The sequence below is a fragment of the Camellia sinensis genome, chromosome 10 (assembly GCF_055761805.1).
Source record: "Camellia sinensis isolate YWXY chromosome 10, ASM5576180v1, whole genome shotgun sequence".
In the NCBI taxonomy this organism is placed as follows: domain Eukaryota; kingdom Viridiplantae; phylum Streptophyta; class Magnoliopsida; order Ericales; family Theaceae; genus Camellia; species Camellia sinensis.
Window position 1 is genome coordinate 157,156,360 of NC_138970.1, and position 72,089 is coordinate 157,228,448.

General features: G+C 39.7%; 1 protein-coding gene across 1 annotated transcript; it reads right to left on the bottom strand.

Moving 5' to 3' along the window:
• Nucleotides 1-29,404: 29,404 nt before the first annotated feature.
• Nucleotides 29,405-30,132, bottom strand: LOC145800792 (uncharacterized). Its single transcript, XM_082890535.1, has 3 exons — nt 30,047-30,132; nt 29,865-29,951; nt 29,405-29,764 (listed from the first exon to the last, which is right to left on the bottom strand). The coding sequence occupies exons 2-3, from the start codon at nt 29,949-29,951 to the stop codon at nt 29,405-29,407; spliced, it is 447 nt and encodes a 148-aa protein (XP_082746661.1). The 5' UTR covers nt 30,047-30,132.
• Between the last annotated feature and the right edge of the window lie 41,957 nt (nt 30,133-72,089).

The window sequence follows — 72,089 nt, forward strand, 5'->3', positions numbered from 1 at the left end:
ATACGTGGGAGAGGGATATGTATCTATTGTAGGAGTTGTGGGAGAGTGAAAGTCTTGATTTTTTTATTTTTTATAGCTTTTTATGGATAGGTTTTTTTTTTTTTTTTGATAGCTTTTATGGATGGTGTGTGGGTGAAAATCTGACCACACTGCCCGTTTAGTGATCAGCTGGAGAGCACAGGCAGAATAGATGGCTTTAGCAACCTGTAACAGAAAGAAAAAGCTCCGGCGGTGGTTCTTCCACCCGGGGGCACTCCGACGATCAAGTCAGTATATCTCTCAAAGATAATCAAGTGCTAAACTGAATACTCAAAACATAAATTGCATACCTTAGACCCATGGGGGTGCCTCTCTTTTATAATATACTCAATCCAAGTCCCAATAGAAGTATGACTTCTATGAACTTCATCTCAATGTTTACTTTGGATTCTTAAAGAGATAAAGATAAACTCCCTAAGAGTTCTATCCTTATCCAAGGTCAAGTCCCCTCTCCGTCTTAGGACTCTTGTCCCTTATCTGCTTATCTCGGATTCCGATATCTTCGGGGATAACCTCGGCAACTCCGAGATCATCTCGGCTTAACTACCAGGACACGTGGCACCTCGGCTGACACGTCGGCGTCACCATGCCACGTGTTGGTATTCAGAAAATACATCCCCACAACTGCCCCCTAGGTTCTATTACCTCGGCATTCTGAGGTGATGGAACCTATTCCGATATTTTGCCATTTCTTTTCTGTGTAATGGTTCAAAAACTGTTTAGTCGAGATAATCCTCTTCCAACCGACATGTTCTCTTCGGAGAACAAGGTTTCGATCGTACTTTTCCACGCGCATGAGCTGTCATGCATTTCTAACCGTTCCTTTTCACGTGTTTTGTTTTCATTGGAGCGTGTCTGTGACGCGCCTGAAAGCTGTCTGTTCGTTCGTCTGCGCTGTCTGACGCGTGCGTTGCTCTAGGCGCAATAATTGCCCTATTTTTGCCGCCGTTTCAAATTTTTGACAAAACTCTTTTTTGCCTCTACTTTTCCTTCACTTTTTCATTCTGTCTTCTTGCTCTTTTTCTCTCTGAAAGCTCTTTCTTCTTCGAATCCGCCATTGCTTCGATCTCTCTTCTTGAACTGCTCTTAATCCCTCATTCTTGCGAAGCCTTCTTTGCTGTTGCAACCAATTTCTGAGCTCGGCGAACATTGCCCCGGCTTCACTTGTTCCGGTAAGATTTATTCCCTTCAATGTTAATTTCTCTTTCTGCGCTTTTGTCTGCCTGTTGCCATTACTGATCTTGTTCGAAGCCATGGGTTTATTTGTATCTTGAATTTGTGGCTATTCCTTGAACTTCTATACTTTTTCACCATTCTCTTTGCCACTGTTCTTGGTTTTTTTTTTCCCCTGTATCTTTATTGTTTCTGAGAGCTATACCTCTGTTCTGGAATCTGAAACTTCGTCTTTGTTTTCTCTTTTTTGTATCTGCCCCAGATCTGTGCCTTCAATCTTGGTCTTTAGAGTTCTTAGGTTTGGGATTTGTGCGTAGAACCTTCAAATTTAGGGAAAACTGAAATAAGCCTTATCAGCCATTTCTTAGATTTTTACCGAGGTTCTTGTAACCCTTCCTAAAAACGCCCATCTTCTGAAACATATTTTAAATTGACATAATGGGTATGTGGAGGCATAGGGTAAATACCCCAACAAAACTTGAATACTTTAGGCAGGAATTCTCTATCCCAGCCGATGTTCATCTTAAACTAGCTGGGGACAGTGATACCATCATGCCCACAGACCATACGATGCCCTTTCCTATAGTAGCTTTCACCGAATGTGGACTTCGGCTTCCACTTGATCCCCTGTTTTGCGAAGTTCTTTACTTCTATAGGCTGAACCCCATGCAACTTACTATCAACTCCTATAGGGTAATTAACGGTATTATTGCTTTAGCTAGGCAAGAGAACCTTAGAATTACCCTGGCCGACCTTCAATACTGCTATACCATGTGCCCTCTTGACCTGAAGGATAGAGGTTTCGTTTATTACCTTAAACCGAGATCTACTCAGTACAAAATCGTAGCCGACCTCCCAGACTCCAACAAGGGGGCTGGAGATGATTTTCTCATTGCTTCTGGAAATTGGGAATTTGGCCCAGATGAAGATGTCCACCTCTACCCTCTTCCTCGAACAATTACAGAGGGCAAGAGTAAGAGCCCTAAGTCAACACTTAGTTGTTTTTATTTAAGTCTTTAATATTTTTTTTGTTTCTGACGTCTGTTTCTTTGTCCTGCAGATCTTCGTCAGCCACCGAAAAATTTTCGTCAATCCTTCTTCCTAGGAACAGATCTAAAAACACTCCTTAACCTTCCAATCCATAAACGAAAAGCCCCACTGTTACTAAACTTCATTCCTACATACAAATCCACTTTATCCGACGTCCCAAGAAAAAGGAAGAAGAGTCTTTCTCCACCCACAGCCACAACCTTAACTGCTTCTACATCCCAAACAGATCAAGAGTACACATCTGACCCAGCCGATCTTCCATCAACTTCGGCCCCCTACTTAATACCAATTCCTGAACGTAAACGTCGACGAAGGCTTGTAAAGACTGCCGAGATGGTTCGTCCAAGGCCTGTCGTTCAAGACCTTCTCGTCGATCTTCCAACTGACGCCGAAGCCGCACCAACGCAATCAATGCTCCCACCCAAACCAAAGAGAGTTAAAAAGGCTCAGCCTAAAGCCAAGGCTACAGATGCCGAAGCTGAGGATGCTGTGCCTATTTCAAAGCTGGCAGAAAGCAAAAAATCAACCTCTATTTCCTCCAAGAGGTCAGCTGAGGGTCAACCCTCAGGGTCTACTCAATCAAAGAGGCCAAGGTCATCGTCTGTGACGACCTCGGCTTCAAAGAAGCCCGACGTCCCCTGGGCCCCTGATCTATCCCTGGAGGATAGGCCCATTATGGCTAGTGAAAGTGCTGACGACATTAACGTTGGTGTCGCCCTCAGCACTGCTCTTCTCCTTTCGAATGACTTGGAACGAAATGCTAAGCTTAGTGAGTATGAGAATTACGCTCTCATGCTCCAACACTCCGTTCAAGTAAGTATTTCTGTTTGTACTTGTGATTTTTTCTTCCGTTCTTTACTGAAAGTACTGTCTCACATTTCTGTTTTTCTGCAGGCCATTCAGCATGCCCATTCATTTTCAATGCAATCTTTTGAAAATCGTCAAAGGTTGGTTGATATGAAAAGGGAAGCATCTTCCATGAAGAGAGAGATAAAGTCCCTTGAAGCGAAAATGAAAAAACTGGAGGATCAAGCCAAGGCTGCAACTAAAGTTCAAACTTTAGCTCTTGAGAAGGCCGAAGCTGCTGAGGCCGTTAGAAAAGTTGCTGAGGCCGAGAAAAGAGAGGTCGAGGCTCAGAAAGCCCAAGCGGAGAAAGAACTCCAGCAAGCTCTGGCCACGAAAGAGGCCGAAGTCAAAGAGGCCGATGAAAAGGCCTACGCCCAAGGTATGGCTGACGTCGCAGAAGATTATAAGCTTCAAGTCAGGCAGGCATGCAACAGGGGATTTTCCCTAGGTTGGATGTCCCTGATAAAGAAGCTTGATCTCCCTGTTGACTCGCCCCTTCGGAATGCTGATGCCATCCCTTTGCCATTTCCTCCACCTCCACCTGAAGGTGAATCAGAATCTGATGCTGACGCCGAGGATGAAGATAAGGAAACCAATGAAGAAGCCTTGGTGAGAAAACCCAAGGATGCCGTTGTAGCCAAGTCCCCTCCTCCTACTGAGCAGGTTATGGACTTAACTTTGGATGAGGAGGGTGATGAGGCCAAGGAGGCAACCAAGGAAACTGCCACTGGGCATCTATCGTCCAATCTTCTCTTGATGGAAAGAAGTGTTGAGGAATCACTAGCAGAGATTGATGCCGAGATACAAGCGGATAAAGTGGCCGACGAGGTTCCACTAGAATCGTCCGAGGTCCCAGTCCCTGCAGTGGCTAACAGTGAAGAATCTTGAGAAAATTGTCTTTTGTACTTTTTCCTTCTTTTTCTGTACCTTGCATTTTTGTACTCGTTTAATTTTTGGACAATGCAAAACTTCTTCTTATGGCCGACGTGGTTTTTTCAATATGTAACTGTTCTTTTCTATGGATGTTTTAATCTTGTGATGTTCTGTTTGACTGGTTTCTGCATAGTCTTGTATTTAGAAGTTCTTTGCATGCTTCTTCATGTCGCTTCCTTTGTGCAATCTTCTCGGGGTTACATACCTCGGGTATAACTATAAAACTTAGACTTCGGCAAGATACCGACCTGCAAACTTTTCATGAATTTTAACAAGTATAAAACATATATTTCTGAATGTAAATTTTGCAAGTTTCTTCTCAAATAAGTATCAAACAGTGATCTTGATCTATCTTACTTGTAAATTGTTACAAATTTTCAACCAGTAGTAAACAATATACTTAGCCTTTATATCAACCTGTAAATTTCTGTATACCTCAGCGGGTGATCATATGTCGGCTTAACATAGACTTGTGAATTGCTACAAATTTCAACAAGTGTTAAGCATCTTCCCTAGGGTTTAAGCAACCCACACATTGCTATGAGAACTTAAGCAATAACCTCGGCGTATCTTCAACTTGTAAATTGCTACAAATTTCAACAAGTGAAGATAAGGAATCAGCTTAATTCCAACTTGTAAATTGCTACAAATTTCAACAAGTGAATTAAGGAATAATCTCGGCTTAACTTCAACTTGTAAATTACTACAAATTTCAACAAGTGAAGATAAGGAATCAGCTTAATTCCAACTTGTAAATTGCTACAAATTTCAACAAGCGAATTAAGGAATAATCTTGGCTTAACTTCAACTTGTAAATTGCTACAAATTTCAACAAGTGAAGATAAGGAATCAGCTTAATTCCAACTTGTAAATTGCTACAAATTTCAACAAGCGAATTAAGGAATAATCTCGGCTTAACTTCAACTTGTAAATTGCTACAAATTTCAACAAGTGAAGATAAGGAATCAGCTTAATTCCAACTTGTAAATTGCTACAAATTTCAACAAGCGAATTAAGGAATAATCTCGGCTTAACTTCAACTTGTAAATTGCTACAAATTTTAACAAGTGAAGATAAGGAATCAGCTTAATTCCAACTTGTAAATTGCTACAAATTTCAACAAGTGAATTAAGGAATAATCTCGGCTTAACTTCAACTTGTAAATTGCTACAAATTTTAACAAGTGAAGATAAGGAATCAGCTTAATTCCAACTTGTAAATTGCTACAAATTTCAACAAGTGAATTAAGGAATAATCTCGGCTTAACTTTGCCTGAGCTTGTCTTGGGTTCACATTAATTATGTCTTCAATACTCATCAATGCATAACTTTATCACTCATACATGTTGAAAGGATTCTGAAAAGACTTTATTGATGATATCGGCCAAACAATGATGTATATCTAATGATAGAAAAATTTCAAATTACAAGTATTCCAAGGTCTGGGCAATGCTTTGCCCTCATTGTCCTCAAGCCGATAAGCTCCATTGCCTAATACTGAAGTAATTCTGTAGGGTCCTTCCCAGTTTGGGCCAAGCTTGCCCTCCCTGGGATCCTTCTTGTTCCCGACGACTTTCCTTAGTACTAGGTCGCCGACTTGAAAATCTCTTGGATTAACCTTCTTGTTGTAAGCTCTGGCAAGCTGTTGCTGGTACACTGCGAGCTGAATTGCAGCTTTCTCTCTTCGTTCTTCCAACAAATCCAGGTTTCGGGCTAAGAGTATGTCATTGGTGCCATTCTCTACTCCCTGGGTTCTGATCCCTGGGATGCCGATCTCCAATGGGATGACTGCCTCTGTGCCATAGGCCATGGCAAAGGGGGATTCTCCTGTTGATCTTCTCGGCGTAGTCCGATATGCCCAAAGTACGTTGGGCAACTCGTCCACCCACTTTCCTTTTGCTGCCTGCAGCCTCTTCTTTATTCCATCCAGGATTACTTTGTTGGATGCCTCTGCTTGCCCATTGCTTTGAGGAAAACTTGGTGTTGAGAAATAATTCTTGATCTTGAATTTTGCACAAAAGTTTTTGATAAGTTTGCTGTCGAACTGTGTTCCGTTGTCGGCAACTATTGCTCTTGGAATCCCAAATCTGGTGATAATGTTTCTCCATATAAAATTCTTGACGTCTATATCTCGGATTTTGGCAAAAGGTTCTGCCTCTATCCATTTTGTAAAGTAGTCTGTTGCTACCAGCAAGTATTTTCTCTGCCCAATTGCCTGGGGAAGTTGTCCAACCAGATCCATGCCCCATTGGGCAAACGGCCAAGGGCTGGATACTGGGTTCAGGTCGGCAGCTGGCTAATGTATCAAAGGTGCAAACCTTTGACATTGTTCACACTTCTTTACATAGGCTTCGGCATCCTTTTGCATGTAGGGCCACCAATACCCTTGGGTAATGGCCCTATGGGCTAACGATCTGCCCCCAGCATGGCTTCCACAAATTCCTTCATGAATCTCGTAAAGAAAATCTTCAACCTGCAAAGGGTGTACGCACCTTAAAAGTGGTCCAGTGAAGGACCTCCTGTAGAGATGGCCTTCTGCTGTTAGACTGAATCTGGCCGATTTCAGTCTAATTTTATGTGCTTCTTTATGGTCTTCTGGCAGCTTCCCTTCTTTTAGGAATGCAATGATTGCATCCATCCAGCTTGGTCCCAAGTCTACGCACATTGCTTCTTGTTTGGTGCTTTGTTTGTCTATGCTCGGGGCCGACATGTAATCGATCATAATTGTCCTTGTTTTTCCAGTTTGGATTGAACTGGCCAGGTTAGCCAACGCGTCGGCGTGGGTGTTGTCATCTCGGCTAACTTGGAGTAATCTGCAGTTCTGAAATAGGGCTGCCAGTGGGACGACTTCCTTTGCATATGCCGACATTCTTTCGTCTCTGGCTGCAAATTCTCCTGTTGACTGGTTAACAATGAGTTGTGAATCACAAAAAACAATTACCTCGTCTGCCTCTGCTGCTGCTGCTAGCTTTAGCCCTGCAATTAATGCTTCATATTCTGCTTTATTGTTGGAGGCTTTGAACCCCAGACGGATGGACTGTTCTACAATTTCTCCATCTGGAGATATCAGCAGTACTCCTGCTCCTTCTCCCTGGCGGTTTGAACTTCCATCGACGAATAGTCTGAATGAATCGCCGATGTAGATGCTGCATGGTCTGAGCTTTTATTTCTCTTACTTTTCTTTCTCTTGCTTTTTTGTCTTTGACTGGGATTCTTTTTGTTCGTTGGGGCAATGCTCATCTCGGCTCGACGGAGCCCGAGGTGTGATGGCTTCAGGTGTGAGTTCTGCGACGAAGTCGGCCAAAACTTGGCCTTTTATTGCTGTTCTCGGCCTAAATTCTAGGTCAAACTGGCCCAGTGTTACTGCCCATTTTGCTATCCTTCCTGTTAAGTCTCCTTGATGTAACAAGGACTTCAGTGGGTGCTCTGTTAGGACCACAATCTTGTGTGCCTGAAAGTAATGGCTCAATTTCTTTGAAGCCATTACCAAGGCTAGCATTAATTTTTCCAGTGGTAGGTATCTTGTTTCTGCGTCAGCCAAAGTCTTACTTACATAATAGACAACCTTCTGCTCCCCTTTTTCCTCTCGGATTAGCACTGCACTGACCGCGTGTTCAGAGACTGCTAAGTACAAAAACAATTCCTTCCCTGGAACTGGGTTAGAAAGGACCGGGGTTGTGGTCAAGTACTTTTTTAGGTCGGCTAAGGCAGCTTCACATTCTTCTATCCATAGGAAGTCTGTGGCTTTTTTCACCAGGTTAAAGAAGGGTCTGCACTTGTCTGAGCTTCTGTTGATGAATCTGTTTAGGGCTGCGGCCCTTCCAGTAAGCACTTGAACTTGTTTTGCCGATGTCGGACTCTGTAGTTCCAAGATGGCCTTGATTTGGTCTGAGCTGGCCTCAATGTCCTTTCTTGTTACCAGATATCCTAAAAATTTACCTGACCCAACTCCAAAGGCACACTTCGAGGCGTTGAGTCGGAGCCGATATCTTTTGAGTATGTCAAAGACCTCTTTTAGGTCAGCAAGATGACCTTCTGATTTCTTGGTCTTTACGACCATGTCATCGATGTAAACTTCTACCGTTTTGCCAATCAGGTGTTTAAACATCTTTGTCACTAACCTCTGATAGGTTGTTCCTGCGTTTTTCAGCCCAAAAGGCATTACCTTGTAACAGTACAGGCCTTTCGGGGTGATGAACGCGGTCTTCTCCTCATCTGGAGGGTACATAGCAATCTGGTGGTACCCTCTGTATGCATCTAAAAAACTCATCCTTTCATGTCCCGAAGTGGCGTCTACCAGTTGGTCGATTTTGGGCAGAGGAAAGCTGTCTTTGGGGCAAGCTTTGTTGAGGCTGGTAAAGTCTACGCAAACCCTCCACTTGCCATTCTTCTTTTTTACTACTACTGTGTTGGACAACCATGTTGGGTACTGAACTTCTCGGATGGCCCTGGCCTCAAGGAGTCGGTCTACCTCTTCCTCTAATGCTTCGACGTGCATCAACGTCGGCCTTCTGGCTCGTTGAATCATAGGCTTTGCCGATCTGTCGACATTCAGACTGTGGCAAGTGACCTCGGGGTCAATGCCAGGCATTTCATAAGGTGTCCAGGCGAATGCCTCTATGTTTGCCCTTAAAAAATCTTCCAGTTCTTTTTCCTCTTCTCTAGCTAAGCCTGAGCCGAGAAGAAAAAATCGTTTTTCGTCGCCCTCCTGGACGAGGATTTTCTTTAGCGCCTCTTCACTTTTCTCGGCTGGTTCTTTCCCGACGTCTTCTAGGACTTCCATGTCCTCATCTTCAACTTCTGCTTTCTTTGGCTCCCGTATACTACAAGTGGATTTTATTGCTGCCATGGAGCAAGTTTTGGCTTGTAGTTGATCCCCTCTAACTTCTTCAATCCCATGCTCTGTTGGGAACCGGAGTAGTTGATGCAACGTCGAGGGAACTGCCCCCATTGCATGCAACCACGGCCTTCCCAAGATGATATTGTATGGTGAGGGTGTGTCAATTACCAGGAATTCCGTCCTGATCTTCTTAGTGCCGGCTTGTACTTCTAAGCTTGTTGCATCCAGTGGCCATGTCGGTGTTCCATTAAAGCCGACCATCGGGCCGCTTGATTGTTCTAGGTCATCGGGGTGAAGGCCTAGCTCTTTGTAACATCTGACATACATGATGTCACAGGAGCTGCCTTGATCTATTAGGATGCGTTTTACTTGGCACTCCCCAACCTGGAGGGATACTACCAAGGCATCATTATGCGGATGTTGGACCAGTTCTAAGTCGGCTTCAGTAAAGGCTACCATTGGCCCTTGGCATTCTTCTGGCCGATGTCTCTTTTCCCCGACTTGGTAGATATGCTGTAAATGTCTTACCCTCTGGGTTTCTCCTCTGACTTCGTTTTCATTGACCCTTGAGTGGATCACATTAACCACCCTCGGTTCTTCTGCTTGTGGTAGCTGTGCTGGGGGAGGGGGTGCTGCTGGTGCTTGAGGCAACCTTGCCTGCTCTTCCCTTGTTCTGGCCTCATCGACCAGGTCCCTCAGAAGGCCTTGTCTTACCAGGTCCTCCAAGTGTGCTTTTAAGGCTCTGCAACCTTGAGTTGGATGCCCTTCTTCATTGTGGTAGGCACAACGTCTACCAACGTTCCTTCCCATGAATTCCCCCGGTGCTCTTGCCGGAGCCCTGAAATAAGGTTGATTTTGAATCCGATCTAAGATTTTATGGATTGGGATTCGGAATACCGTGGTTACCGCCTGTTTATTTCTTAATTCTATTTCTTGTTTGGTCGGCCCATTGTTGACTCGGCCTCGCTTTGGTGAGCCGTTTCCCTTTTCTTGTTTCACCTCTTTGTTTCCCGATGTATCTTCTTCGGCCCTGGCGTATTTCTTAATTCTTGCCATGAGTTCTTCCATGCTTTTTGGCAATGTTTTTGCCAAAGACTTCCGTAGTGGGCAGTCATCTTTCAGGCCGTTCTTAAAAGACACGACCGCTACTTCCTGGTTGCATTCGGGTATTCGGTTGAACACCTCGTAGTACCTCTTCGCATAGGCCCTAAGGCCTTCTTCCTTGGTGATTCGTAGAGCCATCAAAGCATCAATCCTTAGGGGTTGCAGCTTGTTGGTCACGAACCTGGCCACAAACATCTCGGCCAAGCCTTCCCATGTCTTTATGCTTCCTTTTGGTAACTTATGAAACCAATCAGATGCAATTTCCCCAAAGGATGAGGGGAATACTTTGCAGAGCAACGGCTCGTTCCCGCTATATAATGCCATTGAATTTAGGTATAGCCCAACATGAAAGTTTGGATCTGACTTACCATCATAGATTTGGAACCTCGGCATACTGAATCTCTTGGGCGGTTCGAATTTGTCCAGTTCCACCGAGAAGGCTGTCTTCGGTTTTACTAGGGAGTTTACCTCGGCTTCTGCATTCTGCTGCCTCCTTTTGAGGTAGTCCCTTAGGTCTTCTTTGCTACTCCCTGGAGCTCGGCTGTCTTTGGATTTTAGTCTTTTTGGTACACTGCTTTCGGCCTCGTGGTGGGTCCGTTTGGATCTTTCTTCATGGGTTGTGTCAAAATGGAGTACTTGCCCCTGAACATGTCGATGTTCTTTGGGGTCTGGATTCTTCATGTGGTGTGTCCTTCGGGACTCTTCTTGCCTCGGCTTTTCCCGTCCGACTTCCCTGGAAGGCCGGTGAGAATGCCTTCCGCTCCTGGTATGCTGAGGGACCTCGGGGATTGTTTTTCTTCCACCCTTCTGAATGTTGGTCGCTGGCATCGGCGTATCTTGCAGCGGGTATGGTGGTTGCATAACATTATTCTGTATCATGAAGTTGACGACTGACTGAAGGTCCGCCAACTTGTTTGCTAGTTCTTTCACTTCCTCATCCCTCCGTAGGCACCTGTCCCTCCATACCTGGAGGTTATCTTCATCATAGTACTTTCCTTGGTTTGTTCTTTTTGACGTGTCGCCTTCTGGGATGACGTCGTTCTCTCTGTGACCCTGGTCACGGGCTTCTACATTGTGGTTGTCTCCTTCAATGTCAAGGTCAATTGGTCTGCCACTCCCAGTGGGGGCGTCATCCCCAATATTTTCCTGCTGTCCGTTACTGGCCATCTATTCTTCCTTCGTTCCCACAGACGGCGCCAAATTGTGTGGGTGAAAATCTGACCACACTGCCCGTTTAGTGATCAGCTGGAGAGCACAGGCAGAATAGATGGCTTTAGCAACCTGTAACAGAAAGAAAAAGCTCCGGCGGTGGTTTTTCCACCCGGGGGCACTCCGACGATCAAGTCAGTATATCTCTCAAAGATAATCAAGTGCTAAACTGAATACTCAAAACATAAATTGCATACCTTAGACCCATGGGGGTGCCTCTCTTTTATAATATACTCAATCCAAGTCCCAATAGAAGTATGACTTCTATGAACTTCATCTCAATGTTTACTTTGGATTCTTAAAGAGATAAAGATAAACTCCCTAAGAGTTCTATCCTTATCCAAGGTCAAGTCCCCTCTCCGTCTTAGGACTCTTGTCCCTTATCTGCTTATCTCGGATTCCGATATCTTCGGGGATAACCTCGGCAACTCCGAGATCATCTCGGCTTAACTACCAGGACACGTGGCACCTCGGCTGACACGTCGGCGTCACCATGCCACGTGTTGGTATTCAGAAAATACATCCCCACAGATGGGTTTGTTAGGAGTTTTTATTGTTCTCCAAACGTGGGAGAGGGATATACGTGGGAGACGATATGTATCTATTATAGGAGTTGTGGGAGAGTGAAAGTCCTGATATATATTTTTTTATTTTTTATTTTTTTTACAGCTTTTATGGATGGGTTTGCTAGGAGTTTTTGTTGTTCCGAAAGTCTTTGAGAGGGGAGGAAATGAACTATAAACTAAAAAGAGAGCTGCCACGTATTTTTTAAAATTATGAGAATTTTAGAATATCATTTTAAAGGCTTTTGAAAATACCACTACATTCTATTATATAGATAGGATAGATGTTTTGAACTTTGTTACACTCAGACACACTCCTCTCAACACTCTTTTTTATACCAATGTATTCAACAATTCCTTTTTGAGGTTATTGTAGAGCCTGGAGTTGGTGCTATTTTTCAGAGACACCATACTGTATTGTGAGTTTTTAAAGGCGTGTCTCAAATTTATTTTAATAATTTGAATTATTTATAATATAAAATTTGTTAGATATACCATTTATAAAAAAAATTTAAGTAAACTAAATGTTTGTAATCTACAACAAGACCACATTTATGTTTAGAAAAAATTAACGATCAGTATAATTTTAATAATTTTTTAAAGTTATTATTTAGCTTGATTATGGTGTTATATTTATCCGATTAAATTCATTTTTATATAAATGATATATTTAACAAATCCTATAATATGAATGGTTCGAATCATCAAAATATAGTTCGAATAAATTACACGGAGTGTGACAACATTGGTGCTATCATATCACCCACCCCAATCCATTGTTGTAAGGTTTATTGGGTCTATTTTATGACTCATTTCGATGCCCAATATATTTTACAAGTATATTACACTCAATATATTCTAAAAAGTAAATTATTTAAATTATCAAAATAGACCTTAAAATAAGTTCAATAAACTATACAATAATAATTGGGAGAATTATAACATGGTGGGAATAAGAAAATAAATTATAAAAATATGTGAGGTGGAAGTGATTTTATAATGGGATACAAATAAAATGTTGGGAGAGGTATAAGCCTCCATATTTATGTTAAAAAATAAAAAATAAAAATAAAAACCTTATCCTACTAGAATGTAATTCCCTCCCTAATAATTAGGCTGCACAGTGCATCACAGTCACCCAACTCCCTCTTATGCAGGGAAAATTATTCTTTGCGTCTGGGCAATATGATGTGGTGTTTCAACTTGGCTAATATTGATTAAACTAGTTGAACTTATTATTATTTTTTTAAAATCTTTTTTTAAAGAAACAATTAGACATTTATCTGTAAATGATAGCGTGAAACAATACTCTTAAATTACCAAATAATTTGGCTATTATTGATTAAACTAGTAGAATTTATTACTTTTTTTGTCTCTCTTTTATAAAAAAAAACAATTAGACATTTATCTTTAAGTGAATGGTGTAAAACAATACTTTTAAACTACCAAATAACTTCTCCTTATAGAGATGCAAGTAGGAATGGCAACGGGGCGGGCGGGGCGGGCGGGCCGGGGCGGGCCGGGGATCACACTCCCCGTCCCCGATCCCTGACGGGGAAGCCATCACCGCCCCCGCCCCCGCCCCCGCCCCCTAACGGGGATCGGGTTTCCCCGATCCCGAACATTCCCCGGCCAAAAAAAAAAAAAAAACCTTCAGAAAATACAACAGCAACTGTGTAAATCAGATCTGAACTTTGTGTAGTCCACCAAATCAAATCCAATAGAGAGAATATAATCAATGGAATATTCAAGAAATTAACAAAGAATAGAAATTACATTAGTGTGTCTATATGTACACACCATAACACATTTATTTCCTTTGGTGGACCAAAACAAAAAATTGAAAATAGAGCAACTTCAGTTTTCTTCTTCAGCTTGCTCAACTGCCTCGGCACTATGATCACTGCCGAAATCAAGTTATTATTCGGTGATAACGGAGTCGCCACCTCAACCGCCGTGTAATGAGACAAATCTGAAACAGATCTGAAATTTGTGAAACAGATCTGAGACAGATCTGAACCAGATCTGAAAACCAAAAAAAAAAAAAAAAAAAAATTTGATCGGCAGTGTGAGACGCGGTGGTGGTGAGAGATGCTGTGGTGGTGGTGCGAGGTGGAGGCGACAAGAGGAGGAGCCGACTGCGTAGCAGTCTGTGGAGTGAAGAGAGAGAGAGAGATCATAGATCAAAGATGCGTTTTGGGAACTTTGACAACTATATAATAGATATAAAATAGATAGGGACGGAGGTTTATTATCAGAGATAATATAATAGATATATAATAGATTAGAGGGAGGGGCGGGGAGAAACGGGTCGGGGAACGGGGCCGGGACGGGCCGGGTCCGGGGTTGTGAAAGTGATCCTCGTCCCCGGCCCGAATTTAATCGGGGATTCAAATTTAAATACCATCTCCGGCCCATCGGGGGTATTATTCGGGGAAAAACCACTCTTATCGGGGACGGGGGGTCGGGTCCCCGTCGGGCCGGTTTTAAATTGCCATCCCTAGATGCAAGGCCTCGTTTGGGAACATATTAATCTAGTAAATTAGGAATTCATGAGATTCATCATAAGTCTTATTTCAAAAAAAATTCAGTTCTTATCAATTGTGATCTAATGACAATGGGGTAAAATGAAAAAAAAAAAACTTTTAAAATAATAATTTCTCACCAAATAAATTTATTAATTATGTCATTATCTCTAAAAAAAAAAAAAACTATCCTTGAACTAATGCAATATATCCATAAAAATAAACTTGTCACCAATAAACCTGATAATTTATAATCTATTTTTCTTTGAAGATTATAATCTAATTTAATACTTGCAGTATCGTAATATGAGAGTGCCTACGAATACCTCACTTTTTGTCAAACAAAATTCAATTTTTTATTTATTTATTTTTTTAATGTTAAAAAGTTGAAAAAAAAGAAGAAAAAAACCACGATTAATGTGATTTCAAAGATAGATAGTTACTGGCTCGAATCTCTTCATCAAATGTGTGTATTATTTTTTTGTTATATTTATTGAGGTTTCTCTCTTATTTGAAGAGTTTTTTTTGTACTTAGTGTTGTATTTAATTATTGTTATTAATATCCTAATTTATTAATTTTTACTATAATATTGTGAATATTTGGTGCTGTTTTTGAGTTGCTTTAGGATAAATTACACTGACACCTCATGAGGTTTGCTCTGATGACATTAATACCCTTGACTTTTTTAAAAATTACATTTCCCTCCCTGAGATTTAAAATTGCATTATATATTGTCCCCTCAATTAATTGACAGTTAAGTCAACTAATAGATTTTACTGATGTCAGCAGTTTAATTTTTTTAAATATCAAATTTACCCTCACTGTATTTCTCTTCTATTACTCATTATTATCTCTTTTTAACACATAGCAACCACCCTCAAACTCCTCCATTTCCTCATTTCTACCATTTGTCACAATTTTAATCTTTCCTTTGCACTTAAAAAAAAAAAAAAAAACCATCACAATTCAGTGCGTTTGGTTTGCATTTTTTGAATTAAGTTTTTTGAAAATTGAATTTTTTGATTTGCTTGTTTTTTTTGTTTTTGGTGAATATTTTTAAAATTTTAAATATTTTTTTTTACTTTTTTAGATGCACCTTATTTAGATGTATCTAAAAAGTAAAAAATTTGAGAAAAAATATTTTTAAAAGTTAATAAATAAATAAAAATATAAAAAATGTACTGAATTTTCTATTTTTTTTGTATTTTTGATATTTAGTGAATTTTTAAAAGGTTTTTTTTCAGTTTTTTTTTTTTTTACTTTTTAGGTATATTTATGTTCGGTATGTCTAAAAATTAAAAAAATTGCTCAAAATATTAAAAAAATTCAGTAAAAACATAAAAAACACAGAAAATAAGAAAGTAGAATTTTTTGAAACGTATTTTTGAAAAATGATAACCAAGGAAGGTTAAAAAAATAATGTTATACAAATAAAAAAAATCATACACAATTTTCATACATAATAATATGACTCATTATGGACCTTTTACTTCAAAACAAAACATCGTTAAAGATGAATTTATTTACAATAATAATATTGTCACATCATTCTTGTTTAGTTTTTTTTTTTTTTTTTTTTTTGAATAAAATTTTATTTATTTATTTATTTTTTGTCTACATGAACAATTAATTCTTTGAAGCAATAAATCAAATAGGTAACATGCAGACCTTTACTACTACCAAGTAGGGCTGAGCAAGGAATCCGTGAAATCCGTAATCCGATCCAGTCCAATCCAATCCGATAGGTTTGGATTGGTTTTTTGAATCCGCGGTTCGGTTCCGGATTGAAGAATTAAAAATCCGTAGTCCACGGATTGGTTCCGGATTGAACCCCACGGTTCCGGATTGGAACCGATCCGGACCGTATGCAAATAGTATATATTTTTATTATACATCCTCCTCCATAGTATCTTCTCTTATTCTATATAAAATCTAAACTCAAACCTAAAACCGTATAATATCTTATTTTATTACTTTTGTTTGTATTTTCTTATAGTTGTTTAAATTCAAGAACAGTATGTCACTATTATAGAAAAACATGTTGCTATTATGGAACTGATATAGCGTTATGTTTATATTTTTATGAAATTAAAGTGTTATATATATATATATTTGTTATTTAATTATGTGAATCCGTGGTCCTAAACCGATCCAATCCGTATTTAAATGGATTGGTTCGGATTGGTTCTATGATTTAAACGGATTGGATTGGTTCCAATTTTTCAGGAACCGTAGATAACGGATTGGTCCTGATTTTATCCCAATCCAGTCCAATCCGGACCATGCTCACCCCTACTACCAAGCATATAATATACGTACTCAGACAACAAAAAAAATCAGATTTTAATAGAGATAATAATAATTCTAATAAAAAGACTAAGGTCTAGTTTGGAAAGACTAAATAAGTGTACTTTTTAACTTTTTATGAAATATGGGTTGAGTTTGGGTTGGGTTTGAAATGATGTGTTAGAGAGGTGATGTGACTTAAATAAGATAATGTGACTTCAATAGGATAATGACTTTTTAATTTTTTATCTTTTTTTAATCATGCCAAACTTGACCTAAATGTGAATATGGAATAAAATGTGTATTATAGAATTCTCCCAAAAAGAAAGAGCAAGTAGAGCAATACGACAGATGGAAAAGGTGAGTTTACTAGTCAATCTGCTTATCATAATAATGCGAACCCCAAAAAAACTCCCAATTCAATAAAGGGGTGTTTGATTGGACGGATCGGGTAAGGAGAGATTAGAATTTATCGAACTTGAATTCTGGGACTGTGAATCCCCCGGACTATTTGGTTAGATTGAATATGTATCTTGTGTTTATTTTCTCATGGAATTAAATGTCTAGAAATGATTATTTTTAGTGAATCTAATGTTTGGTTGGACGGACTAAATATGATAAATAAGCAAAAAATTATTTTACTATTTTGTTTATTAAGTAATAGCAATATTAAATATATCTTTAATATTTTAATTCTTTTTAGCTAGATTAAATAAAAATTTATTTTATTTTATTTTTTACACAATTAAATAAATTTATTTTTTAAAAATAAAATAAATAAAATATCAATAAAAATATATGTTATTTTTTAAAATTAAAATTTTAAATAAATTTGCTTTTAATAATAATAATAATTAAACAATGAAATTAAATAAAACATCCATTAAAATTTAAATAATGAAATTAAATAAAATATAAACAAAATTTTAAAATAAAACATTAATAAAATATTATTTAAAAAAAATAAATAAAACATCAATAAAAAGTTAAATAAAATTATTTTATTTTTAAATTGAGACATTTTTATTAAATTTTACTAAATATAATATATAATGAAATAGTAAAGGGTCAAAATGGTCATTTCACCACCTAATCCCAATAATAAATAGTCCCTCTAAAATTGCCTCACACCCTCCCCCCTTAGGATAGTATAATCCCTCGTATGGGGGATAAGAAGTTCGACAAACTAAAAAAAAAACAAACATCAAATTAAATACTCCCTCCGAATTACAATCCGTATAGTAAATAGTCCTTCCCTTATCCTCCCAATCAAACACACTATATTCCCCAACCAAAGTTAGTGGCACCAATTATCTAAATATCAAAATGAATGACATGCTTAGACACATAACATCAAGCATGACACCATGTCTAATGGCATGGATGGCCATTAATGACACCGCCACCTTCTTCTACCCAACGCAAAACTCCACACCCCTATACTCAGATCAAATACCAAGACCCCCAACCTTTTTCCATCACTCCCACTTTTCTCCCGTCACTTTATCTACTTCATCTACCCACAGCCCACGTATACGCCACCTAAACACCCTCTAAAGTCATAAATATATGTAGAGAGAGAGAGAGAGAGAGAGAGAGAGAGAGATTCGTTTGGGGAGTGGCTATTTTAGCCAAAAAGCCAAAAAGTCAACTAAAACTAGTCACATCACCTCTCTACTTTTCTGCACATCTTTTTGTAAAAAGTCAAAAAGTTACTAAAATAGCATGTTCCCAAACGAGGCCTCATTTTAGATCTGATAGTCCAGACAACAATCTCAATAGATCTATTGCCATAATCTGACCGTAATCGTCACCTCCCTTATCTGATGACATATTATGTTTAGGGTTTTGACGACATCGTCAATTGTGTCTATTGGGAATGACTTGCCATATGCTTTGATGCTGCTGCCGTTGCTTCTAGTGGTGATTGTGGTCGCAGATGGGTGTGGTGGTGAGGGTTGATCGGAGACGAGCACCATACATGAAGGATTGTGAGAGGGAACCAAATATGTTTTAGGAATGGAAGGGCCAAAGGAAAAGCGGGTGAGGTGAGAGTAACGAGGTAAATTCATATTTTTAGGTGAGAGTAAAAATGTAATTTCATGTGTACTAGAATTATTGTCTTCATCAATGGACAAACACTGACAAGGGACCTAAGTTTAATTTTCAAAATGAGAAGGGGAACTTGTATTAAATCTAAATTTTAGGGAGTGTTACTGTAATTTATTTTAATTTGTATTTTGAAAGTTTGTGTCAATTTGGTTGGTGCATTTTTTGCTTATAACTTATTAGGTAAAAATAATTTAAATAAATTGAAAAAAAATTGATTTGTAAAAGCTGAGTGAGAGATGTTTTTGTTTCTTATTTTTAGATTATTAGTTTTATAGATTGCATCAAAGAGTACCATTATGTATCAACAAAAAAAAAGGAAGAAGATTAATTCCACTTTTATTCCTTAAATTGTCATTATTTTTTTTCTTCCTATTTCATCAGTGAATTATCAATTTCATTTGTTTAGTAATTATCATTTTTTATTTGAATTTATATGATCTAATTGAATGAAATAAAAAATTAGAAAAGAAAAAGAAAAAAAGTAATGGATATGGATGGGGTAGGAGGTAATGGGGTAGGACCGCTTCCGCAAAGGCATATATGTGCACTAGTAATCACGTGTTGCGCATGACAATGACTTCCACCTTATCACACCGTCGAAGTTGGAGACCTCTAAAAGTCAAAAGTTATAACTTTTTAATTCGATGATTCTCCTCTCGCCACGTGTGAACAGCATTGCCATATGTACCGACACCACACTGTTTTAACCGAATCAGGATCCTCTCCTTGCCGCCTCCATCCTTGCGTCCGTCCTTGCAAGCCTTCGGGTCTACTTTTAGACCCAATTTTGATAATCCGAACCGTTCATATTTTATGATTTATTCAGTATATCATACCTGTAAAAAATCAAGTTGATCGGATATCAGAAAGTATGTGTTCGAAAAATTGAACTAAAAATTATTTTTTAAATAATTTAATAAACAGTTTTCCAAACACATACTTTCTGATATCCGATCAACTTGATTTTTTACAGGTATGATATACTGAATAAATCATAAAATATGAACGGTTCGGATTATTAAAATTGGGCCTAAAAGTAGACCCGAAGGCCTGCAAGGACGGGCGCAAGTACCAGGCTGCAAGGAGAGAACCTTGGCTCGTTTTAACCATCCGACTTCCCTCAATTTCGTACCACAAATGCCAGACCAAGTTCCTATAATTCGTAATTTAATCCGGTATAGTCTAATTCAGTAAGTTTGGGTTAATTTTTTGAATTTATGATTTGGTTTCAGATTAAAAATTTAAAAATTCGTACGACACGGATTGGTTCCAACCAATCCGAACCGTGTATAAATAATATATATTTATATTATAGACCCTCCCACATAATATCATTTTTTATTCCTTTTGTTTGATGTTATGCTTAGTTTAAATATAGAGGAGAATTTTGCTTTGTGTAATGTGTATCCAGTTTAATCGCTTTTGTTTGCTACTTTTGTTTATTGCTTTTGTTTGATGCTATGTTTATATTTTTTTGAAATTAAAATGTTCTATATTTTTTTTGTTATTTAATTATTTGAATCCGTGATCTTAAACCAATCCAATCTGTATTTAAACGGATTGATTTCATGATTTAAACAGATTGGATTGATTTTAATTTTTCGAAAACTGTAGATAACTCCTTATTTTACCTCAATCCAGACTAATTCGAACCATGCTCACCCTTAACAAATGCTCCTGGGATTCACAATTGCTTTTTTATTTTTTTAAATTTTTTTATAGTAATATTTTAATTAATTATTTTTTATTAGTTAAATTATTATTATTATTTGCATAAGGTGTATATAATGTACACTTGCACATCATACCATTCTCCTATATTATTACTCTTATAATTTACAAATCATTTATGTATGACATATATTCGTGATTACTATGATGATGATTAAAAGAGGTATAGACTTGTTTTGAAAAATAAATTAAAGGTTGATTTTTTAATTTTTGTTAAATTTTTTAAAAAATATATAAAAAAATAAAGCAACGATATAACTCAAAACTGTTAAAAAACCAAAAAACCTAACTTTTAGTCAGATTTCCAAAATAGGCTACTACATACACATCTCGAAAACTTTTATGGTCATATTGGTGAATCAACTCACTGCACTAGAATGAGGGACTTGTCAAAATCGATAGTAGTGCTTAGATTTGCTTGCTAGCTACAATTACTTATAATGCATTGCCATACAATTGATCAAAAATAATATTCTCACGTCTCCTTATTGCAGTTTGACTGGGGGTTTTCAATATTAATTTCTTGAATAAAAAATAAAAATAATGTCAGAAACACCAAGGTGAGTATGGTTCGGATTATATCGGATTGAGATAAAATCAGGATTAATTCGTTATCTACGATTCTTAAAAAATTAAAATCAATCTAATCCGTTTAAATCATCGAACCAATCCGAACCAATTCATTTAAATACGGATTGGTTCCGTTTAAGATCACAGATTCACATAATTAAATAACAAAAAAATATATATAACACTTTAATTTTATAAAAATATAAACATAACGCTATATTAGTTTTACAATAGTAACATATTTTTCTATAATAGCGATATACTGTTCTAAAATTTAAACAATCATAAGAAAACTGGTTTCATTATAAGTATTTAAACTATTACAAATTAAAATTAAAAACCAACAAACAAAAGTAATAAAAGAAGATATTATACGGTTTTAGGTTTGAGTTTAGATTTTATATAGAATTAAGAGAAGATACTATGGGGGAGGATGTATAATAAAAATATAGACTATTTGTATACTGTCCTGATCGGTTTCAATCTGGAACTGTGAGATTCAATCCGGAACCAATCCATAGACTACGGATTTTTAATTCTTCAATCCAGAACCGAACTGCGGATTCAAAAAACTAATCCAAACCTATCAAATTAGACTGGACTGGATCGAATTACGAATTTCACGGATTACTTGCTCAATCCTAAGCAACACACTGAAATAATGTAGCATTAATATTTTTATAATTAAACTGACAGCTACCAAGTCCGTGATATAAACCTTCAGAATTCATTATTCAAAAGTAGAAATTATCTAATAAACCAAGAAGACACGTGTTTATGTGTCCATTATCTCTTTATTTTCAATGACATATATTCATTTAACCCTTTATGATTGATAAGACACACAATCAACATAAAATTTCTGAAAGAACTGAAAAAATGACTCTCATAGCAAATGGGTGCAAACTATTTCAGTAAAAGTCACCATGAAAAACCAGTTTGCAAAAGGAAGGTGCCAAAAAACATGTTTTGCACAGCATTACTTTTGAGAGTGTTGTGCGTAACAGGCCTATAGATCTCCTTAGGCATCTCAATCTATGAAAAGAATGGCACCTTCATAATATATATGAATATATATATACATATATGCTTCTTGAAGAAAGGTGTATGAAAATATGCAGTCTGACATTCTTGGCAAATATGGACGTGGAATATCAAGAAGCTGCATTGTGCAGTAGTATTATAAGATATGGTGGATCAATCGCACAGTTATTTTTTAAAAAATGAAATAAGTGGATGCTTCACTTTAGTGAAACAGTGCAATCTTTTAAAATTTTATGTAGGCATTCACAGACGTACGTACTTCTCAGCTTTGGTTAAAGGCCAGTGGTTCTCGTGGGAGAGCATTGGATGCTAGTGGTGCTTGTACTCGATCGTCCTACTGCCTACACACACGCACGCACGCACGCACACACATGTATATATTGGGCGGAGTCAAGATTCGTCCAGTGAGAGTCATACTGTAACCAAAAAAAAAAAGAAAAAAAAAGAGCATATTATATCTCGCCAGGTTGCTAATGCATCAGGTCGAGTTTTATTTGATTAAATTATGTTAAAGATTACTTAATAAATGCTATTTGGACTAATAAAAAATTATAAGTCATTAATCTCAATGTAAAGATTATTGAACAAATTACAGCAGTAGTTCTTGTAGTTTATTTTTTTTATTATTATTTTTTTTCATTTTGGTCCTTGTTATTTTAATTTAATTAATTTTGCCCTTTAATTTTACAGATTGTGCCATATTAGTCCAATAAATAACGGCAGTTAAGTTTGATGAACGGAAAATCAAATGATGTTTCAATTTGGTCCTTGTAGTTTCTAGGATGTGTTAATTTGATCTATATTGTTTTGACTTTTCTATAAACTACAGGGACCAAATCGAAACATCATTTGATTTTCCGTCCATCAAATTTAACTACCGTTATTTATTGAACTAATATGACACAATCCATAAAATTAAGGGGCAAAATTGATCAAATTGAAACAACAGGGACCAAAATGAAAAAACGAGTAAACTATAGGGACAATTTGCATAATTTACCCAAGATTATTTGTACAAATTTTATTGTTGAATAAATCAAAATGTATAAAATTATGAATATAGTTAAGGTGGTATTTGCTAACAATTAAAAAGATCTCAATGTAATTAATCTTCTTTCTATTCAACCTTTTAGGCTAATTTTTATATCTTTAGTCGAGAGTTCACAAGTGATCCAATTAAATAATTTATAGGACATTATTTCTCTATCAAAACTTAATTGTTTTTGATGAACACTACAAAAAATTTGCTTTTTTGCGACGGTAAAATACCGTCGCCAATACCCAAAAAGCCATCTCAAAAGCTTTTTTGCGACGGTATATAGCTTTTAGCGACGGTAATAGGGGGGTCGCAAAAAAAGGGGTAGCTAAAGGTCTTTAGTGATGGTAAGACGCCGTCGCAAAATATTGGCGACGGCAAAATTGCCTTTTAGCGACGGCAAAATACTGTCGCAATTAATGTGTAAAAATCTGAAGTTTTTGAGACGGCACTAAAATACCGTCGCTAATATGGTTATTTGCGACGGTAAAATACCGTCGCAAAAGGGTTTATTTGAGACGGTAAAAATACCGTCGCTAAAATAGTTATTTGCGACGGGTTTAATACCGTCGTTAATACAGTTATTTGCGATAGAAAAATGTGCCGTCTCTAAAAATATTATTTGCGACAGTAAAAATACCGTCGCTAAAGGCCTTTTGTTAATATTGCCAATATCATTGGCAACGGCTACGCTACTGTCGCAAAAACCTGGTTCTAACAAAAATGCTGCAATAAAATTATTAAAAATATGCAAATTACCTGTATTAAATAAAAATAGCTAAAAAAAATCGATAATTATATAATAATATAAAAATTCCTGTATATAAATAAAATTTCATCCATAATTAAAATATTCTTCCATTCATAACAACACATCATCAAAATTATCCAACCACATAATTTTGCATAATACATACATAATGTTGTTCACAAATCTAAAAAACGTAAATCAAAAATAAAAGTTTTCTTCATAATTCTTCCGTGGGTTAAAAAAACAAAAGTTCGTCGCAATCTTCACACGGCTGCATTCCACAAGAAGCAAACTGCTACTCAGGAAATATCTGAAAATAAAAAATAAAAATAATTAATGACAATATAATTATGTGTTAATATTTTAATTACAAAAAAACATAAAAAATTAATTACTATTGTAGACACCCCATTTTTGACCGTCCTCAAGACTTGGACGTCACCGTTTGAACACTCGGTGATCATTCATGTTTGTGTTTATTTGGAGTTCCCGGAGGTCTCGGCTACGCGCCTTGTCTCAGGATCTCCAAATTCGACCGTTTAGTGTCTGGTTTTGCACCAAACACTTGTATTTTGCCTTTGAAAGGCGGGGTAGGGCTTGTAGACCATCCCCACCCACCACCGGCAGTGGCTAGAGGCCACCGGCTGTTTGTTTGTTGCCATCGGCACTTTTTATTGCCGGTCGGCACTGTTTGGTCGGCACTTAATTTTGTCAAAATGACATTTTTGGGCAGCCGACCACTATTCATCCACTTTATGGAGATATTTTGTGCCAGCTGTGATAGCTGGCACCAACTCTGCCTCCCTCCATACACGTGTATGGAGGGATTGCCCTCTAACCAAGCTTGTTGCATAAGCTTTGCAAGAGGGAGTCCTATAAGAGGGAGGGCTCTCCTCTTTGATCTAGGTTAGAAACTTAGAAGCAAAAACCAGAGCTTAGAGATATAGATACACCCTATCTCTATATCTCCCTCTCTCTCTCTCTTTGTGTGTGTTTCCTTGGCCTAAAGGTGGATTTTACCTTACTTTTGCACCATTACACACACCATTACACCTTGCTCCGAGATTGAGGGACTTGGGGGGTTGATTCTTGAGTTTTTGGACTGATTTTGTTCAAAAGAAAAGGGCTGGACCATTTGTTCTTCAAAGGTTCTTCAAGGGTGAGCATCTTGCTTTATATTCCCCAAACTTGCAATAGTTTTTTACCTATCTTGCTTGCTGATTTAGCTTTTGTGCATAACATGAAAAAGGCTTATATTCTCATGCTTTAGAATTTTCATTAAGGTTGTCTTGTAGTTTGAGTGCAAACTCACCTTGTTAGGCCTTATTTGGCCCCTCTTGTTGCCTCTTTGATAGGGCTTTGTTTACTTCAGTGTTTTGATCTCTTCACCATTGAAAACCAGTGTATTTTTTGTGGTAAAGAAGGTGGTTTGAAGTCTTGCATAGGGGAGGGACACCCCCCTCCCTTCATTGTTTTGTTTCCTTGCATTTTGGCCTAAAAGGGTAGCATGTATGCTTGATCTTTTTTAGCTTTATTTCAGAAGTTTTTTGGGTGTTTTAGGTCATATGTAACCTCTGTTTTTGGCCGGATTTGTGCCTCCTTGTATGCTTGTAGTACTTGCTTTGTATTGTTCCATTTTGCTTAGAAGTGCATCTCATGATTAGGCCATGATTCTTGCATGTGTTGGCTTAGTTCCATGAAGTTTTTAGCATTGTTTTCCCATGCTTAAAGTCTGTTGGTTATCAATTTGGCCATGTTTGACATGTTTGTCATGGTTGCTTTGCATTTTGGCTTGAAAGCTTTGAGCATGTTGACCTCTAGTATGCATGGTTGTGATCATCCTCATGATTTGGCATCATTTAGGACCCCATTTCAGTCCGTAAATCATGTTTGTATGTGTGCATGCATGACCTCTTCCATGCTCTTAGGGTGTACCTTTTTATGCCTAGAAATGAGTCTTGGTGGTAGCATTTCATGGGAGTCATTTTAGCTGCCATATTAGGAGGCTTTGGAGTCCCATTTTGCATGTAAAAATTCTGTTTTTACTTGTCTTAGTCATGCCATGAGTGGTCATGTTGATGAGAGTGAAATGTCTCCCTTTTGTGCTTTAACCGTAGGACTTTTGGCTTGCTTGTTGGCATGAACATTGGTCCACCTATCGGACACTTTTTGCCACTGTTTTGGGGTGGGTTAGGGCCTGCCCCTTTACGGTTCAAAACCCTCTTGCATGCTTGTCTCATGTTTGTTACATAATTGCTCCATTAAGTAATGTTTCATGTTGATCCCATTGCTCAAGTGGCCTAAGTTTGCATTGCACTTGCATATTGCATGCTTAGCATTACATACTTGTCATGTGAGTTGCATAACATTTGGCATGCTTTGCATTTCCATGTCATTGTTGCATTTTGAATCATGTTTGCATAACATGCATCGCATTTACTTGGTTTGGGGTGTCAAACCAAGTGTGGGAATCAAGGAACATTCATACTTCAAGTGATGTAATGTGCCTCGATTCTCGATCACCGAGGCCTTTGACTCCGGCTTGATAAGGCTTTGGTTCTCATTTTGTTTGTTGCATGCATATTTATATCAAGTGGCAAAATTGATCCCTTGGGCTATCATGCACCATTGATGGCTCGAGGATCGAGGATCATGCTTCATTGAGTTCAAAGCATGATAGGAAGCATGACCATGCTCACATATGCCTGAAACCCCATGCCATGCACTGTCTGTTCTGTGTTTGCTGTCAAAACTGTCTTCTGCAGGAAGTTTCTGCCGACTGGCAGAATTTAGTGCCGACCGGCAATCTCTGAAGTGCCGATGAGTTCAAGAGCAGCCGGTGGAAATTGTAAAGTGCCGGTTGGAATTCTGTCTGGCCGGTGGTGCTCTGCAGTGTGTAAAGAACCTGTTCTGGAGTTTTGGCAATTTTCAGAAAGACAGGGCAGTACAAACAGAGGTGGCGGGGGTATGGTACGGGTTTTTCAGGCGAGACGGTCTCGAGCATTCATCACTCGCGCATCCCAAGGCAGAGGCTGCGGCCACCCTTTTCTCTCTGTTGCATTCTTTCTTTTAATTAATTAGAAATTCTGTAATAATTTTATTCGCTTATTATTTGGGACTGTAATATTTATTTGGTTCCTCCGAGCGAGGACAATTGTGTAATAAGTGTGCGTGAGTGGGTGTATGTCTTCCAACCTCACGTCTTTCTTCCCTTTTATTTACCTGCTTATGATGGTAGATTAGGGCACGTTTAATTTAGCATACCTTATGCTATGCATGTGTGCATTCATGCATTTGTACTGCATGCATTAGGCTCGGTACATCACGCTAACTGTACTTGTACTTCAATTCACAAATTGAATATGTGATAGTTGATCGCATTTCACATGCCATGTTTAGGATTAGCCGAGCCTATCTAGATTGCATTTTTGCATGCGATGCATTAGCCATTCTTAACATGAACTAGGACATGCATGTTTGCTAACTAGTTTACTATTTTGGCACGGAGTACGATGTAAGTATTTATGTTTTAGCATCCCGCATGCGTGTGAGTGTTGCCATGACAGTATGCTTACCATGTGGCTAGGTGTTTATGTGAGATAAACTGTTTGAATGCCTGTGGGTGAAGGTTGGATTGTTTGAGTTGGAAAAACTCGTTGAAATCCGTGTTTTAGCCTACTCACGAGTAGCAAATTCCAAAGTGTTTTCAAAACAAACGGATATGCAATGTTTATTTTCAAATTAGACAATCTAGTTTATACTTATTTGCTGTGCGCATAACATAGTAATTCTAGGCTAATAAATGGAATAAGAACACATAACGTTTTCAAAAACGGGTATCACGGTTAGTAGAGGCCGGTCTTCGGACCGGGCGAGAGGGGGTGCTCATAACTGACCTTCCCCGATCGTACCCAAGCTCCCGAGCCGAGACAACTCCGGTGATGACGGACATGTGGCCTTCGGCACCGAGTCAGGGTTTCCTAAATTCCCCCATTTTAAAATATTTAGGTGGCGACTCTGTATCTGGCAAAGTAGTCCATGTTTGGCACTTCTTTTCAAAAAAATCTATTTCTCAAAACGATTTGCCAGATTTGGACTCTTTGGTTCAGATTAAGAACCGTGACACAAATCGAGGGTCCGAACTGTAGCATGAGCCCCACGCGGGGGCGTCTACAACTATATAATTACAAAGATAGTTAAGTAAATAATTTTGGCTAGATAGAAATCCGACCCTAACTCCCAAACCGGAAACCCGATTCGAGTCTCGTCTTCTCCCACAAGTCTCTCGTGTCTAGGCGATCATGTTGCCAAGTTTCGTGCTAAACCGACCCCTTTTGGTGATTTTGGAGCGTCAACACCTCGAATTCAAATTTCTTAAGGAACTAGTTTGCCTAGACTGAAATACGGCTCTAACTCCCAAACCGGGAAACCGATTGGAGTCCCGTCTTCTCCCACAAGTCTCTCGTGCCTAGGCGGTCGTGTGTGCCAAGTTTCGTGCCAATCCGACCGCGTTTGGTGATTTTGGGGCGTCAACACCTCGAATTTAAGTTTCTTAAGGAACTAGTTTGCCTAAACCGAAATACGGTGCTAACTCCCAAACCGGGAACTCGATTGGAGTTTCGTCTTCTCCCACAAGTCTCTCGTGCCTAGGCGGTCGTGTGTGCCAAGTTCCGTGCTAAACCGATCCCTTTTGGTGATTTTGGGACGTTAACACTTTGAAATCAAGTTTCTTAAAGAACTAGTTTGCCTAGAGTGAAATCCGTCTCTAACTCCTAATCCGGGAACCCGATTGGAGTCCCGTCTTCTCCCACAAGTCTCTCGTGCCTAGGCGGTCGTGTGTGCCAAGTTTCGTGCCAATCCGACCTCGTTGGGTGATTTTGGGGCGTCAACACCTCGAATTTAAGTTTCTTAAGGAACTAGTTTGCCTAAATCGAAATACGGCTCTAACTGTCAAACCGGGAACCCGATTGGAGTTCCGTCTTCTCCCACAAGTCTCTCGTGCCTAGGCGGTCATGTGTGCCAAGTTCCGTGCTAAACCGACCCCTTTTGGTGATTTTGGGACGTTAACACTTCGAATTCAAGTTTCTTAAAGAACTAGTTTGCCTAGAGTGAAATCCGTCTCTAACTCCTAATCCGGGAACCCGATTGGAGTCCCGTCTTCTCCTACAAGTCTTTCGTGCCTAGGTGGTCGTGTGTGCCAAGTTTCGTGCCAATCCGACCCCTTTTGGTGATTTTGGGGCGTTAACACCTCGAATTCAAGTTTTTTAAAGAAATAGTTTGCCTAGAGTGAAATCCATCTCTAACTCCTAATCCGGGAACCCAATTTGAGTCCCGTCTTCTCCCACAACTCTATTAGCTTAAAATGCAAAGAATGCAAATATACATTTTAGCTTAGAATGTAAAGTTACATTTTATACCTGATCTTCTGGTGGTGGTGTATATGGATTCTCGTCTTCTGCAGATTCCCTAAATGCCCGGTGGTCACTCGATGCATCAGGAGCCTATGATAGTCAATGCATAATGTGTTAATCATATTCGAATTTTATACATAATGTTGTGTGACAATTTAACTATCAAACAATTTAATTTATATCAAACTTGTCTGTTAGGATCCACACTTGCCCCTTGTGACACAAAGGCCATCATCTCAGCTCTCAGCTGCTGTAAATGTGTAGAGAACTCTGCTCTCATCTCCTCCCTCAGCTCCTCCCTCAACTCATCCCTTAGCTCCGCACGAACCTGCTGGGTGATCTGAACAATATTCGATGGCTGGGGTGCTAACTGTGATGGCCCTGCACCATCTTTATACACTGCTCTCCGAGGCACAGTTCTCCCGTATGTGCGACAATATCCATGATTGTCATGACCTATCAACTCATGGAAAATGGCATTCCTAGCCTCCAAAGTCCGACAATCCTCAGGTAGCATAGAGAGTTGGCCATTAAACTCATCCTGTATTGAATAAGAAATACAAGTATATGCCAAATTAAGATGGTTAACACAAAAAATAAAAAATAAACTTTAAATACAATCAAAGGTGTTTGGAAACTACCAAGGTCTGGATAACCTCTGGGTCATCTGCTCTACGTGTCATAAGCCAAACATTCATCTTATCAGTAGACTCCCCCTTATTGGTCATCTACATTTTTTTAGAAATACGAAAATTAGAATCCAAATAATTTGTAAATATACAATGTTTATTTATATACAAAAATAAAATAGTAAAATATAAACCTCATGCCGTATCTGAGCGAAAGTAGTACGCCATGTGGTATGAGCTATGCCATGAGCTCGCCGATTTTTAGCGTTCCTAGTTGCAATTTTCTATAATAGGTTCAACAAATATAAGTATATAAATATGATTTGTATGTTTACATATCATACATATAACTTATTTGTATACCTCAGCATCGGAAGTACGCCAATACTCCACAAGTTCTTCCCACTGGCTTGGCACAATGTGCAAAAGAACATCATCCTTCAGATTAGGATCTTCACTTCTAGGCTTGAAATACTTACACTTAATCTTATTCTTGTGATCCTTCCATATGCTGTTACAGTTTTTCATGCAGATTGGCTTGTACTCCTCTGGACATATATTCAAATTGTCCTATAAAACACAATTTCAAGGTTTAAATAATAATAACACAATTTTGGAATTTAAATTTTTGGACAAAAATATACTTTTACCTTCACATCCTTCCAGATAGCATCAAGAATATCATCAGGCACAATGTTCCAGTCAAGAAAAGTAAGAGGAACAATGTTACCATTTCGCACAATAATGCCAAGTTGAGTAGTTAACTTAGACACGTTATCCCTTATTGGACAGTAATTTTCATCAAATTGTATGTCCAATTTGGTATCGGTACCCCACTCCCTAATGCCCTTGGCACATCCTCTACCACGCCTACTCGAGGTTGATGAAGAACTAACATGACCTGTGAGATACAATAAGAATAAACAATATGCAATGATAATAAACAAATGCAAATTTAAATAATGTCAATACAAATCAATTTCTTATACCTGAGTGAGGCTGTGAGGAAGTCGAAGGATCTGAAAAATACAATGAAAATAAACAAGTTATATGTAATGAGAACAAATAAATATATATTTAAATAATTTTCATACAAATCAAAGCAAATTTATATACCTGCGGATGGCTCATAAGCCGATGACTCTAGTCGGGATGATAGCTGCTACGGTGCCACTGATGGTGGACGCACCGATGGTAAGCCTAGAGGCTGAGTAGATGATAGCTAGTGTGGTGCCATTGATGGGGGTTGATGCGGTGGCACTAATGGCCCCTCTGATGGTGCTTGCTGTGATGCCTCCTCTAATGGTGGTGCCACTGATGGTGGACGCACCAATGGTAGGCGTGGTGGCTGAGTAGATGATAGCTGCTGTGGTGCCACTAATGGTGGTCGATGCGGTGGCACTAATGGTGCTCGCTGTGATGTCTCCTCTAATGGTGGCACTAATGGCCCTTCTGATGGTGGTCGATGTGATGCCTCCTCTGATGGTGGTGCCGTTGATGTCCTCTTACGTACCACATCAGACATCATGCGTCGGGGATGATCAGGTTGCCTCTTCCTTCCCATAATAATCTGCAAGCAATATAACATTAATTAGAAACATAGATAATGGTTTGTCATCAACTTTAATATGACATAAATTGAACTAATACAATTACAAAGACAAAGTAAATTAAGAAACTGATGATTAACTACAACCTTGGCCTTAAGTGAATTACTGATGTTGATTAAATATCAACCTATTTGAACATCAACTGTTTCCCCTTCTGTGGCTTCCCTCACCCAACCAACTTCTTCATCACGAAGCATTATATTTTCTTCCAATTGTTGGCTCATATATGGCTCAATTTGTGGATCAGTTGAACTCATATCAAATAAACATCTTTGAGACATCTTCACCGCCACTTGCCAGTATGGTTGTAACGGGTCTGCAACATACCAAACTTGCTCTGCTTGGGATGCCAAGATGAAAGGTTCATTAGTAATTCGATCATCTCGATACAACAAATGATTGAAGTTGACTAACATGAAATTGAAGACATCTTGTATCTTCCCGTGAATGTTGTCAATCCAATCACACTTAAACAAAACATGCTTCTTCTCATTGGAATATCGAATCTCAACAATATTTGTCAATTGTCCATAATAGTACACAGACCCCACACGAGGATTCTTGTCTTTCCGACTAGCATAACTTATGGTATCTGCCTTCAAAGCTACACCACAATTTTGTGTGGCTCGACGGTCATCCATGGCCTTTACTTGATACCGAAACCCATTCATTATATACCCGTTGAATCTCCTTGCCAGGTTATGAGGACCATTTGCCAATACAGTAATCTCTTCAGAAAATGTGACATCACTAGTCCTTCGCAAAGTTTGAACCTATTTTAAATAATAAAAATTGTAAAATTTAAAATATAGTTCGACTTAAGTAAATAGAATCTGTAGATTTAAATACATACATGTTCCTTGAACCAAATGTGAAAAGTTTCAAAATGTTCACGCCAAAGCTGATGATCGTCAACACGAGGCATTTTGACCTTAAGTTCTTCAAGGTGTTTGCTGTGTAAATTGAAATTTTATCAAAAAAACAAAATTTGGTTCAAAATTCAATGAAACATAATAAAATATTGAGTGAGTGACATAACTTACTTTATGAATGGTTGAACCGCGGCTGTATTGAATAAGACATACCGATGAGTTTGTACCCAAGAAATATTATCAAGATAAAAGCTTGTGATTTCACCAACAGCACGACCCAGATTATCATCACCACTGTAGTTCCTCGTGGGTCGATTAGATTTAGTTTCCACATCATTGAGATATTGTGCACAAAAATTCATGCATTCTTCCATAAGATATCCTTTAGCAATTGAACCTTCTGGACAAGCTCTATTACGCACATATTGCTTCAAAGTAAGAAGATACCTCTCAATTGGATACATTCATCGAAACTGAATCGCTCCATCCAATAATGCTTCGTCAACTAGATGTATAGGCAAGTGCTCCATTATATCAAAAAAAGTAGGAGGAAATATTTTCTCTAGATGACAAAGTGTTACGGCGATACGATCTTGAATATATTGCAAATCTGTCGCACGATTGACTTTGGAATACAATTGTCTAAAGAAATTGCTCAATTCAATCAAATGTTCAATTACATTCTTCGGTAACGATCTTCGAATGGCCAATGGAATTAGTTGTTGCATCAGAATATGACTATCGTGGCTCTTAAGACCCCCAATACTTCTATCATGTAAGCGCACACGACGCGATATATTGGATGAATACCCGTCGGGAACTCTAACTTCCTTCAATACTTTCAAGAACAAATCTTTCTCATCCTTGGTCATCGTGAATTGTGCCGGTGGTAAATAAGCTTTATTCGACCCTCTTAACTGCAAATGTAGGGGTTTTCTAATATTCATTTCTTGTAAATCACGCCGAGCATTAACACCATCCTTCGATTTTCCTGCAACCCCTAATATTGTCCACAACACATTATCACAAACATTCTTCTCTATATGCATCACATCGAGGTTGTGTCTAATTAGATTGTGCTCCCAATATGACAGTTCATAGAAGATACTCTTTTTCTTCCAGCTATGGGTGCGATGTCCAGCTTTCTCCTTCTCTACTTGTCTCCTATGCCTCTCCTTAAGGTCATCCCTCTTGTATTGGGTTAAAATACCCTCAGATTCTAATTGTAGCAGCATCTCAGTTCCAGACAACAATTTTGGTTTGAATCTGACTTCCCGACTACTATCAAATGATACTTTATCCTTTCAGAATTTATGACCATTAGGTAAAAATCTGCGATGACCCAAGTATGATTGTTTCCTACTATGCTTCAACCAACACGATGTAGTTTCTCTATTGCAACAAGGACATGCATATTCGCCTTTAGTACTCCATCCTGACAAGTTTGCATATGCAGGAAAATCACTAATTGTCCACAGTAAAGCTGCATGCATTTGAAACATTTGATTTGTTGATGCATCAAATGTGGAGACACCGTCATTCCATAGTTCTTTCAACTCCTCAATCAACGGTTGCATATACACATCAATCTTGTCACCAGGTCCTTTCGGGCCGTCAATAAGCACAGATAAAATTAGAAATGGTTGTTTCATGCACATCCATGGCGGCAAGTTGTATGGAATGAGTACAACAGGCCAAGTGCTATGAACTATGTTCATCGTCCTGAATGGGTAAAACCATCAGATGCTAAGCCAAGCCTTACACTTCGGCAATCATTACTAAAGTCAATATTCCGACGATCAAAATCTTTCCATGCAAGGGAGTCTGCAGGATGCCTAAAGACACCGTCATTAGTTCGTTCCTCTGCATGCCATCTCATTAACTTAGCCGTCTTGGATGACATAAACAGTCTCTGCAACCTTGGCTTTAAAGGAAAATACCTCATTTGTTTTGCAGCTATTTGTTTGCCACCGTTGTGAGGACCATTTGAACCACCATCACCATTTGATTTCCATCTTGAACTGTTGCATATGACACATTTATCAAGATTGGCGTCCTCGTTTCGAAACAACATGCAACTGTTGGGACATGCATCCCATGTCTCATATGTGAAGCCCAAATCTGTTGTGACCTTTTGAGCTTTATAATATGAGTATGAGAGTTTCACACCCAATGGGAACGCCTCATTCAATAACTCAAGCAACATGTCAACAGACTTGTTTGTCCACTGATTAAGCACCTTCAAATGTAGAAGCCGAACAATGAATGACAAAGATGTGAACTTCTGACAACCTAGATACAATTCACTTTGTGCATCTTGAAGAAGTTTGAAATAGTTTGCAGTCTCTGCATTTCGACCGAGCTGGGGTTTAGATGCATGGGGATCAGTGCTCTGTGCTTCATTACCGTCAACACTTGTACCAGCATGTGGATTTCCCACAGTCCCTTGTATCATTCCAACCATATCGTCGCCAATGTCTAAATTAGCCAATGTTTCATTCCCTCGATTAGCATGCAGAGATACGTAAGATTCCCCATGATTAATCCAATGTTTGTACTTTTTAAAAAAACCATTCAAAATCAGATGCTTCCGTATACCCTCTCACACAAGATGGTATCGATTCTCACATTTTCTACACGGACAACTAATCATCGAACCTTCAACCCTATTGGTGTAGGCAAACACAAGGAATTGATCAATCCCATTAATGTATTCCCTCGACATCCTATTTGGCAAATCAATCCAACTCTTATCCATCATCTGTACTTCCCTTATATGCGTTTCCCACTATTAATTTGCTTCAGGCAAACTTACTGGGAGATATACATCTCACATACAAAACAAATATGCCCTAGAAAAAAATATAATTACAAAAAATGTAAGAGTCATAATGAGATGTAAGGGTAAAAATATAATTACAAGACATAATATCACATACTAATTATCGTAAGGGAAGAGCGGATTGGTGGACTTCGAATCCCGATTAGTGAGGAAACAACCAAGGGCATGCGACTATTGGGCCAAATGCTATCCTCAAATGCATTGATAAATATAATAATGGTTTATAAAGCTTTTCTATGTTAATTCAATTGCCCCATTCTGTTTTCATATAAAATGCTTGCATTTCAATTCTATTGTGCAAGTGCTTCAGTTCTAGATTTATTTATGTAAGGTAATTAATCATGGTCTTTCTAGACTGAAAAAGTGATAAGGGTGGTAGTAAATAAGAGTACTGGTTGAATTATTCATTGGGGGCTTGTTGCCAGAGTTATTACAGGTATCCCCTAATACTTGGTTCAAAAAAATCCAAGCATCATTTTAGTAAGATGAAGGATCTTAACTTCTCCCCCTTTCATCTTCACCAAACATAAAAAGAGTATAAATATATAGGGGGAGGGAAGGGGATAAAAGATTATATTCCTCCTACTAGTTCTTCAACAGAAGTGAATACTCAACTTGCCTTTGGAACAACAGTGAGACAGGGAACTTTTCCTCCACCCCCAAAACATAAAAAAATAGAAAACCCCCGAGTACCCCCTGCCAAGGGAAGCAAGAAACTTGAGTAAAATTTTTCCTTAAGGCATGTTGCATTAGGGTTTCAAACTAAAATGTAAGTCAAACATTCACTCCCTAAACTCAAGCAACTTGAGAAACTTCTAAAACTATAACATCCAACATAAAAATCTGCAAATTAATTCATATGTTCTGCATGTCTCATTTAAGTAAGAAGCAAAACTAAAAGGAAATTTTATATCTTAACCTCCTTATTTTCTATCTTCAATACAAGCAATAGAAATTAGAATTGAAAATCTATAATCATGTAAAAAGCAAAACTAAAAGGAAATTTTTGATAGATTCTAATGGGTGGACAAATCACGCAAAGAAAACATAAAAAATGGGAAAGATTACCACAGAAGCAGCAACAAGTGGAGGTGAAAGTCCAATGTCATAAACAGTAACAAGTGCAGTTCCCAACCCTTTAGGAGCCAGTACTGACTGCGAGCATTGTAAACCTGATGGTGGCTGAATCACTTCTACAACTTGGGAATTATTAACAACAGCATCCAAAAAACAGCTTCCTCCAGTGATTGAGAGATTTAGTTGGAAAAGAAAAAAGCATCTCATATGAGAAGCCCAAGTATTGGGTGATAAAACCGAAATGTGCCGATGTCTTGGGGAGAAATCAATAGAGGATATAAAGCCCAAGATGAAACATAACATCAATAGAGGATATAAACAACCTAGATGATATCAATATATCACAAAATATAGATATCATTTGGGGGGAAATCCAGATTCAAAAATTAAAATCATAATAAAATATATCAATAAATCAAAATATCAATGTCTAAAAAATACACAGATAACTACATTTCAATGTCTGAAGAATATGGATATATCAATTGATATTATAAACTTCCCAACCTTAAAGTGGGAATCAAATTGAAGAATGGAAAGGATTGAAGGTGCCTCGTCACTCGTTCACAGTCGTTCACAGTCTTGCCTCGTCACTCGTCGTTCGTAGTCGTTCACCCTCGTTCTTGCCTCGTCACTCGTCATTCACAGTCGTTCGTCACTCGTTGTTCACAGTCACTGCCTCGTCACTCCAGCGAAGGCCGTCGTTCACCCTCGTCAATCTGCGAATGCCGTCGTTCACCCTTTTTCACCCCGGTACTGAATGATTTTCATTTCAGGATTTTGGAGATTCTGGGATTCGGATTTTGGGGGTTTTGGTTTGGTGAGTTTAGGGATTTTGATTTGGGGGTTTTGGTTTGGTGAGCTAGGGATTGGGATTTTGGGGATTTTAGGATGACCGCGAATGAGAGAAATCCCCGCGAATGGGAGAAATGAGCGGGATGTGAAATTTTTTTTTTTTTTTTTTTTTTGCGATGGAATATATACCACCGCCGCAAATGATACTTGATTAATAAATTAAAACGACGTCGTTTTACAAATTTTTTTTTTGCGACAGGCTTATGCCATCACAAATGGTCCACCATTTGCGACCGCAACTCTTTACCGTCGCTAAATAATACTTTTTGTGACGGTATACGTGCGTCGCAAATGCTCCTGCATTTTTCGGTGAAATTTATTAGCGACGGAGGTAAACCCCGTCGCAAAAGGCCATTTTCGTCGACGGTAGATAAACGCCGTCGCAAAAATACTTTTTTGGCGACGGCAACTACACTGCGTCGCAAAAACTCATTTTTTGCGACGGCAGGTGCCCCGTCGCAAAAGCCTTCGTGTTATATAACAGATTTTCTTGTAGTGGAAACTTTATATATATATTAATATGATTTCTAGTCAATCAAGTAAATTATATTATTTATTGGGATTAGGCAGTTTGTTGTTGCAACTGTACGGTCCAGTTTGGTCTATTTTGGATTTGTTTCAATGATTCAAATCGTATGTGTAGAACTCATTGAGAATTTTATCATCGTAAAAAGTCACGTTAATCAGATATTAATAGACACTTGATCATATCGTTTTTGTGTCAACAAGTTATTTTTAAAATCACACTTACCGTTTACACAAATTTGATCTAATTAAGTGGTTATCGATATCCGATCAATATATTTTTTTTTACAAGGATGAAATATTTAACGAGTCTTACACAATGAACGATTCAAATAATTGATGTGAGTTCTGTGATAAGCCCACAAAGGCCCAACAACATGCACCAGTCCGATTTTGAATTGGAGAAAAACTACTGCCTTATTCATTTATAGCAAGTTTTTTTAACATGTGATTACCAATATCCTTTTAACATGGGTTGAATTTAATTTTTCAATAATGTTAGGATGATCATCTTTTTTTACTATAATTTATTTATTACATTTTGTGTCAATACTGTATTGATTTAATAGGTTTTATCACTTATGTTTACAATCAATGTAGCGTTGACATATGAAATGATAAATAAAATATGAAAATAAACTATGGTCATCATAATATTACTATAAAAAACTTGCCCAAAAAAAATTATTGTAAAAGTTTAAAGGACAATTACACAAGTGGTTAAATTTTGAAAGACAAGTTTAATACATTATGAAATCTCTGTTTCGTTGTGTTTTGGAAATATGATTCTACACCAACATTGGAGCACGATGTTTGGAACGAGTTTTGGAAATACGTTTCCAAAACTCTGCAGAGAACTCTGAGACAGGCGCGCTTTTTAGAATTTTTTTTTCAAATTTTGCCGAACCGGTCGTCCGACCGGTTGACCGGAATAGTAATTTTTTTTTTTTGCAATTGATATGTTAATTTTTATATATTTGAAAAAAATATTTTCTAAATTTTTTAAAATTTTTTATGTGCTTTAAAATAATTTTGAGTTGTATGTTTGGTTATGAGTTGTAAATTTTTGTATCAAATATCAAATGTCACATCAGCAAATTCCCCACTAAATTCAAAACCATTTTCAAAACTCTTTACCAAACAAAATTTTCACACTCAAATCATAATTCCAAACCTCACAAACTCAAAATACAACTCATACTCTCAAATCATATTTACAAAACTCTACCAAACGCAACCCAAGTTTTTAAAGTATTATATTGAATTTGGGGGGGGCAATTATGTAATATTTCAAAAATTTTAGAAATAACATGTATATATATATATAAACTGAAAACTTGGATAACCAATAGCTATTAGGGGTAGAAGCATGGCTGCCGCCGCTTTATTTGGACTGCTGGTGAGTTGTGTGGTTGTTTTGGTTTGTGTATTGGTGAAGATGAGCTACTGATAAAAGGAGTATTTACTCAGTGGTGGACTTTGTTGCTATACATATGGATTGCTGTCTTGATCTGTTTTGATCTGTCAACTAGTTTTGGTCTGTTTATTTCATTATTTTATTGTTGCTTGGTAGTTTTGGGTTGTTTGGATAGCTGTTATTGGGTGAGGTTGTTTTGGTGTTTGTGGTTGGTTTCTCACCAACTCGTGATGGTGTGCTAGCATATGATTGGGCGGCCTTTTTGGTGCCAATCTAGTTGGGATTGATTAGGTTCGCTATGATGCTCTTTGCATTCATCTTCCTCTTTCTTTTTTGATGTAATAGTTTTCTGTTTCATCAATAAAGTTTCTTTTCTTTGCTGATAAAAAAAAACTGAAAACTTGGATAATCTTGGAGGGTAAGAACCCCCGCCCATATATATATATATATATAAACTAGTTTTTTTACTAGTGCTATGTGCGGATTGTGTTAGAATTTTTTTAAATAAAAGAGTAATATAAATAATTACAAATAATATCAATTAAAAATTAATAAATTGTGAAAGTATAGTAAAATAATCATACAAAAAAATTATAAAAATTCTTCCAAGTTTAAAATAATCAACCAAAAAAAAAAAAAGAATTATCAAAACTGTAAAAAATAAAATAAAATCTATTAAAAATAGTTTAAATTACAATTTATAGTCTCAGTTAAAAAGAAAAACAAAAATTGATAAAGAATTGTACAAAATTCATTTAATATTGATATAAAATTACAGTGACAAAAACACAGCAGTACACCATTTTACTGTATTTTCAAATTTCTTTTTGTTTTCATTTTCAATATTTGATTTTTTCATTCTTGATATAAAAAAATAAGTGAAATCTTAAAAACACTAATGTTTTGTACCAATTTCATTTTTTTAATTCAATCTTTTTTTAAAAAAAAAAAAAAACTCTGAACATAGTCTAAAATTATTTTATTTGTTTATTTATTTAATTTTGTTAAAATAGTTCCACAAATGCATTTTAGGCATTGTTTTGATATTTTTTGTGTCTTTATTGATAGAAAATAATTTTTGAAATGATACCAAATGGATCCATTTTTTTAATGTCCCTTTTTTTTTTTAAAACTATTATTTAAAAATTTTAAGTTAGAATTTCCCTACAAACGTAAAAAAACACCCAAAAATATACTGTAAATTTTTATAAAATATTATATTTTGATTTTGTATATATATAATGAGTACTCTATAAAATATTAGAAAAATATCATTGACAACTTACAAAATAGATATGGAAGTGAACTTAGCTTTATTGACTTGAATAATAGAAAATTTTATTAAAAATGAGTAAAGCAGCAAAATAATAATAACAATAATAATCTAGAACCTATAATATATGTGCATAGAAAGAGAGAGAAGACCAAATGAATAGTGTATTTTATTTATAAAGATCAAAATTATGAATAAATAAAAAAAGAAAAGACGAGGCGATAATTATTTTAGCAATGAAATTCTTTTATCTCTTACATACATTCTCATATATTTATATTCTACTAAATGAATAAGTACATATAAATAACAGAGAAAGATCATAAATGAACATATTTATTAAACAAACTTAAAAGAAAATTAAAAGACAATAAAAGTAAAACAAAATAAATGGCACCGTTTGGGAAGGTGGTTTGAGAGCTTTTTTGGCTATTTTAGTCATAAAAGACAAAATAGAATATTTAGCCGTAACAAACAAAACATCAAATTTAACCTATAATTATTACACCATTCTCTCACAAAAAAAGTCAAAAAAATCAAAAATCCAAAAAGTCCTTCCCAAACCAAGCTTTTTAGCCCAAGCTAAAATCGCCAAAAAAGTCAAAAAGTCAAAAACCCAACCCGCTTCCCAAATGAAAGACACATGGTAAACTTTGAGTATGCCACATGGCAAAATTGTAGAAAATGCCAATGACATCCGACATATTTCTAAAGCTTCCTAAGAGAAAACTTTACTTTACTTAGGTCTCACTAGTCAATTATATGTTTTAGTTAAAAAGTCAGAAAATTATTATAAGTTGTCATATTATTCTTTTTATTTTTCTGCACATTTTTTTTAAAAAAATCAAAAAATTACTAAAATAATTTGTTCCCAAACGAGACATATATTATATGATTGTTGAGAAGTTCATTTCTAGAGGGTGTATGACATTAGATTTAGGAATTGCTTTGTTTTGGTTGTAAGAATACGATTAGTGAAATTATTTGGTGAAAATAACAACTTATTATTTTAGGAAAATGTTTGGTAGCTCGAAAATAGTTGGCTCGAATTGGCTCGAAACCCAAAACGACGTCGTTTTGGATTCTCTTACCGGTAAGATATATGAAAATTCTCTTATTGGTAAGATAATTTTCATTAAATATCCCTCTCGTAAAACGAAACTACCGTTCCAAAACGACGTGTTTTAATTTTGAGCCAAATTCGAGCTTGAAAATTTCGAGCTACGTAGCATAATCGATTATTTTAAGGGTAAATTATATTGGTAATCTCTGCATTTTATTACTTGTATCATTTTGGTCCCTATAATTTTAATTACTCGATTTTGAACCTTAATTTTAAATATTGTATCAATTTGGTCCACTTAATAATGCCGATTAAGATTTTTGAAGAAAAATAGTCACTAGTTGATTGAGATTAACTTACTAAGTGTGGACTCACCTTTTTTCGCGCCCCGCCTTTCGGAAAGGGTTTGAAAAGAAGGCCTCACAGCTCGGACTCTCGCGGTTCTGAATCTAATCTCACAAAGTGCAATGTGAAATTGATAATCACCAAAGATTCCAAATCCGACAAACCTTTTTGGAAAATTGATTTTAAATCAAATAATGTCAAAATTGGACTACTTTTCTAGATATAGAATCGCCACCTAAATATTTTGTTTTTGAGAAATTTAGGAAACCCTGACTCGTGCCAAAGGCCACGTGTCTGTCATCACCAAAGTTTCACGGTTCGAGAACTTGAGTATGAGAGGGGAAGGTCCTAAAATGAGTACCCCCGCTTGCCCGATCAAAGGATCGGCCTCTACTAATCATGATATGCTCTTTTATAAACATTATGTGCTCTTATTCGATTATTAGTTAACATTACTATGTGACGTGCACAAGCAAGTATAGACTAAAATTGCAAGAATTGGAACAACTCAACTCATGTTTGTTCTCGAAAATGGTTTGAATTTGCCACTCTCAAGTGGGCTCAAAAATGCGGATTTGCCACCAAACAAGATGGGCTTAAAACATGATTTTGCCACAACAAAGTGGGCTTAAAACACACATTCATTGAATTGTTCTAATTCAAACAATCAAGCCTCCATCCACAGACATTCATGCAGTTTAGCAAGTAAGTACATAGCCTCATGACAAGCATGCGAAACATGGCAATATGGCAATCACACTCATGTAAGCATGCTAAAGCATAAAGACTTACCGAGTACTCCAAGCCAAACCAAAAACTAGTTAGAAAAATGCATGATCCTAATTATACAAGATGCCTAATGCAACATATGCAATGATGCGACTAAATAGGCTCAGCTACTAATCATGGTATTTGCAACACTTTGAGAGCATGCTTTGAAACACGTATTTAAATAAGTATTGAAATTGCAATGCAGTTTGAATGATACCCTGAGTCTCGGTGCATGCAAGACAAATGAATGGATGCAAGCATGTAAGCATAATGTATGTTAATTAAAACATGTCCCTAATCTAACCATTGAAAGCGATTAAATAAAATGGAGAAAGACGTGGGGTTGGAAGACATGCACACACGCACACACACTTATTACAACATCACGCCCTCGCAAAGGAGGGTCCGAATGAATAAGCTAACTAGCTGGGCTAATTAAGCTACGCTATTACAACACGAAACTAATTAACTAACTTAGTTAACTAATTATTACAAACCAAAATTGAGTAACTAGCTATGCCAAGCTAATTAAAGCAATTAAACTAATTAACTATCTAAGGTAATTAAATAATACAACATTTGCATTAACTAGCTATTCTAAGCAAACTAAAGCAATTAAATGGCCTCGAGGGCGAGGGACACACGCAATCTTGGTTGGTTTCCTCCGGAGGATCTACCACCTTGCCATTGCAGCCTCTGTTTGCACATGCTTGAACATCGATAGTGCTGCCGACTTCCAGAATGCCTCTGCTCCAACTCAGGAGCACAGTTGTGCAAAATTTCATTTATGGTCGGTCGGCAACCAGTGATGGTTGTCGGCTACCATTGGTGGCCGGTCAGCCACTACTGGTGTCCGGTCGGCCACCCCTTCCCTGAACTTCCTTTTTTTGCTGCAACAGAGAGCAAACAGAGGCAAAGCAGTATATTCTCATGGAGTGTATGTACTGTTACTCTCCTTATCATTACACAAGCTCAAAGGAGTGTAACTTTTGGTCCTCAAACCATCAACGAAATATTTTCAATGCATGATGCCTAAGGAACCAAACTTGTACAAGCTTAATGAGGGCAAAATAAGACTCAACAAAACCATAGCCCCATCATATATGATCAAGGGTGATGGCGACCAAGGAAAGTGGCACGTTTCATCACTTTGAGTATGAAACGTCCCATTTTCCTTGTGCTCGAATTAACGTCTGATCCGAACACATGTAATGCAACACGTAAGATGCTTATCTTGCCTATTTTATTTGTTCATTTTTATTTACTCATTTTAGCTTACCAATCCATTATTTAATTGATTAGTCCAAAAGGTGAGTGTCCTCTAATTGAAAGTAGGCCTAAACTACAAGTGTCTTGAGCATGAAAGAGACCTCATGCCGTTGATAATGAATTCTCGAAGGAATTAAACCATTAAGCATGAATATGTCCATTTCATAGTCAAGTCAACAAGGGGTTCAAAGCCACTTTCAAAATAAATGAAAAAGTGAAGAATAGAGGGAGATTGCAGAGATTTTAGTGCTGAAATAGAGTGTAAAATGACATTAAAACATGCAAGCAACTCATGCAATTCATGCTAAAAAGCCTAAAACATTAAGCTAGTGAGGCCTCTTTACACAACAACAACACAATACAAGCCTCAAAGGACCAAACCAGCTCAAAACAAAGTTGAAACCAGTCAAAATAGTAGCAAAAACATGCTGAGATTAAGGTACAAAATGCTAGAAAAACATGCTCACATGTTAAGCTATCTAGGCCTGCAAACAAGACACAAAGAGGGGAGGCTACCCCCTTCAATTTTGGACTTCAAAACAAGATTTTTGCCACTGAAATAACTCTGAATTTCAGTGGTTTAAAGGCCCAAAAATTTTAGTTTGAATATGCTAAAAGATGGTGCAAAAGTCTACACAATTAAGCAACAAGAATGGTAGATCACCCCCTAGCACAAAATAGCCTCAAACCATCATGTTAAGTCTCAAGAAACGGAGTTTTTTGTAGTTGAAGACCAGCTAAAAAACAATACAAAAGGATGGCAGAACAAGTGTGCACAATAAGCTTAAATGAGGTAATTTCTCTACCTTTGAAGAACAGCACAAAACAGCCACAATTTCAGGCTCAAACCTCTTTCCAAAGCTCAAACTAGGCTCCAAGGAAACTCAGCTCCAAGGTGGTCAAGTTTGGTTAAGGGTAGTGTGCAAAAGTATAGATAAAACAAACTACAAAGCACAAAACAAGAAGAGAGAGAGAGAGATAGAGGGAGAGAGAGAGAGAGAGAGAGGGAGAGAGAGAGAGAGAGAGAGAGAGAGAGAGAGAAATTTGATCCAAAATTTCTAACCCCTCCAAATAGGGGAGAGCACCCCCTATATATAGAAAACCAAGGTTGAAGCTTGAAATCATCATACCATGCACGTGTATAGAGATGCACTTCAGTGAACAATAGTTGGCACAGCTGGCAAACAAATATCTGAAAAATGAGAAAAATGGCCATCGGCCACCACTGGTGGCCTACCGACCATCAATGTAGTCGACCGGCCAACAACATAGCCGACCGGCCACCACTGATGGCCAACAGACACAAGTCATGGCCGATAGGCTGTGGGGCTAGCCGACAGGCCACCCTCTCCTCCAGACCTGAAACAACAAGCTCTTGGTCCATAACCAAGTACAAAGTAGATAAGGTTCGAAGGCTTAAAGACGAGGCGGCCGGCCAAGACCTCCATGCACTCAAAACGAACACGAGCATGTAAAATCATCGAGTGTTCAAACGATGACATCCAAGTCTTGAGGACAGTCAAAAATGGGGTGTCTACAATTGTCTCTCTTTGACAGAACTCGGAAGTCATGAAATGACATGAGTGAATGTCAAAGCCCAGAGACGATCCATTTTTGACAAGGCCAAAGACTTGGACAAACAGACAAGAAAAACAAAGAACGGTTGCACCCGCAGGCTGCCTACGTATCCCTTTGCAAGGAATCAAACCGGCATAATTCTGGGGCAAGATGCAAAATGATATGCATGATGCAACAACATAACTTATGGTCATGCAATGAGGCTGTAATGAAACATCTAGATGCAAGTGTTATGCAAAGAAATGCTACATGTGAACAAATCAAAACACGATACAGCAAAGTAAAACATGAACAGAAGTAAGTAAACACGCTGCACGTGAAAAGCACAAGCCAAACTACATTTCATGTAGAAAGGATGTAAGAAAATTATGCAATCTTAATTGCGCATCACGCAGGAAAGGCAAAGAACAACACAACTATCGGGCGCACTCGAGGTGTCAAACAAGATCCTAACGCGTGGCACACGCGAGGAGAGAGATGGTGTGAACCCAGGGACACACCCGAATGTTCCTAACCAAAGAGAACAGTGATGACTACCGAAACACGTCCAAACATTTATAACCGAAACAAGGAGTGGTATAAGCATCAGAACTTGTCTGAATGCATTTAACCAAAGCGTCCTAACGCGTCGCATGTGAGAGGAGAAGAGAACGGTGTAAACACCTGGTGTACCGGAATGTTTCTAACCGAAAGGAGCAGTGTAAACACCGGGGTGGTATAAACATCAAAGCACGTCCCAATGTTTCTAACCAAAAGGAGGGGTGCAAACACGGGGCGTACCTGTAGACACCCCATTTTTGACTGACCTTAAGACTCAGACGTCATCGATTGAGCGCTCGGTGATTGTGCATGTTTGTGCTCGTTTCGAGTTTTCGAGATTTTCGGCTAAGTGCCTTGCCTCCGGGCCTCTGAACTCTTTGTGTTTTGGCTTGGTTTGTAGACCATGCCTTGTTTTTCCTTGTCTGGAGGGAGTCTGTAGACCACTTTTTGTAGTCGTAGACCACTTTTCCCTCTTGTAGGCTGGTTTCCGATTTCTGGAGCCTTCGGCCTAGCGCCTTATCTTGCATCCTTTTTGGTTTTTTTTTTTGGCACAAATCTTGTTTTCCTTTCTTGGAGGGTGGAATGAGGGTTGGAGACCAGTTTCTCTCCCTGAAAACCACTTTTCTTCCCTGTTAGCTAGTTTTCTTCCCTGTAGACCACTTTTGGTGGTCTACAAGTGGTTTGCAGTTGGAAAAAGTGGTCTCCAGCTATGCCACTACCTTCCTATCTCTGTACAGACCACCTTTCCCCCATTGTCGACCACTTTTTGTCCTGGCCGAGCAGTAAAAGTAGCTGGCCGACCACTTCAACTGGTCGGCAGCTTTCCTGGAGTTTCTGCAGGTGCTGTGGATTCCAGCTGTGCCAGTTGTTGGGCACAGAACTCATCCTCCATACACGTGCATGGATGGATTGGTCCAAGCTCTTAGCTTGTTCAAGAAGCTTGAACTTTGTTTTTCCTGTAAGAGGGAACCTCCCCCCTCTTGTCTCAGGCTCAGAAAAGTTGGCTGAGAGCTATACATATAATCTATCTCTATAATTGCTCATTCTCTTCATATTTGTGCTTGAAAGTGCATTTTCATCATACTTTTGCACACAAACACATAATGAAACACCACCCTTTTGTTGCTGAGGTACCTAGGAGCTGGTTTTGGTGTTTTTGGTTTGGTTTGAGCTCAGAAAAGGTGTTGGAGTTGCAGCTTTGAAGTTGTTCTTCAAGGGTAAGCTTCTAACCCTTTAAACCTTGGTCTCGGTTTAAGCTTTTGGCCCTATTTTCATGATGATTTAGGCCTAACTTTTAACTACAAAAAGTTCTGATTTCAAGTGTTCTAAATGTTTGTTTAAGGCCTTGTTGGTGTTGGGGGTGGTTTACCATCTCTTGTGCCTTGTTTGGCCTTGTTTTTGTGCTATCCTTTTAAGTTATTGGGACCACCTCTTTTTGGCCTTCTCACCACTTAAACTCAGAGGAATTTCAGTGGTGGAAAGGTAATTTTGAGGTCCCAAAATAGGAGGGGGTCATCCTCTCTCCTTGTATCTTGGATGCTTGCCTTATTGGCCTCATGTTTGAGCATGGTTTCTTACCATGTGTTGGCTTATTCTCAACTTATTTTTGGTGTTATTTTGACATGGCATACCTCTGTTTTAGCTTGGTTGAGTCGCCACTTGCATGCATTCTACACTTGTAGTGTAATCTTGCAATCTAGCCTAACATGCATCATGCTTTTGACCATCATTCTAGCATGTTTTTGGCTTAACTCCAGCAAGCTTTTGGCCATGTTTTAGCATGCTCTAGGTCTGATTTAAGTTGTTGTGGTCATGCATACATTGCTTTGTATAGTCATAGTGCATTCTAGCTCACTAGCTTCGAGTATCCAAGCATCTAGCATGCATTACTTGGACTATTTGCATGATTTGGTATCATTTGTTATGTGATTTCAGAGCATGTTTCATTTCCATGCCCTCACATCTTCCACTCTTTCAATGCTTTGGAGGGTTGGTACTTTGTGTCTTAAGTATGAGCCATTGTGCATGCCATCTTGCCTAGCCTTTTGGGCCACCATTTCAGTGTGTATTTGGTCATATTTTGCCATGATATAACTCTGATTTTTGTTGGTTAAGTCATCTTATGCTTGGTTTTGGTAGGTGTAGTGTAATCCTCCATATTGTCCTTGCTTACTCCATACTTCATGCCTTCATGCTAGCTTGTTTTGGCTCTGGTCCATACATGTTTTAGCCTTGTTTTGACATGCTCTAGGACTGTTTTGGGTTGTATTGGCCATATGCTTCATGTATTGCATAGCTGTAGTGAAATTGGCCTTGTTAGCTTTGAGTTTTGAGCACCATAGCATGCTTAATTTGTGACATGTACATGATTTGGCATCATTTCACATGATATTTCAGAGCATATAGCATTGCCATGTTCCCACTTCTCTCACTCTTTGAGTGCCTCTAAGGGTCATGCATTATTGCCTTGTTTGTGACCTAGCTTGTATGCATGCATGCCTAGACCTTTGAGCTCCCATCTCAACATGTTTTGGTCCTTGTCTTGACCTATTTGAGCTCTGTTTGTGGCTGGTTCATCCATTGGTGCCATGCATTGCATGCCTCTTATATAGTCCCATTCACTAGCTTTCATGCTTAAGGACTCTTGCATGCCATACTTGTGTTGTTTGAGTCATTTGGCATCATCTCATACATGATTTCAATGCTTATAGTATGGCTACACTCTTACATTTGTCATTCCTTGAGCACTTTTGAGAGTTATGCTTTTATGCTTAGTTGGTGGGCTAGAGCATGTGCATGCTTTGTTTTGCATTTCATGCCATCATTTTAGCAATTTGGCCATTGTTTTGGGCATGATTGAGGTCTATCCATATTTGGTTTAAGTCCATTGAGCATTGTTTTGCATGCCCCTTGTGAGGTGCCCTTTACTAGCTTTGATGCCTTAGCCTCTAAGCTTGCCATGCATGCCTTGTTTGCATGATAGAATTTTGTGCATGCCTTCCTAGCATTGGTAGAATTGCATTGTTGTTGCATGTTGTCACATTGCATTATTGTTGCATGCTTGTTGTATTGCATTATGTTGTTGCACGCTTGTTGTATTGCATTATGTTGTTGCATGCTCATGTTGTTTGCATAGTGTTTGGATAGAGTGTTAGTCCAAACGCGAGGAACGAGGGACGTTTCATACTTGTAGTGATGAAACGTGCTTCATTTCTCGGTTGCCGACCCTCTTGATCATGCATGATAGAGGTGGAGGCTCTTATGTGTCATTTGTGTATTCATTGACATCGACTTGGGCAAACTTGGCTTCTCGGCCATTGTGCATTGCGATGCATGGTTGGTGGCCTGAGAGTCGAGAACCACACCCTTTTGAGCTTGAGAAATGATAGGGAGGGTGGTTGTGCACACATACCTTGCAAATACACTGATGTGCCCCTTCTTGTTCTCTGTTGCAGTAAAACTGGAGTGTGACAAAATTTCTGGTTGGCAGACCAGTAAAAGTAGTTGGCCGACCACTTTTTCTGGTCTGCAGCAAGTTTAGGTGGTCTACAGGTAGTCTACAACACCATTTTCTAGTCGGCAGCCCTCCCGGAGGTCTCCATGTTGGAGTAGAAGCATTTTGGAAGTTTGTGCAGTGTTTTGAAATCAAATGCAAACAGAGGCAATTTGGGGCATCGTGATGGATTTCCGAGCGAGGCGATAGAGAGCATGCATCCTTCATTGTTCAAGGTAGAGCTGTGGCAGCCTAGTTCACATACCTCATATGCTTAGTTAGTTACCATGATTAGTTAATTTGTTAATTAATTAAAGTATTGTAATAATTAGTTGTAGCTAGTTATTCGATTTGTGTTTTGTAATAACTAGTCTAATTAGCTTAATTAGATTAGTTGCTTAGTTTAGCTTAGAGTAGCTTAGCTTTCATTTGGGCCCTCTATCGAGAGGGCGTATTGTTGTAATAAGTATGCGTGAGTGTGTGAATGTCTTCCAACCCCACGTCTTTCTCCCTTTTATTTACCAGCTTTCGATGGTTAGTTTAGGGTCATTTTCAATTAGCATCCTTATGCTTCACATGCGTGCATCATTCATCTATTTTGCATGCACTGGGCTCGGCGCATCATACAAACTGTATTGTATTTCAATACCAATTTGAATACATGTTATCTAGTTGCATTCACATGATATCTTAGAATAGTCAAGCCTATCTTAGTTGCATTTTTTCATGTGTTGCATTAGGCATTATTGACATAGCTAGGATCATGCATTGATTACTAACTAGCTTCTTTTTTGGCTCGGAGTACTCGGTAAGTGTTTATGCTTTAGCATCTTGCATGTGTGTAAGTGTTGCCATGATAGCATATTTGCCATGAGGCTATGTTCTTAAGTGATTAACTGTATGAATGCCTGTGGATGAAAGCTCTATTGCTTGAATTGGGACAATTCATCAAAATACGAGTTTTAAGCCCACTTGAGAGTGGTAAAATCATGTTTTTCTAAGCCCACTTGAGGGTGGCAAATCTGTGACTTAACCTACTTGCGAGTAGCAACTTCAAACTATTTTCAAACAAACAAACATGAGATGTTTTGTTCCAACTTGAGCGATTTAGTCTATACTTGTATGCTGTGTGCATCACATAGTAATTCTAGATTAATAACTGGAATAAGAACACATGTGTTTTCAAAAATAACATATCATGTTAGTAGAGGCCGATCCTTTGATCGGGCGAGCGGGGATGCTCATTGCATGACCTTCCCCCCTTGTACCCAAGTTTCCGAGCCGAGGCAACTTTGGTGATGACGGACACGTGGCTTTCGACACGAGTCAGGATTTCCTAAATTTCACAAAAATAAAATATTTAGGTGACAACTCTGAAATCTGGCAAAACAGTCTATGTTTGGCACTTTTTTGATTAAAATCGATTTTCCAAAACGATTGCCGGATTTGGACTCTTTGGTGATTTATCAGTCTTACATTGCACTTTGTGAGATTAGATTCAGGACTGTGACATGAGTTCGAACTGTAGTAGCTAAGAACAACGATTCGCGCCCTCGTGCGTGGAGCGGAGTTCCGGGCGGTCTACAGTACCCGAATGTTTCTAACCAAAAACGGGGTGTGGTATAAGCATCGGAACACGTCCAATTGCTTCTAACCGAGGGGTGGTATAAACACCGGAACACGTCCCAATGTTTGTAACCAAAAGGAGTGGTGTAAACACTGGGCATACCTGAATGTTTCTAACAAAAAATGGGGTGTGGTATAACCATCGGAATACGTCCAAATGCTTATAACCGGGGGTGGTATAAACATTGGAGCACGTCCCAATGTTTCTAACCAAAACGAGTTGTGTAAACAACGGATGTACCCGAATGTTTCTAACCAAGAGAAGTGTGGTATAAGCATCGGAACACGTCCAAATGCTTCTATCTGGGGGTGGTATAAACATCGGAGCACGTCCCAATGCTTCTATCTGGGGGTGGTATAAACATCGGAGCACGTCCCAATGTTTCTAACCAAAACGAGTGGTGTAAACACCGGGGGTGGTATAAATATCAGAGCACGTCCTAATGTTTCTAACCAAAATGGGGAATTCGAAAGACAAGAATGATTTCACGTGGAATTCCTCCGAATGAACCATACATACAATAGCGTCTGGTTGCACCAGCTTTGAATGAACCATACATACAATATCGTGCCTGCATAAGAAAGAAACTCAACAAGCATAACATAGCAAGAGTGCATGTTCTATGCAAGACGAATAACCATGACACAACGTCAGGGACATGTTTCATGCACAACATGCAAGGAACAAAACGGAAGCATATTCTATGCAACGAAAATTGGAGCATATTTTTTGCAACACCAAAATGCATATTCAATGCAACAATACAAAATGCAAATTATATGCATGATCAAAAGCACAAAATGCACATTCTATAGAACATCGGGATGCATGTTCTATGAAACAATACAAATGCATGTTCCACGTGAATGTAGCAAATTCAAATTCTATGCATAATTGAAAAATGCACATTTTATGCAATAACGGAAGTTTAATCGTCAAACCCAATTTCAAGAACAACTTCCGACTTAACCCCCAGAAAAGTTGCAACAAATTTAAAAGAATACACCTCATTCGTGTTGAACATCATACACCGAAGACATGGCCCGGAGCTTCCACAGAGGCATTTGAGCTTAAAAATAAACCTTTCTTGCACTTTTTTGAGAACTAAAGACATAAAATAGCATAAAGACCCAATTTAGGAGCACTGGGAACCTGTCGGCCACCAGGGAAGGTGATCAACCACCCATTGGCCACCAAAAAAAGTTGTCGGCCACAAATGGTGGCCGGTCGGCCACCGATGGCAGCTTTGGAGCAAAATGGCCATTTCACCTCGGGTGTTTAAGTATAGAGTTCCGAACTTTATTTCCCCACTTCTCCATTGCCAAAAATCATCCTTCTCTCTCTCTAGACCATTTTCTCCCCTAGATGCGCACTTTATACGCGTTTTCCAACGCCCCATAAACATTTTCTTCGCTAAACCCTCGTAGTTTACATTATTTTGAACTGATTGAAAGTCGATTTTGGTACTTCTTTCTTCATTCCCAACACTTGAGGCTTGTTTCCCTCGAGTTACCCCTGAGTTTGGTGCCCTTTCCCAGGCTTTGACTTTTTCTGCCATTTTCCCTATCTGAGAGTTGACTTTTGTTGACTTTTGGCATTCTCCACCCATTTTCCCATTTTCGACCATTTTCTCATCTTTTTTCGAGATGGCAGACGACATCCCACACGACGGAGCTTCTCCGGAGATAGAAGTGGATCCAAAGCTTGAGCCATTGCCACTCAGCATTCGACCTTTTGACCCGACGACGTATTATCCTGAGATACATGTGCTACCACCCGATAGGATTCGTCAGTTCAAAGGCTTTGCACGAGGCGCACCAGAGGACCTCTTACTGCGCGAGCCGGAGTCACATTTATCTCGTGGTGCCTCTAAGGTATACACTGCATTCTTAGATTTTCCCAATGTACCTTACATTGCTTGCCTAAATCACACTCTTGCACTGTATTTCTTACATTGCATTTCATCTACTTGTTCTAATCACAGGGGGATTCACACACCATCAGAGGATATGGGACCACCTCCGCGAGGGAGTGGTACATGGAGCTCCCTGACAGTGTTTGCTATATCATCGACGAGGCCGGCTTCGACTCATTCTGCATGGGACTCTCACGCCTCATAGCGAGTCGGCCTTTACTGGGTGCATTGGTAAAAAGGTGGTGGGATACCACCGACTCCTTTAACTTCTCTACCTCAGGAGAGATGATGATGACTCCCTTTGACTTCTCTTTGCTCACTGGCATAGAGGTGGGGGGTCATCCGATTCCTTACGATACGGATATGGGCGAGTGGGAGGCCGCCTGGATTTATCCACTGGGGGCACGCCCACTTATCTCTCGATCAAGGATAGTTCGATACAGGATAGTTCGATACACCTGGTTTGCAGACCATTATAGAGGGACAATACCAACGACCCGAGAGGAGACCGAGCAATATGCCCGAGGTTTCCTGATGTTCCTTTTTGGCACTACCTTGTTTGCCGACCGGGTGAACACCGTCGGGCTATATCTCATGAGCGCCTTGGTGGACTTGTCCCGTGTCCGATTCTACGATTGGGGCGACGCAGGCCTGGCCACCTTATACAGATACATGAGCTCGACCTCCCGTAGGAGCGGACATCTGATTGGAGGCTACTGGAGGGCCTAGGAGGTATGCTTTACTTTTTTATTTTGCATTTCCTATCGTGCTTTCTACTTGGTACTTTCTGTACACTGCACACACTGTATACCGCACACACAGTCTGCTTTCTGCTTTGCACACTCTGTATCCTGTATTCTCTGCACATTGCATTTTTCTGGACATGACCCATATACTTTGCTTTCCGCATTACTTGTATTTATTTGTTGTATACTCACTGTTGTCCTTTCGCTTTCTGCAGTTATGGGTGTACGCCTACTTTTCAACACTTGCCTTAGAGTCGAAGGTGGAGATGCCACCTGTCGTACCATACTCTCATCGATAGGATGAGAGATGCTAGCGAAGGTCCCAGGAGTCCTTCCCCTTCTTCCGTTGATACTTCGACACTGTGACCGCGGTTGAGGTAACTCAAGATTCTCTGTTATTTCCATTGTCCTTTGATTCTGATTCATATCACAATATCTGATGACAGCTAACAATCTACACATTCTCTATTTACAGATCACTTGGCAACCTTGGGTGACAATACCTCAGGGAGTCAGAGATCAGTTCGCTAGTGCTCGAGAGGCTTCCCGCTTCTGGCTCCTGCTTGAGGACCCAGTTTGTCGGGCATGGTTCTTAGGGGAGCGGTTCTTAAACCAGACCATCAGCTTGCCTGAGCCGATAGTTCCCATGCCACTTCCGAAATATATGAGAGCCACAAAGAAGTTCACTTTTCAGGAGATGATTGATTTCACCAGGGGCTAGGACGTTGACTTTTTCCGAGTCGAGGGTGATTACACAGCCTTCATCCAGACATACCTTATGCCACCTCTGACTGGCGCCCGTGGAGGTGAGAGAGCGAGGGCTCCAGTTGCAAGAGAGAGAGAGAGGCAGAGGGGCTATGGCGACTAGGACCCGTGGCAGGAGAGACGTTAGTCGAGATAGAGGACGGGGTGGCCAGAGCTGCTTACTACACTCACCTGTTGGCGGCATACTGGGGAGGCTTACCAGATCCCCATTGAGCCCGCACCAGTAAGGCATGAGCTTGTCGGAGTTCGAGGGTCGACTCCAGTATGTACTACACTTTACATGTTGCATGTTCAATTCATTTCAGTTATGCTTTACAGAACACTGATCTTCTCAACGCACTTGCAGGCACCTATAGAGTACACTGGACAGGCTCTCGAGCTAGTGGCTTCCCTGATGGAGATGGTGTAGAGGAGCATGAACTTTCTCAGCCTCTGCAGGATTCCGGTAATTTCCTTCAGTTTGCACTTCATGTCATGAGATTTTCTGCTGATACATTAGTATTTCGATTGTAATCTGTTCCATATTGCACTGATTTGATACAATGCATTCAAACACTTCTCCCATACACTGCACTCGTATGCTGCATATTGCATATCATCTTTGCATCTGATATACACCACGTTGATGTATTTTGACAAACTGCCCTTTTCAGATCCCAGTCCCACCGGACGCTCCAGCAGGAGCTGCAGTAAGACCATCAGTGCCTCCTTCGGCAACAAGGAGAGGGAGACAGGAGGCTCCATCGCATAGCTGAGGGAGAGCTAGGGGCACCCGTGACAAGAGTGGCCTTTCAGAGCCCGCCCTGGATGATGATGATAATGAGACGGACAAGGACGAGGAGGCAGGGAGTCCACAGTCAAAGTCATCTGAAGATGGAGACGACGACGCTGACTCAGATTCTGAGGGCGGAGATGATGTTGAGGCAGGTTCAGCAGCTAGCTCAGATACAGAGGCCTCTGACAATGGCGCTGATGGAGATAGTGCTGAGTCCATGATAGGAAGAGGACGAAGAGGGCCTTTTGATCCTAAGATGGATGGCACCGATTCATATGTTTTTTTTAATCTCTTTTTGCTAGTAGTGTTAGCACATTGTACAGTTTTAGACAATTTTATTTTCTTAAAAACTTGTACTCTTTTGTGAAAAGAAACCATGATTGGAATGAAAATCAGTTTTTGAAAAATGTGTTGTGTTTTATATTCTGAGCATCGCATTGCACCACATCGCACAAAAACGGGATTGATGGAAACTGAACTTTGTACATTGTATTGGCAATTGCTTAATCAGGTAATGAACTAACCAACACATAACAAAAAGTGTAAAACTAATGATAATAACTCGATAAACAATGCAACAACTCGATAAACAAAATCAATACAACTCGATAAACAAATCGAAACAACACAAAATCAACTCAACAAGACTACTAAAATAGGATAACAAGATGTGCCAAGAATAGAACCAAACACAAGCTCTCAACACATAGAAATTGACCAGAGGACGGATCAGAAGACAAAACAGGAGGCCATCGGCTAGGAACAAAGGCTGTCGACCACCAATGGTGGCTGTTTGCCACCAAAAGGGCCGGTCGGTTGCGAAAGGTGACATACCAGGGAGGCTTACCAGATCCCCATTGAGCCCGCACCAGTAGGGCATGAGCTTGTCGGAGTTCGAGGGCCGACTCCAGTATGTACTATACTTTACATTTTTCATGTTCAATTCATTTCAGTTATGCTTTACAGAACACTGATCTTCTCAACGCACTTGCAGGCACCTATAGAGTACACCGGGCAGGCTCTCGAGCTAGTGGCTTCCCTGATGGAGATGGTGCAGTGGAGCATGAACTTTCTCAGCCTCTATAGGATTCCGATAATTTCCTTCAGTTCGCACTTCATGTCATCAAATTTTCTACTGATACATTAGTATTTCGACTGTAATCTGTTCTATACTACACTGATCTGATACATTGCATTCAAACATTGCTCCCATACACTGCACCCATATACTGCATACTGCATATCATCTTTGCATCTAATATACACCGCGACTGATGTATTTTGACAAACTGTTCTTTTCAGATCCCAGCCCCACCGGACGCTCCAGCAGGAGCTGCAGTAAGACCATCAGTGCCTCTTTCGGCAGCAGGAAGAGGGAGACGAGAGGCTCCAGCGCATAGCCAAGGGAGAGCTAGGGGTACCCGTGACGAGAGTGGCTCTTCAGAGCCTGCCCCGGACGATGATGATGATGAGACGGGCGAGGATGAGGAGGCAGCGAGTCCACAGTCAAAGTCATCTAAGGATGGAGACGACGACGCTGACTCAAATTTTGAGGGCGGAGATGATGTTTGTAACACCCCGTATTTTGAGGTATTAATATTTAATGAGTGATATTGATGGTTTATTATGATAGTTTAGTGGTGAGATTTTTAGATAATAATCTAATTTTAAATTATTTATTTGTATTTATCTCATCTCTTTTATATCTATCATATTATTGTTTATTGTTATTTAATAATAAATTAAATTTTCTTGCCATTTCCCATCACATAGAAAAAAACAATTTAAAAAAATAAAAAAAATAAATAAGAGGAAAAGACAAAACTGTGGGCTACCCACAGTTTTCTCACCTATCACCCTAAATCAACCATTTGCTTTTCTTATAAATTGAACCCCTCTTCTCCTCCTTTCTACGAACACTCAATTTCATTTGTCTCTCATTTTTTTCCTTTTCCCCTACTTTCAACTCTCTCTCCATTTGTGATGTAAATTTTAAGTTTAGACATAGGAATATTTAAATTGAGAGTTAGTAATTTTACAAGAGATCAGAATTATTTTTGGAGATCCATGGAGCAATTTTGGATTTATGGTGATGAAATTAATTATTTTGAGGTAAATTCGGGTTGTATACAATATGCTCTATTTAAATCTCTTTGCAAAGGGTTCTCTATTTTTAATTATCCTTAATTTGTAATCCACTTGATTATTGTAATTATTAATAGATTTTGTAAAATCATCTCATAGTCGAATCGTTGATATTCTGATCATTTGGTAAAATTTCCTACAAATATTTCTGTGTTAAAATGGTGATTTGTTTGACTGAATGACATGGAAATACTCCGTACATGGATTGAGTGAATCTTATTAATTGTTTACACTAATATGCCCGGATAAGCGTGGAGCTTGGGTGAGGTGGGTGAATAAATGAATCTATTCACTGGTCATGTACTGAGTAGGACCGGGTATTTGGTCCAGATAAATTATAGTTGGTTTGTTGTGCAATTTGATAAATTGCTTGATTATCGTATCGTTGATTTAATGTCATAAATTGTTGGATTCTTGTTAATTTATTCTGTATCCGAGCTTTGTATTCTTGTCGTATTGTATACTTCCCGAATTAATTTATTTTTTAGGTACGGAGCAGATTTTAGTGGAGCTCAAAATTGAGATTAAAAAGATTTATTAATATAAAGATTTGGGACCCACCACTGTAATTATTAAATTTGGAGATAGATGTAACATTGTTTATTTTGAGATAATTGTGCTATAGAATATTTGGAGGATATTATACCATTTGGAGACAATTTTGTAGTTATTATTTTTGGGAGCAAAACTTGTAATTTTTTTTTAGGCTATTTTAGTGTGTTTAACGACCCGGGAGTGGGGCGTTACAATGTTGAGGCAGTTTCAACAGCTAGCTCAGATACAGAGGCCTCTGACAGTGGCACTGATATAGATAGCTCTAAGTCCATGCCAGGAAGAGGACAAAGAGGGCCTCTCGATCCTGAGATGGATGGCACCGATTCATATATTTTTTGCTTAATCTCTTTTTGCTAGTAGTGTTAGCACATTGTATAGTTTTAGACAGTTTTATTTTCTTAAAAACTTGTACTCTTTTGTGAAAAGAAACCATGATTGGAATGAAAATCAGTTTTTGAAAAATGTGTTGTGTTTTATATTTTGAGCATCGCATTGCACCACATCGCACAAAAACGGGATTGATGGAAACTGAACTTTGTACATTGTATTGGCAATTGCTTAATTAGGTAATGAACCGACCAACACATAACAAACAGAGTAAAACTAATGATAATAACTCGATAAACAATGCAACAACTCGATAAACAAAATCAATAAAACTCGATAAGCAACATAACAACTTGATAAACAAATCGAAACTACACAAAAGCAACTCAACGAGACTACTAAAACATGACAACAGGATGTGCCAATAACAAAACCAAACACAAGCTCTCAACAAATAGAAATTGACCAGAGGACAGATCAGAGGACAAAGCAGGAGGCCATCGGCTAGGAACAGAGGCTGTTGGCCACCAAAGGGGCCGGTCGGCTGCAAAAGGTGGCCGGTCGGCTACTAGAACTAGCCGGTCGACCACCAGTGCAAGGAGCCCCAGATTGCTACCACCTGTCTTCCACTCAATGCCTTATCTTCTATAAAAATTAGGATTTCATAGTTTCTTCATTCCAATTCTGTTTTTGCCACAAATGGAGCCATTCTTCACCGAAACACTATCAAATTGGCTTGCAACTTCAGATGGCTCAGAAAAAGTGAATTTCTGGCGTTTTAGGATAAATGCACTATTCCCGCTAAGTCGTGCCCCGTTGTGTTTTCCGTTCCTTCATGCCGCGGCTAGGTGTTGGAACCCGGTTACACATGTTTTTCGCTTTGGAGGGCAAGAGATATGGCCCACAATTGAAGAATTCCAAGTTCTGATCGAATCCTAGCGTGACGAGAAAATCTTACCCTAGTCCCGTTTTGGTCACATCCAAGCTTTAGGAAGGATGTGTGGGCTCACTTTTCATAAGGCTCGCTCCTTGGTTCATAATTGGGAGCTAGATATTCCCAGGCTAATTCATCGATTTTCTGATGCCGGTGACCGCGACGACCATCTTTGGCAGAGTTTTCGGCAGCATGCCCTTTGCTTGTGTATGTTAGCTCATTTTCTGCTTGCCCCTGGCTTCAGAGGGTTTAGCATTCAACTGATCAAAGTGGCCCAAGGCTTGAAATTGGGAAAAAGCTGCATTGGCTTGACATTAGCCGAGACATTGATGGGCTTGGACACCTTTCATCAGCGAGAGACAAACAAATTGGCAGGGAGTCCACTACTTTTACAGGTAATGTTTCCCACCCTATCTCATATGTGTTTCTCATATCACTCGACACTCATGCTCTGTTTTCTCTCAAAACCCGTTCTCACCTTTTCTCTCCATATACATCTCTCTATTTTTTAATCTCTCTTATCTTTTATCCCTCTCCAGATATGGCTCATGGATAGGTTGAGAGTAGTGGATTCTTGTCCTGCATATTTAGCACGAGGTTATTTCCTTCGCCAACGGCTGGTCAATTCCCCGAACGAGGGGTGGTAATGGCATTGGATGTGCAACAGGTCTGTTATTAACATTGCTTGGCGTTGCCCCTGGTTTGATCTGTCCGAGATGAGCTACAACATGGTCCAGCAACCCGGTATTCAACTGATTGGCCTGACACACTGTGTGTTCTACTTTCCATTTTGGTCCAGAAGTCAGTTTGGACATGACCAGAGTTGCCCAGAAGAGGGGGTAGAGTATCGTGCTTCATTTCCAATTCGAGGTTCACAACTAGCTCGATATCCTATTGCCTGGAGGAGAAGAGAACTTCTGGCTCCCGTTGCCAATTTTAGTTGCGCCTTATCTGGAAAATGCATAGCTTGGCTTGAAGATGAGGCACAAGCCGGGCCTACTTTAGTATCTGAAGCTTCCACAAGCTTTGGGAGGGTACGCAGGAACACCTGACTCATCTATGCCCCAAGTTTATTACTTTGATTTGTACTTTCAAGTTTTCCTTTTGAATGTAATAAAAAGCAACTTTGATGTGTATCAAGAGTTAGATAACTCTATATTGAAATCAATGAAATTAAAGTTGTGGGTGCTGAAAATTTTTCTTTTGGTCCAAAAAAAAGGTCTAAGTTGTAAAAAGATTAATTTGAACAAAATCAACTTTTATTAAAACTTTTCAAAGCCATTTTAGATAAGGATCACAACTAGACACACTTGAAATCTATCCTTGAGATGTATAACCCCGAATCCAGCAAATGGAAAGTTACCCCTTGACTGAATAGCACTGTATTGTACTGTAACAAGCTCTCATAGTGAAGATCACAACTGAACTCTTGGATGTAGAAAAAACAAAGATGACCAGAACAATCTCATGGACACAGTTGATTTGGAAGTGTTTATGGCTGGACTTCAGAACGAAGTTGCCTACGTATCCCGAAGATGGGAATCAAGCCTTACGTAGTTCGGTCCAGGTTCACTTCGGTATTAACACTCTCCTTTTGTGCTCTAACTTTTGCCAAGGCTGCCTTTTTTGGGTTTTCAATCTTGCGAGCTCAGTTTTTCTTTTTTCTAATTTTTGTGCTCTAACTTTTGCCTAGGTCTTCCTTTCGAGTTTTCGGCCTAACAAACCACTGAAGGATAGTATTTCTTCAATTTGTCCATGTTGATTGGTCGGGAGAACTCCAGGCCATCTAGGTCCATAAGAATGACAGCTCCACCCGACCAAATAGATTTGATAATGTAAGGACCAGTTCAATTAGGTCTGAACTTGCCCCTAGGGTCATAGATGGGAGCTCGGTTGTCTTTGAGCATTAAATTCCATTCTTTCAGATTCCTGAACTTAACTTTCTTGTTAAAAGCCCTGGCAATTCTACGTCAATAACCTTGGACATGGTATAGTGCTTTCAGCCTCTTATAGTCGAACAACATTAGTTCTTTGAACCTGCTCTGCTGCCAATCCGCTTCTGCTATCTGACACTTAGCTATAACCCACAGCGACGGAACCTCAACTTCAATTGGCAGAACAACTTCCATCCCATAAACTAGAGAATACGGAGTTGCCCCAGTAGATGTTCGAATTGAAGTCCTATAGCCCTAGAGAGCAAATGGCAGTTTGTCTGGCCAGTCCCTGTAAGTTTCCACCATCTTTTGTTGAATGTACTTGATGTTCTTGTTGGCGGCCTTAACAGCTCCGTTGGTTTGCGGCCGGTATGTGGACGACTTATGAAAAGCCATGTTGTACTTCTCCAATAAGTCGATCATTTCTCTCTTAAAATGGGAACCATTGTTTGAAATGATCTCATTTGGGAACCCATAACGACAAATGATATTATTCCTGATGAACTTGGCTACATGCGACGCTTTCAGCACTGCATAGGATTAGGCCTCGACCCGCTTTGTAAAATAGTCTATTGTTACCAGGATATACTCATGCCCATTCGAGCCTTTTGGCGTAACTGCTCCAATAACATCAATTCCACAGACTGAAAACGGGCACGGTGAAGTCATGTTGTATAGCTTCAACGGCTTGATGTTCATGCGATTTGCATGAATTTGGCATTTATGGCATCGCCAAAAAAAGCCAATACAATCTTCCTCCATGATTGACCAGTAATAACCTTGCTTGAGAATCTTTCGGGCTAGCATTACTCCACTCATGTGTGATCCTCACTCTCCTCCGTGGATGGCCTCCGTTAGGCGCTTTGACTCTTCTGCATCAACACATAGCTTGTGCATTCCCAGATGGCCTCGTTTGTACAATTTACCCCCGCAGATGATAAACTGAGAAGCCATTCGCCGTATTGCCCTTTTATCTTTAGCATTTGCCTTTAGCGGATAAACGTCATTTTCCAGAAAGTTCCAGATATCATGATATCAGGGGTTTTGATCTTGCACTTCATCTATCGCGACGATCAACTCATAGGCCGGCACATACCTCTATTCAATAATGATTGGACGCATCATAACTCCCAAAGGGATGTTTATCATGGAAGACATAGTTGATAAGGCGTTAGCGAACCTCTTGTTCTCCCTTAACAGATGCGTGAAGGTTAGCTTCTCAAACCTAAGAATCAGAGCATCCATGGTTTGGTGATAGATTTTCATCATTTCTTCCTTAACCTTCCAGTCTCCTTTTGCTTGAGACACAACCAGGCTCGAGTCCCCAATGACGTCTAACCTTTTTTCCTCTAGTTCCAGGGTAGTTTCCAAGCCAGCGATACATGCCTCGTATTCTGCTTCATTGTTCAATACCTTGAACTGGAGTTTGAAGGCTAAAGGTATATGAGAATTGTTGGGTGCTATCAGCAACACCCATATCCCGTAACCGTACTAGTTAGATGCTCCGTCAAAGTACATAGTCCAAATCTCTTCCTCGACCTGCAGAATAGCCAAATCTAGGAATAGATATTCTGCTACTTCACCTCCTTTCACTGGATGATCTGCTAGGAACTCAGCTACCGTTCTTCCCTTACAGACTTGCGAGTCACATATTTCAGATCAAATTCAGAGAGAAGAAGTAACCAATGAGCTAGCCTACCCGTAAGCGCTGGTTTCTCGAAAAGATATTTGATGGGATCTAATCTCGAAACCAGAATTACGGAGTGAGCTAACAGGTAGTGCCTCAACTTCCTGTAGCCCATACCAAGGCTAAGCAAGCCTTCTCCAACGGAGTGTAACGGGTCTCATATTCTAGCATCTTCTTGCTCAGGTAATAGACGACTTTCTCCACTCTATCCTTAGATTCATGTGTAAGCATACAGTCCATAGTCGTGTCAGTTACTGACAGATACAAAATCAATGGCTTCCCTAGCTTTGGCGGTGATAACACGGGCGGGTTCTGAAGCTACTGTTTGATCTGCTGAAAAGCAAACTGGCATCGGTCATCCCATTGGAGTTTCTTTCCGTTCTTTAGGAGACCAAATAGTGGTTCACAAGTCAATTTTAAGTTTGCAATAAACCATCTTATGAATTGCACTTTACCTAGAAAGCCTCGCACCTCCTTTTCAGTCCTTGGTGGTGGCATTTCTAGGATAGCCTTGATCTTGGAAGGATCAACCTCAATGCCCCTCTGTGTAATCAAGAACCCTAGCATTTTCCCTGCTGTAACACCAAAAGTGCATTTCTGTGGATTCAGCCTTAACCAATATTCCCTGATCTGTTGGAAAAATTTCTTCAAGGCGGTGTAGTGGCCCTCTCTTTCCTTGGACTTGACAATCATGTCGTCCACATATACCTCAACCTCTTTGCGGATCATATCATGTAAGATAGTGGTTGTAGCCCGTTGATAAGTAACCCCAACATTTTTCAAACCAAACGGCGTCAACCTGTACCAGTAGGTTCCCTATGGCGTAGTGAATGTAGTCTTCTCTCTATCCTCGGATGCCACTAAGATCTGGTTGTACCCGGAGAACCCATCCATAAAAGAGAGCAACGCATAGCCCCCGATGAAGTCCACCAATTCATCAATGTGAGGTAGAGAAAAGTTATCCTTCGGACTGGCTTTCTTTATATCTCTAAAATCCACACATACCTAAATTCTACCATCTTTCTTCGGCACCGGAACAATGTTAGCCAACCATGTAGGATACTTAGATACTAGCAAAAACCCAGCATCTATCTGCTTGGTGACCTCTTCTTTGATCTTTAAAGCCCAATCCGGGCGTATTCTCCGAAGTTTCTACATGACGAGTCGGGCCTTGGGGTCGAGAGGGATCCGATGCTATACAATCTCAGGATCGATTCCGGGCATGTCTTCATAAGACCACGCGAAAATATCTTTGAAATCTTTTAATAAAGCGACTAAGAGCTCAAGTTTCTCCGAAGACAACGTGGACTCGATTTGGACCAGACACGGATCCTTCTCAGTACCCACATTAATGACAACGATTTCATCAACAAGGGGTTTTACAAACCTCTCATCTTCTCGATCGATCAAATGTTTCAAAACCAGAGGAATTCCTTCCTCGTCGTTTGTATCAAAATTTTGAAAGTCGTGATCAATGCAATACACAAGTTACACAGAGAAGTACTCAGAAACAATAATGGTACCATTCTCATTCAAAGTTTCTAGCTCATCCAATTCCTTGGTTACAACCGACTCAAAAGAAAAGGAAAAAGACAACCTGGACAAAACAACAACATCCGGATTATCAACCCCAGGAATACCGGACTCCGACTCAGAAGAACTGGAATCTGATTCCGACTCCACAGACTCTGTGGAATCAGATTCCGGTTCACTACCTGATTCAGAACTACTAGACAAAAAACCCTTCTTGAATTGCCAAACGAGAGAGGGTGCGATAGATGCATCCAGAATACCACCGGAAGGGTCCACACCTGATTGATCTCCAATTATGGAAATGGTGAAGTCATCCCCCAAGCTCTCCGGTTTGATCTGAGGATCCGAAAGGAGACAAGCTGGCGCTGCTCCTAGCTCAAATTCACTACCATTGGACTCATCCTCTGTACTCTGTTCAGCCTCAACAGATATGTCAGCCTGTTCCTTTGTGACTTCATCCTCTTGCAGCTGTAGGTTGAAGAAAATCTCAAAGCCGGGCAAACGCCACTTCTCAAAGTTCAACCATGGCTCAAGAAAGCCGCAAAATGGGAAGTCCTCCCCCTCTCGGACAAAGCGGTCGTTCAGAGTTCCCTGTATTAGCCTATGTACAAGCTCGTAAGGCTTCTCACTTTGCTTAGCTTTAGCTCTTCCTGTCATTTCCTTTTCTTTTCTCATCCAGTCCTCTTTGGTAGGCGTATAACCTCGACCAAAGGCATGAGGGTTATGTGGTACTTCGGCTAGTGCTGTAACGCCCTTCCGACCACTCTTTCCCAACCCCATCTCGGGTACATGCTGTAGCTTATTCATGAGGTAGACAGATTGATCACTGACGTATAACCCCTTATCAATAGCTAAGATACCTTGCACTACTCGGGCCTCAACCAAGGTGAACCCAGACAAGAAGACATCCTCATCGCCGTGTATAATTTCTAATATCGGTGTAGTGACTTCCAACAGAGGATGTATAGAAGAATTCTCAAAAACGATGGCTACCCCCTTCCCATGGGGGGTACTTCAACATCTAATGCAAAGTGGAAGACACAGCTTTTACTTGGTATAGGCACGTCCGTCCAAGGAGCAAGTTAAAGGTGGCTGGAATATCCTGGACGTAAAACTTAATGTCCTATTGCGTCGGGCCAACCTGTGTTTTGATTTGAACTATTCCCATCATCTCTCTACTCGTGTTGTCGTAAGCTCGGATCACCTGGGTCATTGGTACAAAATTTGCTGGCTTCAAGCCAATAGCATAGGCCGTGCGTGATGGATAAACATCGATTGCAGACCTAGTATCAACCAATACAACGGGCACCCACTTCTCTCTGCATTCAACAGAGATGTATAGCGGTTTGTTATGCTCAGAGCCTTCAGGCGGTAATTCTTTATCTGTGAAAGTCAAAGCCTTTGAAGCACCTCTTGGGAAGACCAATCCCACTAACTGTTCTAGAGTTGTGTCGATAGATAGCTTGGCCTTATCCATTACAGACAATACAGCTTGCCGGTGTACGCGTGAAGCCATGTGCAACCCCTAAATAGATATGTCTGCCTGAATCTTCTTCAGTTGCTTCAGTACAACTTTTTCTTCTAATAATTTCCCTTACTGTTTTTCAGCCTCCTTATCTTTTCCAGATGCTTCTGGTTGGTCCAGGTGTGGGGGCTTGAAATACCGCCCGCTCCGAGTCATGTGATCCACTTCTTCAGAATACCAAGTATCATCTGGTAAATTTTGTCCCCAATCTTCATCGGTGTAGGCAAGATGCAAATCATCATCTTTCCACCACATTTCCCCGACAACCGACAAGCAACTGTCCGGTTCCGTTGTAAGTATTCCCGCATCCACATCATAGTCACTCCCCATAGGGCCTTTGGATTTTCTAGCCTTCTGATCAGTCTCATCACTTTTGCGTTCAAATTGCTTCAACGCGGCCTCCTATTCTCTATCAACTATACTAACACTACTCAATTCCTGAGCAAAATTCTTAGTACCGGTGCTTTCTGGCAACTTTTCCTTGTCATTGGCCGTTTTGGCTCCTGTAGGGGTTCTTGTTTTCGGCTGTTCCAACTTGGGTTGAAGTCCCTCATCCACATCAGGTTCATAACTGAGCCACCCCAAATTAACTGCTGATCCGTTCATATCAAACCGGTCAATCTGTACACTTCCCAGATCTTGTTCATCGAAGAATTGCAGGTTGCTGATGTCCTCCTCGAGATCGGCTAAGTCATCCAGTCTCTGGCTTGGTCCGTCCTTCGGGATTACATTAACCTCCAGCCCTGTTGGCAACTCCACCCTTTAGTCTGGCCTGATTGGTTGTGACAATGTAGTGGCAAGGGTCGTATTCCTCTTCTGCTAAGTCCACAGATCCCTCAAGTTCTGAATTGACATTCCCATTCTCTACCAAGGTTACCCTGCCTTCCTCTTCCATAGTCACCATCACAGGTTTGGGTTGGGATATGGGCGTGCTTATCATGCACAGATCTGTGCTTTCCGGGATGAACAACGCCGGCTTGGGTAAGTAGGAGGGGGTGATGTATATACTGGGGTCGTAAGGAACGACCAGTGTTTGAATAAGATTTACTTGCCGAGGTGGAAGGACCTGGTTATGTGGTGAAAGGGGATTTGTAGTGACATTAGGCTTTTGAGGAGGCACTATCACTTTGTTGTCAATGAGATCTTGAATCTCATGACGCAATCTGAAGCATAGGTCGGTGTCATGACCATGTTGTTGGTGGAAGGCGTAGTACTTGGCCGGGTTATGTTTCGGGGGAAGAGGGTCGGGTAAAAGATGAGGCTCTAGTGGCTTCAGGTGTCTTTTTTTCGATCAGGACTCTCAGGGCTACGGATAAGGACATGTATAGAGGGGTAAAGACCCTTTAGCCTCGGGGTTGGTGTTTTGCAGCTTATGAGGTGGTTTCGGATGTACTAACAAAGGGATTGGCAGTTTTCGATGTGGTAGTGACCATACCAACATCAGAAGGCCTTGCAACTGCACTACTACTCGTAGTTGCATTGGAACTGCGTGTGGAAGCCCTCTTAGACTGCCCTTTCTCGTGGTATATTAGACCTTGCTTCATTGCATCCTTTATCTACACCCCTATTTCATGGAGGTCAGCAAAAGTAGGCAGGGATATGACTATCATTTTCTGTAGTAGCTTTGGTTGTAGATTATGGACGACCATTCTTATCTGGTCCTTTTCAACTGGCCGGGTGGTCATGATGGAGGCCTTGGCCCTCTACCGAGTGACAAAATCGGAGAAACCCTTGTTCGGCTCTTGACGAGTTACTTCGAGATCACGAGTTGTGACCTCGATTTGAGTGTTATAAGAATATTGAGCAATAAAGGCCTCAGCCATCTCTTTCCAGCTCCTTTTCACAGAGTCTTCCAGCTTAGCATATCAAACGGCTGCAATACTTGACAGGGTCTGGCCGAAGAGGGATAACTTTTGCAGTTTAGACAGGCCCATTGGCCGCAGAATGTTTGAAAATAGCCGCAAGTGGACCATGGGATCACCCGAGCCATCAAAGCGGTCTATATGCGACATTTTAAACCTGTCTAGCAATGTCACCGCCACATCAGTATAGCCGTCCTCTATATTCGAGATCGAATTGACACCCTGGGCTCATTTGAAGAGTTTCTCAAGCTTGCTCACTTTTAGTGCAGTAGGGTCAACCTCAAACTCAAAGGGCGCCTCTGTTAGGTAAACCGGTGCTTTGGAGGTCTAGGGTGGAATCGGATCCATGGGGATGTTCGCATTTTCCTGGACATTGGTTGTGGGAGCAGGAGCTCTGGGTACTGGAATGTTTGTGGGAGGTGGATGGGATGAAGAGACTATTGCTTGCTGCGGCTGTTGTTGCTGTAGCCTAGCGATCAACTCAGCCTACTAGGCCGCAATTTTCGTTTGGCGAGCGGTGACTTCCGCTTGGCGGGCAGCGTTGAGCTGAATATTCTCGATAGTCTATTGAAGTTGGTGTCGCATTTCTTCCAAGCTGTTTAAGGGGTGCTGATCTATTAGAACTGGTGTGTACTCTCTTTCCGAGGTGGAAGTAGAAAACTGGACGTTGCTGAAGGAGGGTAACTGCCGAACCAGTGAGTTACGCCTGACTCTTCTCCGTCTTGTAACCGGGGGTAGCGAAGAAAACACTGGTTGTCCTCTTAAAAGATCCCTAAATCAGTAAAGTCGCCTTACTCGAGTCCAGAGTGCTTAAGGGGTAATTGCCTCATTTGACGTAATTGTGAAACACTACCTTTGAAAAAAGAAAATAAAGCAAAAGAAACAAAAATCAGAAAACGCACAGCACCTCGGCTCAGACAAAAACAACACACAGTTGCAGTCTTAGGCTAGATGGTCGTACTCAAACACTGATTTCTGCCTCAAAACTGATACCCTCAAACTGATACCTAGACTTGCAACTAATACATACATTCTTGCAGAGTTTCACTCTAAAAGCACATATCAAGCAAGTGAGAGCCAAAACACCCCTATGATGGGGTAGGGTTGCCTGTCCTAATTTCGTCAGGAACTAGGGATTCATTACGCAAACAAGCGGTTTCATACAATCCTATATTCGGATGAGCAACCTGTCCTATTTTGGAATAGCCTCTAAGGCTTCCAATATGCAACTAGGTTGATTAGTCAAAAAGGGTACCTCAACAAGACTACCTAATATACCTCTCACACCTAACACCGAGAAGTGAAAGGAGGATCAAATGGTACAGCGGTAGTCCAGATCCAAGGCGTGTGTTTCCATCGTGACAAAGCCCGCAACGGGTCAGCCTTATGGCACACTTTTCCAAGCGAGCCTCCAGTAAACCGCTCAGGAGTAGCAAATGGCAAACACTGTGACTTAGGTACACCAATGCAAATGCAATGCAAAGAAATACATAAATGTAGATAAAACAACATATCATGAGTTCGAGTCAAGTTCTCTAAATCCCCACCGGAGTTGCCAGAAACTGTGGACTTACCTTTTTCTACGCCCCACCTTTTGGAAAGGGTTTGAAAAGAAGGCCTCACAGTTCGGACTCCCGCGGTTCTGAATCTAATCTCATAAAATGTAATGTGAAATTGATAATCACCAAAGAGTCTAAATTCGACAAACCTTTTTAGAAAATCGATTTTAAATCAAATAATGCCAAAATTGGATTGCTTTGCCAGATATATAGTCCAGGGATGGCAATTTAAAACCGGCCCGACGGGGACCCGACTCCCCGACCCCGATTAGAGCGATTTTTCCTCGAAAAATATCCCCAACGAGCCGGGGACGGTACTCAAAAATAAATCCCCGATGATTTTCGGGCCGGGGACGGTGATATGTTTTTCACCCCCGTCCCCGGCCCCGAACCCGTCCCCTCTAGCCCCCCAAAGTATATATACCCTTGGGTTACAGGGTTATGTACATTTCTCCCAAACAAAAAATATATTCTGCTCTCACACTCTCTCTCTACCCTCTACTCTCTCTCACTCTTCCACTTCTCTTCTCCGTCTTCGCAGCATAGCCGCCACTCTCCGCCACGTCGGAGTTGCTGTCCACCTCGCACCGCCGCTTCACCTCTGCCGTCCCTTCCACCTCCGTCACGGCCCTCTCTCTTCCTGTCCGTCGAGTCACCATCGTCGCTATCACACAGACATCTCAGATTTGCGAGATCTGTGTTGATCTCCTCCGTCGTCACTGTCGATCTCCACCGATCTCCACCGTCGTCCTCTCTCTCTGTGTATACATATATGTATGCGTGTCTCTGTGTGTATGTATAATGTATGTGTGGGTCTATGTATGTGAATGTATACATGTAAATATGTATGTGTGTGTGTCTCTTTGTGTTTGATTTTTTGATGATGTTGTTGATTATGTTGAAAGAAGTTGTTGATGGTGTTGAATCTTGAAACATATTTGGATCGGGGGAGTTTCGGGGTCAGGGAAACCCGATCCCCGTTGGGGGCGGGGATGGGGACAGTCATAGGCTCCTCGTCGGGGATCGGGGCCGGGGCCGGGGACATTTTTGCCATAGGGGATCGGGGACGGGGAGGGTGATCCCTGGCCCCGCCCTGTCTCGTTGCCATTCCTAATATAGTCTCCACCTAAATATTTTGTTTTTGGGAAATTTAAGAAACCCTGACTCGTGCCAAAGGCCACGTGTCCGTCATCACCAAAGTTGCCTTGTCTCGGGAACTTGGGTACGAGAAGGGAAAGTCTTGAAATGAGTACCCCTGTTCACCCGATCAAAGGATTGGCCTCTACTAATCATGATATGTTCTTTTATAAACATTATGTGCTCTTATTCGATTATTAGCTAACATTACTATATGACGCGCACTAGCAAGTATAGACTAAAATTGCAAGAATTGGAACAACACAACTCATGTTTATTCTCGAAAATGGTTTGAATTTGCCGCCCTCAAGTGGGCTTAAAAATGCGGATTTGCCACCAAACAAGATGGGCTTAAAATATGATTTTGCCACAAGAAAGTGGGCTTAAAACACACATTCATTGAATTGTTCCAATTCAAAAAATTAAGCCTCCATCCATAACCATTCATGCAGTTTAGCAAGTAAGCAGATAGCTTCATGGCAAGCATGCGAAACATGGCAATATGACAATCACACTCATGCAGGAATACGAAAGCATAAAGACTTACCGAGTACTCCAAGCCAAAACAAAAACTTGTTAGAAAAATGCATGATCCTAACTATACAAGATGTCTAATGCAACACATGCAATGATGCCACTAAATAGGCTCGGCTATTAATCATGGTATTTGCAACACTTTGATAGCATGTTTTGAAATACGTATTCAAATAAGTATTGAAATTATAATGCAATTTGAATAATACGCCGAGCCTCGGTGCATGCAAGACAAATGAATGGATGCAAGCATGCAAGCATAAGGTATGCTAATTAAAACATGTCCCTAATCTAACCATCGAAAGCGATTAAATAAAAGGGAGAAAGACGTGGGGTTGGAAGACATGCACACACGCATGCACAGACACACACTTATTACAACATGACGTCCTCGCGAAGGAGGGTCCGAATGAATAAGCTAACTAGCTGCGCTAATTAAGTTAAGCTATTACAACACAAAACTAATTAACTAACTTAGTTAACTAATTATTACAAACCAAAAATGAGTAACTAGCTATGCCAAGCTAATTAAAGCAACTAAACTAATTAACTATCTGAGCTAATTAAATAATACAACATTTGCATTAACTAGCTATTCTAAGCTAACTAAAGCAATTAAATGGTCTCGAGGGCGAGGGACACATGCATGCTTGGTTAGTTTACTCCTGAGGATCCACCACCTTGCCGTTGCAGCCTCTATTTGCATATGCTTGAACACGAACAATGCTGCTGACTTCTAGAATGCCTCTGCTCCAACTCAGGAGCACATTTGTGCAAAATTTCATTTATGGCCAGTCAGCTACCATTGGTGGCCTGTTGGCCACTGTTGGTGGCCGGTTGGCCACCCCTTCCCTGAACTTTCTTTTTTTGCTGTAACAGAGAGCAAACAGAGGCAAAGCAGTGTATTCTCGTGGAGTGTATGTATTGTTACTCTCCTTATCATTACACAAGCTCAAAGGAGTGTTACTTTTGGTCCTCAAACCATCAACCAAACATTTTCAATGCATGATGGCTAAGGAACCAAACTTGTACAAGCTTAATGAGCGCAAAATAAGACTCAACAAAATCATAGCCCCATCATGTATGATCAAGGGTGATGGCGACCAAGGAAAGTAGCACGTATCATCACTTTGAGTATGAAACGTCC

Excerpts from the sequence above, each read along its gene's own strand:
- LOC145800792 (XM_082890535.1), bottom strand. The coding sequence starts at position 29,951 with ATGACCAATAAGGGGGAGTCTACTGATAAGATGAATGTTTGGCTTATG. Across the intron at positions 29,765-29,864 it reads CAGAGGTTATCCAGACCTTG|GATGAGTTTAATGGCCAACT; the intron begins GTAGTTTCCAAA and ends TATTCAATACAG.